This window comes from Bos mutus, chromosome 26 (assembly GCF_027580195.1).
Source record: "Bos mutus isolate GX-2022 chromosome 26, NWIPB_WYAK_1.1, whole genome shotgun sequence".
Taxonomy (NCBI): Eukaryota; Metazoa; Chordata; class Mammalia; order Artiodactyla; family Bovidae; genus Bos; species Bos mutus.
This window is the reverse complement of record NC_091642.1, coordinates 14,555,573-14,627,661: the sequence shown is the minus strand read 5'-3', so window position 1 is coordinate 14,627,661 and position 72,089 is coordinate 14,555,573. Positions and strand designations below refer to the sequence as shown.

The following is a 72,089-nucleotide window of genomic DNA, read 5'->3' as shown; positions in this document are numbered from 1 at the left end:
TTCTCCATTCCCAAACCCATGATCTGATAATACCAACACTGGAATAGAAATCCTCAAGCTCGCCCCCAAAACACTGTGCAGAAATAAATATATTGCAAACCATAATTTCATACAAGGTGACGAATTCCTAAGTTTACTGAAGTCATACTGGATAGGAGAGATGAAAATCACCAAGCGATTTCATCATTTCAAGCATCCAAAGTTATTCTGAATAAAGCTCTGGCTCAAAGCTTGAAATTCTAAGGAAAAGTCAATATTAATTTTGAAAATTATTGAATGTGAAAAACATTCAACTTTTGGGAAAGGAAAGAATACCACTCACTAATTTGCCAAAGGTCATATAGAAGTCTTGAATATGCACATTAGCTGTATTAAAGTGAAAAAAATTTACAAGATTCTGAAGAAAAGAGTGGCAAATGAAATATAACTGCATAAAAAAAAGAAATATAACTGCATAGTATCTGTTATTATTAATATAAGATACATAACATTTCATTGGTGTTGTGTTTAGTATGCTGACTTTATTGCTTTATTTTAGTGGAAGAAAAGTTTAAGGGCTTTCATTGTTACGCTCACACCTCAGTATCTCTCATTTTATTTTTTTGTATTATATTTTGAGCTACTCTAGCACAAAAGCCTTTACAGAAGTTGAAGAAGGAATGCAGTTACAAAGCTAAAATGCCTCACCTCTAGGAATAAGTTTTCTTAACTGGCAAAGGAGTTATGAGTTTCGAAAGGACTTTCTCCAAGCAGAAAGTGGGGAAGGATGTCAGTTTTTCCCTAATGACTGATCAGAAACAGGTATTAAAGGAAGTGAGATTCTAAAGAGTATGCATTCGACAGAAGACAATGGCGTTAAAGTGAAAAGACTTGCAATGTCATGTAACTTCTGATCTTGTCAGTAGTATGTGTGTAAAGGACAGCTCCATCTGTGTACTTAAGGAAAATGAGTTTTTCATTGGCAAGTCTGCCCCTGGGAGAGAGGAAAACTAGGAATTTGGAGCACTCAGGCACTATAGAGCAATCATGGAAATCTTTAAAATAATGATTTAGGTGGACAAGGTTCCACTTTGGAGGAATCATCAACTGTATTTATTTGATAACTCTGCATGACCAAAAGAAGAAAAGAACCAGTGGCAAAAGAATAAAAGTTGAAATTATTTTCTTCTTAAACATGAAACACTTCATTCAAAGAGACTAACTATATTAAAATAATATCGATGCAAGAGGAGTTTCTTTTTAACTAAATAAAAGTTAATGTATTCAGTTGCATACGGAAGAAATACAGCTCATAAAATAAACCAAAAGCCAGAGTTTTAAGATCAAATTCTTAATCATAGAAGTGAAGTTGCTGTATAACACAGGGAGCTCAGCCCGGTGCTATGTGACAACTTAGAGGGGTTGGGACGGAGGAGACATATGCATATTTATGGCTGATTCATGTTGTTGTCGGAGAAGGCAATGGCACCCCACTCCAGTGTTCTTGCCTGGAGAATCCCAGGGACAGAGGAGCCTGGTGGGCTGCCGTCTATGGGGTTGCACAGAGTTGTACACGACCGAAGTGACTTAGCAGCAGCAGCAGCATGTTGTTGTACGGCAGAAACCAACACCACATTGTAAAGCAATTATCCTCCAATTGAAAATAGAGCAAAAATGTTTTAAGTAATTGGAAAAAATATGGGTCAGCAATTTTACAGTCAATTTCATATTTCCATCAAAGTTCTACTTGAGAAGGCAAAAAGGAATCTATAACTACATCTTCCTCAAATGACTTGAGTTGGTTATCATTATGAGGGAATAAAGTACGAAGGGAGAGAGGAAAACATGGAGTATGCTTCATGAACGAAATGCCTTATTTCCTTTAATTTCTCCAAAAGATGGATAAGAGAGATAAGAATAGAACCATTTTATATGCTAAATGAGCAAACAGGCTCAGAAAAATTATGTAATTTATCAAAGTGATATAGCTAGTAACTGGCAGAGTAAAGATCTGTATTTTGAAATCTTAACTGAACTAGAAAGTCTCTGAGGAAAAAGGGACAAGAGGGATGAAGACTTAGCTATCGAGTCCCTCATTAGCCAGGTTGGGAGGCTTATCATTGTTGTTGTTATTTAGTCACTAAGTCGTGTCTGACTCTCTTGTGACCCCATGGACTGTAGCCCACCAGGTTTCTCTCTGTCCACGGGATTTTCTGGGCAAGAATACTTGAGTCAGTTGCCATTTCCTTCTTCAGGGGATTTTCTAGACCCAGGGATTGAACCCGGGTCTCCTGAATTGGCAGGCAGATTCTTTACAACTGAGCCACCAGGGAAGCCTGTGTTTATAGACTCTAAGAAATGTCAGCCCTTTCGCACTAGGTCCACATTCATGTAACGCTATTTCTAAAGACAAGGCTCCTTAAACAGTCAGAAAGATACATATTTTAAGACCCTTCTGGAAAACTCACAAGACCCCATTAGTACATTAAAAGATATCAGAAGTCCCACATTAAAGAAACCTGTTAGACATGTATCCCAGCAGGAAACAGACATCACACCCAAAGAGAGTAACTGAAGAAAGTTTAGTGAAGGACTGTTGACAAAGTTTAGGCAGAGTTCAGGGAACCAATACGGTACAAGGAATCACTCTGGGACCAGCAAGTGTGGGACGCCGTTGCAACCACTGGGTCAGAAAAGGCACAGGAGAGAAACAAAGACCAAGAGGCTGATCCCAGAGAGGAGAGAACTGTGCAGAAGTCAACCGATGTTCTGTAGCCTTTTCCCCATGAAGTGTTTGCCATACCTAGGTTCATGGAAAGAAGCTGTAAAGTACAGAGCAAAAGGCTCTGCCATGGTGGAGAGCAACTCCGGAAGAATTGATGGATCCCCAACTATGAAAACCAGAAGCCAAACACTATGAAAGACAGAAGACTATGAAATAACATTTTTAAAGTGCTGAAAAAAATAACTGCCATCCTAGAATTCTATACCCAGTAAAAATATTCTTCAAAAACGAACCTGAAATATGTATATTTCCAGAAAAGCAAAATGTTGGGAGAAGCAGTCTGCCACGTATCCTGAAGATATCTGCACACCTTTGCTGCGTGTGTCAAACTGCAAGGTCAAACCATCATCTTGTCCTGAGTTATTTCAGCAGCCAGTCACAGGCAATTAAGTAGGACACGTGACCATGGCATGACTAACATGCACGTGATCACTGTCTGGGAAAGGGGACCGGCTGGCTTATTGCTTACAGCCAGTCACAGGCAATTAAGTAGGACACGTGACCATGGCATGACTAACATGCACGTGATCACTGTCTGGGAAAGGGGACCGGCTGGCTTATTGCTTACAGCCAGTCACAGGCAATTAAGTAGGACACGTGACCATGGCATGACTAACATGCACGTGATCACTGTCTGGGAAAGGGGACCGGCTGGCTTATTGCTTTTACTACAAAAGATGCTGAGCCTTTGGGCTTCTGCTCTTCCACTGCTGCACAAGGTGCTGTGTGTGTAGCCACCATCTTGATCCACTAGAGGATTCAAGGGCAGAAAACCCTCTACAATTAGTTGTATGATGTAGAAGTATTTTTGTTGCTGTTGTTGTTGCTCATGCTTTGCTGTCATATCCAAAAAGTCATTGCCAAGGCCACTGCGAAGAAAATTTTCCCTATGTTTTCTTCTAGAAGTTTTGTAACATAGGTCTTATATTTAAGTCTTTAAGCCATTTGAGTTAATATTTGTGCACAGTGTAAAACAGGGGTCCAATCACATTCTCTTGCAAGTGAATATCCAGTTTCCCCAGCGTCATTAACTGAAGAAGCTGTCTTTCCCCTGTAGAGTACTCTTGGCCCCCTTTTGAACTGGGGAAGTGTGAGTTCACTTCTGGACTTGGTTTCTGTGGTCTATGTGTCTGTTTTTATGCTGATACCAATACCATATTGTTTTGATAACTATAGTTTGTAATGTGGCTTGAAATCATAAAGTATGATGCCTCCAGCTTTGCTCTTTTTTCTCAAGAATACTTTGGCTATTTGGGGTCTTCTGTGGCTCCATGGATTTTTTTCTATTTCTGTGAAAAATTCAGTTGAAATTTTGAGAGGAGCTATATCAAATCTATAGATCACTTTGGTAGTATTGATGTTTTAATAATATTAATTCTTCCTATCCATGAATGTGTGATATTTCTCCATTTAGTTATATTTTCAATTTCTTTCATCAGTATCTGATAGTTTTCAACCTACAGATCTTTCATCTCCTTGATTAAATTTATTTATATTGTATTATTTTTATGCTATTATGAATAGAATTATTTCTTTTTCAGATAGTCTGTCATTAGTATAGATAAATATGTCTAATTTTTGTTTATTTTGTATCCTGCACATTTACTGAATTCATTGATTATTTCTAATAGTTTTTGGTGACATCTTTAGGATTTTCTATATTTAAGATTATGTCATCTGCAAAGACAATTTACTTCTTCCTCTATGATTTGAATGACTTTTATTTCTTTTTTAGGGGGCTAAATGCTCTGGCTACGGTTTATAGTACTATGCTGAATAGGAGCCGTGAGAGTGGATGAAAGTGAAAGTCGCTCAGTCATGTCCGACTCTTTGTGACCCCCATGGACTATACAGTCCATGGAAATCTCCAGGCCAGAGGATCAGAGTGGGTAGCCTTTCCCTTCTCCAGGGGATCCTCCCAACCCAGTGATGGAGTCCAGGTCTCCTGCGCTGCAGGCGGATTCTCTACCAGCTGAGCCACCAGGGGACAGTGGGTACCTTTATCTCATTCTTGAATTTAGGGAAGAAGCTTTCAACCTTTCACCCTTAAGTGTGGGACTTCCCAGGTGGTCCAGTGGTAATGAATCTGCCTGCCAGGAAGGAGATGCAAATTCGATCCCTGGGTCGGGAAGATCCCCTGGAGAAGGAAATGGCAACCCACTCCAGTATTCTTGCCTGGGAAATCCCATGAACAGAGGAGTCTGGTGGGCTACAGTCCATGGGGTCACAAAAGAATTGGACATGACTTAGTGACTAAATAACAACAACATCGGTTTGTTTATAAACACCCTTTATTATATGAGGTATGGTCCTTTTACGCCCAATTTATCGAGTTTTTAATCATAAAAGGGTATTGAATTTTGTCAGATGTTTTTTCTGTATCAAGGAGATCATATGATTTTTATCCTTCATTCAATTGATGTGATGTGTCAGTTTACTGACATGCATATGTTGAACCATCCTTGCACATCAAGGGTAAACCCTACTTTTTCACACTGATCCTTTTAGTGTCCTGCTGAATTTGGTTTGCTAGTATTTTGTTGAGAAATTTTGCATCTATAACCCTCAGAGATATTGGCCTGTAGTCTTCTTTTAAGTATTCTTATTTAGCTTTGGTATCAAGGTAATGGTGCCCTTTTAGGGAGGACTTCTTTTTTAATTTTTAAAATTTATTTATTTTTAATTGAAAACACAAAGACAAAATACTCACATAAAAAAATAAAATATAAGAATATGCAAGGTACCAAAAAAGAAACACACTTGGGAAATGAACAAATGATAGAGATGCTCAGTCTTACTAGAATCAGAGAAATGAGAGTAAAGACCACATAAGAAATAATTTTATACTTTTTTTGTTGGCAAAAGTAAAAAACTGACACAATTGAGTGTTGGAGTACAGGCAGATCTGCCATAATATTTGTCATGAAAAGGTGACTCTGTTCCAATGCAATTAATATATTAATGAACAATTTGAGCATAACATGAATTTTGTATTTGATTATGCACAATTTCATCCTGAGAGATGCAGAAAACTGCATCCAGCTGAACCAAAACACATAGGAATATACATTACACACACACTTCTATTAATAATATCTATCAATACCTCAGTTCACCTTGGATTATGAGCCATGCTGTTGCTGCTGCTGCTGCTAAGTCGCTTCAGTCATGTCCGACTCTGTGCGACCCCATAGACGGCAGCCCACTAGGCTCCCCCGTCCCTGGGATTCTCCAGGCAAGAACACTGGAGTGGGTTGCCATTTCCTTCTCCAATGCATAAAAGTGAAAAGTGAAAGTGAAGTCATGTCTGACTTAGCGACCCCATGGATTGCAGCCCACCAGGCTCCTCCATCCATGGGATTTTCCAGGCAAGAGTAATGGAGTGGGATGCCATTGCCTTCTCCGATTATGAGCCATACCCATCCATATTTGGTGCTACAGCATTCCATCCAATTTCAGATAACCTTCCTTCCACCACTACACAATAACTCACAAACTCCCTTCCAAAATGCACTTCCATGAGCAAACTTCAGGTCTTTTTCAAGGTAAAGGCCTATATTTATTATAATATTTATATATTTCTCAAGTACGTAATGTGTATAAAACTCTGCTACTGTTTTGAAATGCCACTGACAAAATTTTCAAGCATTTCCCCCAACTCCATTTTCCCCCCATAAGCCCTGTGGTTTTTATTAGGTAATTATGCATAGCACGGTGACTTCATAGTGTGGTGACTTCTAGGACACAAGTGCTGTCTTAGAGCAGAATTGACAATAGATGAATAATGGGCTCATATGTGGGTGCCAGTGTGTGCACATGCTCAGTCGCTCAGTTGCATCAGACTCTTTGCGACTCTATGGACTGGGGCCCACCAGGCTCCTCTGTCCATGGGATTCTCCAGGCAAGAATACTGGAGTGGGTTGCCGTGCCCTTCTCCAGAGGATATTCCTGATCCAGGGATTGAATCCATGTCTTCTGCATTGCAGGTAGATTCTTTGCCCCTGAGCCACTGGGGAAGCCCTATACATGGGGACACAGTTTAAACATCCATAATCACTTTGGAAAATAATTTGATGGTAACTTGAAAAACTGAACATTGACATAGTTTATAATTCAACAATTCTACTCCTACATATATAGCTGAAAGTACTGTAATATGTATCAGTAGACATGTTCAAAAATATCCCTAACATCAACATTCATGATAGCAAAAATCTGGGAAGAACACAATCAACAAGATAGCAGATAAAATGTGACATAGTCACAGAATAGAATATTATATGGCAATAAAAATAAATGAAGTTGAAATGGAATAGAAAAAAGCAAATTCCAGAAGACTGTATGAGGTACCATTTCATAAAGTTCAAATATCTGCAAGACTACTGTTTAGGCAAATACACACTTATTGCTTATACGAATACATTGTTGCTATCTCACAACTTAAAAGTATGGTAATGATAAACACAAAATTTAGGATCATGTAAAAACATAAAATTTCTACCTCTGAAAAAGAGGTGAAAATGGAATAAGGAAGAACACCTAGACCATGGTAATTATGTTTTACTACCAATTTCTAGCTCTCAAGCTAACTTCATAGAAATTCATATTATTAATCTAATTTTGTTTACTTAAAGTCTAAATACAAAATTTTAGAAAAATATTTTATTTGAGAAACAAACAGCATATTCTAATGCTTTCTGATGAAACTAACATTTGCTTTTGTTTAACAATTATGGACAAAAGTATTTAAAAGAAATGAAAATTTTCATTTATCACAGAAAAACAGTAGCATTTATTTACAGGTGATTCAAGCCTAGAAATATTTCACTATAAAACACTGACTAAATCTTAATATTGATTAAGTTACTTCACTTAAAAGCTATTTTTCGAATTACACCTCCTAACTTCTCTATTTCCTTTTAAGGAAATTTTCAGGCCATAAGGTTAGAAATAAGCACACACAAAAAATCAATGTGTCCATTAGAAAAAGAAACTGAAATTATAGCTTAAAGGGAAGAAGCTGAGTCATTTCAGTAGAATGATGAAACATAAGCTTTCAAAGATGAAATTTCCCTTCCTCCTCCTAATTTGTCAATTTCATGGTTGTCCATTAAGAAGTCAAAACCTCTGTACTCAGCAAGACCTCCAATACAGGTGTGCAGATGGCAGCACCTGCAATGGGTGGGCTGTTTATTTTTCTAGAATTTTGTCATTGGCGTTGCTGCCTGTGTCTCTGAAGAGTCTTTGATCAAATGCACTCAGGTGTTGATTTGCCTTAGGTCTGCCACTAAACACAGCTGTCTAAAGTCACTATTAGAAACATTTCTTGGACCACACACACACATACACGGGGGACCTTGTCTGGGGGCACTTTCAGTGAATCATACTTAAGTAGCTCCCAGTAGATGATGAATATCTCACATGTAAAGAAACATTAACCATTCCTCTATGTATCCTTTTGACCTGACACATTATTGATGAGTTCTGGCTGAAAAGGCAAACTGAAATCTTATATCTGGCTCATAAATAGAGCTCCACAGACCCACCAACCCAGGTAAGCCCAGTGCCTAATTTAGAAACAGGTGGGTCAAAAACCAGGAGGTTGGGCTTCATCTTCATCTTAGTGTCCCTGTAAGTCCTCGTCCAGCTCTAAGATTCTAGGATTCAATGAGTTAATCCTACTGATACCATCAGTTCCTGTTAACTGATAAATCAACAAACATAGAAAAGCACCTTTAGCAGGTATTGTGCTAGATAATGTTCAGTTCAGTTTAGTTCAGTTCAGTCGCTCAGTCGTGTCCGACTCTTTGCGACCCCATGAATCGCAGCACGTCAGGCCTCCCTGTCCATCACCAATGCCTGGAGTTCACTCAGACTCATGTCCATCGAGTCGGTAATGCCATCCAGCCATCTCATCCTCTGTCGTCCCCTTTTCCTCCTGCCCCTAATCCCTCCCAGCATCAGAGTCTTTTCCAATGAGTCAACTCTTCACATGAGGTGGCCAAAGTACTGGAGTTTCAGCTTTAGCATCATTCCTTCCAAAGAACACCCAGGACTGATCTCCTTTAGAATGGACTGATTGGATCTCCTTGCAGTCCAAGGGACTCTCAGGAGTCTTCTCCAGTACCACAGCTCAAAAGCATCAATTCTTCGGCGCTCAGCTTTCTTCACAGTCCAACTCTCACATCCATATATGACCACTGGAAAAACCATAGCTTTGACTAGGCGGACTTTTGTTGGCAAAGTAATGTCTCTGCTTTTCAATATGCTATCTAGGTTGGTCATAACTTTCCTTCCAAGGAGTAAGCGTCTTTTAATTTCATGGCTGCAATCACCATCTGCAGTGATTTTGGAGCCCAAAAACATAAAGTCTGACACTGTTTCCACTGTTTCCCCATCTATTTCCCTGGGTGACACTAAAAGATTTGGACATACTTTATGTATCCAAAGAGCAGCTCAGGATTCCAGAATTTACATGAAAGTGCAAAGGATCTAGCCAATACAATTTTGAAAAATAAAAAAGTGGGAAGATTTACACCACCTGACTTCAAGACAATACAAAGCTATATAGCACGCAAAACACTGGAGTACTGGTTTAAAGATAAACATATGTAGACTAACGTAACACAAGAAAGTCTAGAGAAAGACCATATATACATCAATTGATTTTCAACAAAGATGCAAAGGTGATTCGATGAGTAAAAGACAGTCTTTTCAAGAAATATTACTGGAACAACTGGATAATCAGATGCAAAGAAAAGAACCTCTCAGTCCTTACTTCATACTATATAATAAAATTAATTCAAAATGGAAACAGACCTAAGTTTAAGAACTAAATTTATAAAATTTCTAAAAGAAAGCACAAAATTTTTATGATCTTGAGATACATAAAATTTTTATAACACAAAAAGGGCAAGCCATAAAGAAAAGGTTGATAAGTTGAACTTCATCAAAATTTTAAAAGTTCCACTTTGAAAGACATTATTAAGAAAACGAGAAGGATTTGAGGAAGATGCAGAAGTAGAAATCACCAGAAATCTGTCTCCCCACATAGACAATAATCACACTGGCAGAATCTGTCTGATGGAATTGTTTGGGAACTCTGGAGTCCATTGAAGGTTACAACTTCCAGCAGGACTGGACTGTGAATTGAGGCAATTTTAATCAATCTCAGTTTTTAGCACAGTAGCAGCCACTTATCTCCCACCCCAGCCATGTGGCAGGCAGCCATGCGCCAGGAGCAATTGCATACTGTCTGACTCTCAGCACAGAGACCGTGACCAAGTGAGACTTGTCCCTGCAATTCAGGGATGGTTCAACATACAAAAACCAATCACTATTATATACCACACTAACAGAATGAAGAAACAAACAAAAAACCTACATGATCATCTCAATTGGTGTAGAAAAAGCATTTGACAAGTTATAATGAAAACTACAAGATACTGCTTGAAAGAAATTAAATAAAATTTTTATAAGTGGAAACCAATCCTATTATCATAGATTGCAAGACCTAATAGTGTTAAAACGTTAATACTTCCCAAAGTGATCTACAGATTCAATGCAATCCTATTGAGAATCTCAAGGTACCCCCGAAAAGTCAAAACAATCTTGAAAATGAACAAAACTGAGAGGGTTCACACTTCCTGATTTCAGATTTTATTACAAACCTCCAGCAATCAAAAGAGTGTGGTACTAGCATAAAGACAGACATACAGAACAATGGAATAGAACAGAAAGCTCAGAAACTCTCGCATATATGTCAAATGATTTTTGACAAGAGTGCCAAGACTCTTCAATGAGGAAAGGACACTCTTTTCAACAAATGGTGCTGGAAAAAACTGGACATCCACATGTAGAAGAATGAAATTGGACTCTCACCTAACACTATATACAAAAGTCAACTCAAAATGGATCGGAGACCTAGGGACTTTCCTGGTGATCCACTGGTTAAGACTCTGTGCTTCCAATGCAGGGGGTATAAGTTCCATCCCTGTTTGGAGTCTAAGATCCCACATGCTTGCATGGCACAGTCAAAAAATTTGAAAAAAATGAATCCGAGACCTAAATGTGAGGTCTGAAACTATAAAATTTTCAGAAAACATGTCAAAGCCTTACAACATTGGTTTTGGCAGTGACTTCTTGGATATGATGTGAAAGACGTAGGTAACAAAAGAAAAAGTAGACAAAAATTTTGTGGATCAACCATGTAAAAGACAACCCACACAATGGGGAAAAGTATGTGAAAATCTGATATCTGAGATTAATGTCCAATATTAAAAAATGCAACAACGAAATCAAACATCCTAATTTAAAAATTCCCAAAAGATCTGAATAGACATTTCTCCAGAGAAGATATACAAATAGCCAGTAAATACTTGAAAAGATGCTCAATATCACTAATCATTTAGGGAAATGCAAATCAAAACTACAAGGAGATACACCTGTCATTAGGATGGTTACTACCCACCCCCCATCCCCCTCAAAAAAACAAACCAGAAGACAAATATTGGCAAGGATGAGGAGAAACTGGAACCCCTGTGCATTACAATAGGAATGTACTCTGCATAGTCACTGAGGAAACAGTGTGAGTATGGGAGTTCCAAAAATAATTTGAAATAAAATTACCGTATGATCTAGCAATACCAATTCTGAGTATATATGCAAAAGAATCGAGAAGATGGTCTCATAAGCATATCTGTACACTCATGTTCACAGCCTTATTCATAACAGCCAAAAGGTAGAAGCTTATTCACAGCTGTTATTCATAACAGCCAAAAGGTAGAAGCAATACAATTGCCTAAAAGGATAAATGAATATACAAAAGGTGGTATATAAATACAATAAAGTAGTATTCAATTTTAGGAAAGAAATTCTGACACATTCTACAATATGGATGAAACTTGAGGACACTGTGAAATAAGCCATTCACAAAAGTACAGATACTGTATGATTCCTCTCGTATGCAGTACCTACAATGGTCAAATTCACTGAGACAGAAAGTAGCATGATCGTTATCAGTAGCTGAGAGGAGGAGACAATGGAGTTATTTAATGGGTGTAGAGTTTCAATTTTGCAAGACAAAAAAATTCTAGAGATTGGCAGCACAACAATATGAATATCCTTAATATTATTGAGTTGTACACGTAAAGATGATCATAATGATAAGTTTTTATGTTCTGTGTATTTTGTCGTTGCTTTAGTTGCTAAGTTATGTCTGACTCTTTTGCAGCCCCATGGACTGTAGCCCACCAGGCTCCTCCGTCCATGGGATTTCCCAGGCATTCCCCATTTCCCACAGAGTGGGTTGCTATTCTCTTCTCCAGGGGATCTTCCTGACCCAGGGATTGAACTTTCGTTTCCTGTATTCCCTGAGCCACCAGGAAGCCCTCTGCATATTTTATCATGATTAAAAATAAAACAAAACAATGACCACTAAAAGGACTCAGATAGGAGAATTCAAAATGGGATGAGGGCTATCTCAGATGGTTGAGCAAGCTGTCTTGCACAAGGGCACCTAAGCCATGGGTTTGAAATCCAACCGACATCATTCTCCAAGTCAAACAACCTAATTTGTAAAGAAGGAAGGGGAAAGGGAAGGGGAAGGAGGAAGGAAGAAGAAATTGAGAAACAGTAAGAAAGGCGGGATGGAGGAAGAGAAAAAAGAGGGAGCCAGGCAAGCAATGAGGAGGAGGCAAGAGTGGAGGAAGGAGGGGAAGGTTCTGCCCGGGGGGGTGGGTTTGTTCTCAGAACTTCTGTTTTAAAAGCTTCCCACTCTGTGACAGAACCGCACCAGGTGGCTTGGAATTACTATTTAGGATCTGTGTTTCCCTTTCAAACTACAGAATGAGCAGCAGCACTAAATTTTCCCCTAGAACATATGATTGAGGGAACTGGATCACCTTTTTCTAATTCTCTCACTGACCTCTGTTTCCAGGCAAATGATTATGCTGAAAAATCCCACCATTTCCCTCAATTAAATGCTGCCTCCTTCTGAATGGAAATATTCTGGAAGTAGTTAACATATCAATATTAACATTTATTGAGCTTTTTCTTTGTTCTAGGGACTGTTCCAAGCACTTTACATATATTACTATATCACTGAATCCTGCAATATCCCTGATGAAGTAAATACTATTTCTCCACAATTTTTAATTTTATAGATGAAGAATCTGAGATACAGGTTGTGGTGGTTGTTGTTTAGTCACTCAGTTCTGACTCTTTGCAACCCCATGGACTGCAGCACACCAGGCTTCCCTGTCCTTCAGCATCTCCCAGAGTTTTCTCAAATGCATGTCCATTGAGTTGGTGATGCCATCCAACCATCCCATCCTCTGCCATCCCCTTCTCCTCCTGCCTTCAATCTCTCCCAGGATCAGGGTCTTTTCCAATAAGTTGGCTCTTCACCTCAGGTAACCAAAGTATCGGAGCTTCAGCTTCAGCATCAGTCCTTCCAATGAATATTCAGGGTTGATTTCCTTTAGGATTGACTGGTTTGATCTCCTTGCTGTGAAGAAACTGGCAGAGCTGAAATTCTTCAACAACTCCAGGGGCTTCTCAGTAAGCACAACAAAACCAACTAATTATTTATATAGCACTTATTTATGTTTCAAATTCTGTGCCATGAGCATTACGTAAGATAATGTGCATTAAAAAACAAAAACAAAAACAGGGCCTCGGACTGAGCTCTACTTCAATAAATGTCAGTAGTTGTCATTATGTCTATTATTATGAACATTACCACCCTCAGTTCACCTACTCCTCCCAACAACACAAGAGGTATATATTCTTATCATCCCCATATTAGAGATGAGGAACTAATTAACCTTAGGCAGGTGAGATAACAACCTCACAATTAGAAATTGAGCACACAATTAGAAAACAAGGTGCGTTGGGGGAGCACAGCACAGCACAAGGCAGACAAGCCCTAGAGAGCAGAAGGTATTGGTGTAGTAGCAACGGTGCGTGTGTGCATGTATGTGTTAAGTTGTGCACAACTCTGCCACTGCACAGACTGTAGCCCGTCAGGCTCCTCTGCCCCTGGAATAGTCCAGGTAAGATTAATGGAGTGGGCTGCCATTTCCTTCTCCAGGGGATATTCCAGACCAAGGGACTGAACCCTCCCCTTTTATGCCTCCTGCGCTGACAGGTGGATTCTTTCCCACCGTGCCACCTGGGAAGCCTGGTAGCAGTAGGAAGCACCATTTCAACTACAGCTACTATAGGTGATCCTGTGCTGAGCACTTCACAGTCATCTTTAAATCTCACACCAACCCTGCAAGGCATTAGTATACCTTACAAACATGAGGACACTGAAGCTCAGAAAAGTCAAACCCAAGGTCTCACAGCTAGTGAGAAACAGGCCAAATTTAAACTCAGATCTGCTAAGTCACTTCAGTCATGTCCGACTCTGTGCGACCCCATAGATGGCAGCCCACCAGGCTCCCCCATCCCCGGGATTCTCCAGGCAAGAACACTGGAGTGGGTTGCCATTTCCTTCTCCAATGCATGAAAGTGAAAAGTGAAAGTGAAGTCGCTCAGTCGTGCCCGACCCTCAGCGACCCCATGAACTGCAGCCCTCCAGGCTCCTCCGTCCATGGGACTCTCCAGGCAAGAGTACTGGAGTGGGGTGCCACTGCCCTCTCTGAAACTCAGATCTACCTGACCCCAAAGGCTATATACTTTTCCATGACACTGGGCTTCTTTGGCCATAAGTTGTGTTGTAATGCATTCCCTAGGAAACCACTGTGGACACTGTACTGGGGCCCCCACACACTGGGCAGTCACCAAGTGGACTGCGTGTGTGCGTGCTCAGTTGTTCAGTCATGTCCAGCTCTTTGCGACCCCATGGACTGCAGCCCGCCAGGCCCCTCTGGCCGTGGGATTTCCTAGGCAAGAATACTGGAGAGGGTTGCCATTTCCTTCTCCAAGGGATCTTCCCAACCCAGGGATCCAATCTGCATCTCTTGCGTCCCCTGCATTGGCAGGCGGGTTCTTTACCACTGAGCCACTGGGAAGCCCATGTGGACTGCACTTTGCGGATTCTGTTGTGAAGACAGCACAGGGGAAGAAGCCAAATACCTGGCTTCCCTGGTGGCTCAGCTGGTAAAGAATCCACCTGCAATGCGGGAGACCTGATCCCTGGGTTGGGAAGATTTGTTGGAGAAGAGAACGGCTACCCACTCCAGTATTCTGGCCTGGAGAATTCCATGGGCTGTGTAGTCAGTGAATGGGTTACAAAGAGTCGAATGAGACTTTCACTTTCTTTCATGAATGACTCCAAGTTCAAAAACGAATGCTTACAGTCAAGGGCATTTGTGTACTCAAGTGACGAAACTGGATAATAAAAGGGAAAGAAGAAACCATGGGGCTTTCCTACGAAAACTGTATGGGGAGAGGCTAACTTTTCAAAGATATTATTTTGGGAATTCAAGTTTGATACAAATTAACTAAATGTGGAACTGAAGATAAGTGGGCTTCCTCTACTCAAAAGCTTCACAGACAATAAACAAGCCACAGAATATCTCTTCTCCAATACACAGCTGTGTTCCACAGCCACTACCGCAGGCATCACATTGCTCAGATGGGAAAAAAAAAAAGTACTGCCCAGAAGAGACCTAGAATATGTTAAAAGGAGCAGAAACTACAGCTTCTGCCTTGACTTACGTTGGTGTCATAGATGTTGCTGCAGAGTACAAACTATATGGTGATATTTGCTGATTACAAAGTTATACACTTCAGTTTGGACTGATGGATCTTCAGTGATGTCCCTGGAGGAGAACACAGCAACCCACTACAGTATTCTTGCCTGGAGAATCCCCATGGACAGAAGAGCCTGGTGGGCTACAGTTCATGGGGTTGCCAAGAGTTGGACACGACTGAGGGACTAAGCACAGCACAGTACATCAGTTCTGTAGGAAACTACAGATCTTACCTTGTAAAAAAAAAAATTTTTTTTTTAATTTCAGTCCAATTTGTCAGTTCTTCTTAGGGTTTCACCTCTCCCAGTTTTCCCCTCCTCAGGAAAAAAAAACAATCTTTAAAACCATTTCATAGATAAAAATAGGTTTGGAGTTTCACAGGTGTAACCTTGAAATTTTGTGTTTCTGGGTTATTGCTAGGTGTTCCTTTCGAACACTTGGGTCAGTTGTCTAATTTGAAAAACTCTAACACCCTAAAGAACTTGTTCTCTTGTTACTTAACATACGCATAAGAAGTTTCGTAGAAGATAAGCAAACTTTGACATTCCTTTCCCTGGTGTGAACTCAAAAAAGAAATGTAAATATATATTATCATTGAGTTGTGATTTTTAATTACTGAAAAATGTTATTTTGGTGAGAGTGATTCCAAGGGTAATAAAGATAAAAGCTGTCAAAATTAATTAAGCACATATTCATTAAACCCAAGGTAGCTTCGGTTTCTTTATTGCACAAATATAATTAACACTTAATCTGAATCTTGATAAATTACATAATCATGTGACTCAAAATAAAGGGAGGATACAACCTTGGCCTTCTCCGTTTTACATGGGAAAACATTAATGACGCTGACATCGGAGACAATTAGACAGTGTCAGCCAATTGTTTTTAGCCAGCTTTCTCTCACATCTGTGGTGTCTACAAGCAAGAAGGCTCATTGTTTTCACAGGCCTCCTTGGGGCCTTGGCTTTTTGTGTAAACCGTCAATCTTTTGGCGAATATCAAAGCCGTGAGGAAATTAGAACAGACCAGCTCTGCTGCCCCACACTAAAGCTTAGCAGGGTGCATCCACTATGCTACTAATTAGGCAGTGACCAACAAAATAACCTGTCAATGTCCGCTAGCCATTTCCCACACACCTGCATTTCATACCCTAATAAGCATACAGCAAGAGAGAAAAAGGGATAACTGCTGAAGTGTGAAAAATGAACAAAATATAACAATGTTTCCATCCCCACCTATACTTCTGGCAATTACCATTTAACATTAGGGGGACTCAACACGTCCGAAGACTCACAATACAGTATCTGAAACTAAAACCCAGGGGGGAAGCCACACACTGAGACCGTATTAAGGTTTGCTTCGAAAATATCACACTAAGAAGAATCTAGAGTTATGTATAAAACCCAGGAAACTGAAAATGACCATAATTTAGATTAGGGACCAAGAGCCTGACTCTTTAAAAACATTTTCCATTCAAGCCGTTGAAAACGAAATGCATACTATTTTCTTCATCGTTTCCTTCCATAAAACAAAAATATATCGAAGGACAGGAAGTAGGTTGTCACGTTTTTCCTACATTCCAGCCTCACTCAATAAATGTGTGATCACCATCATTCTTTTGACCAACCACATATTAATTTCTTTTCCAAGTCTCTATTTTTTCCCGTGGATTCCCACTGTAGGTTCTGAAAGCAGCGTTTTATTTTCTAGCATTTTCAATCATAGAAAAAGCTACATGCCCTGGCAGTTGAGGAAGCTAGAAAGGTGCAACACTAAATGGTTTGAAAGCACTCCTTTACCCCGGATCTTTAAGATATATTTTAAAAACTCTCATCATCCAGGTGTATAAACAGTTTCCGTTACATCTTTAACAACATTATCCTTAATCCATTCCAACTGGATTTTTTCTATTTAAGATGGTTTCCACTTAGTTAGGCTATAAAATCTCTGACTCTATTATCTCCATTGATTCCGGTATTTCTGAGCTCAAAAGTACACACGACCTCAAAAAAAAAAAAGTTTTTAAGAGAAAAAAATAAAAAGTGTAACAATTTGGTTATGGTGATTAAAGCAAAAACAAAACTAACTGGACCCCTCTCAAATCGAAGGGTTAATAAACAAACAAACTTTGCACAATGGCTCTCTCCACTTTATTTTGCCCTAAACAAAGGTTTTGTAGTACAGGTATCCATACGATAGATGTATCATGAAAAGGCTACTGGCTTTTAAGACCATATATCCACTGGAGCAGCTCCTTTTTGTACCCAGGGATCCAGCTGAACTTTTTTTAAACAGAGAACAAGAGAAATGTAAGGACAAAATCGTTATGTGAAGAAACATCACTCCAGCTCAATATGTGCCAAGAAACAGGCTATATTGTGAGAGCATCCTTGATAGAATCACGTACAATATAGACCAACATTCAAATGGTATTTGTTAGATACTTCTGAGCACTACTTTTCTTTTCACGAGACTTTATCCAAAAACAGCATTTTCAATGATAAATAAAAACTTTCTCCACCTCTTCCTACTTGAACTCAAGTACAGAAGGCCCCTATTTAAAATGCAGCCCCGGAGCCGCCACCAGCCCGCCTGTTCAGCTGCCAGTGGCTTTTGTGTACAAAGATGTTAATTGGTCCTAATCCCCTCCTAGAAGCTGTTTTGGTAGCCTGACCTGGCACCCTGAAGAAGGACACCTTGGTGTGAAAAACTAAAGGGTCCATTGAGGAGGTAGTGAAAGGCAGCCAAGCATTCCAACACATTTTAATTTCAGGAATTAAAAAAGAGGAACATCATCATGGCGATCCTAGAGAAATCTCTTACAAAGCTTTAATAACAGTGAAGTAAGTCCTACAAACACCCAAGCTACACACACACACACACACACACACACACACACATACACGGAGAATGAAGCCCCAGAGCAGGGGCAAAAGGAAATTCATATTCTCAAATTATAAACTTCTTCAGCTTATCAACTCATTCTCTGAAATTCAAAGACTGAACTTGACTAGTTGAGGCACTTATTTTTTTTTCTATCTTAATTTACCAAACTTATATGCTTATGAAAATCAGATTCCCACTCTATACAGGGTCTTATTTGGTCACAGTATAGTATCTGTCTCAGTGACTCCATTTATATTGTAACTCACAATATAAAACTCACAGTTTCTGGAAGAAAACGTGAAGAGAAGAAGAGCAGAAATTCTTATGGCAAACTTTTAATTCACTTTACTACAGGTCAAATAAACAATCTTTCCTTATCACACTGTAAAATACCATCTATATAATATATCAGTTCAAGAAATTTACACCCTGGGTGGCAAATTATGCTAATAGATGCATGATCTACAACTGTAGGGTTTTGAATTTTTTGACAGAGTTCACAGATCAACTTCATGGGTCAAAGGAGTTTGACTTGCATCTGATAAAAGAAGAAAGATAAGAAGGTTATGGATTACTAAAATTGCACCAAATGCCAAATAGTCAACCATGACCTACTTTATATTTTAATATCCCACACTGGTTTCTGAAGGTTGTTTTTTTTCTCCCATTAGTACATGAGGGACAGACAAGGGCAAGAGGGTCCGAGAGCTGCCTCTAGCGAGCGTATCTTCCAGGTGCATCATTTAAAACAGAGTAGAAAGCCCTCAAAAGTACTAAAAAGTCACAGAAAGGGAACAGACAGTTTTTCTGGCAGTTAATGGTCATTCTAGGAGCAGAAGGTATTCTGGTGTGCTTTTAGGTCTAAAATTTGAGACGCTCTAGCCCACGGAATAGTCTCCCCCGATGGCTCAGACATAACAAATCCACCTGCAATGCAGGAGATGCCGGTTCAGTCCCTGGGTCAGGAAGATCCCCTGAAGGTAGAAATGGCACCCCACTCCAGTATTCTTGCTGGGAAATCCCATCACCAACAACTATCTACCAATATCACTTCATTTGTTTTTTCTCAGGATACTTAGAATAGAACTTAAATAACTTACCCAAAATCAAAGAGCTGTTAAGTAGTAGGGCTAAAATTTGAGTCATGTTTGATTCCAAAAATCACTTTCTTTTTCACCACACCATGACACCATATGCCTCTCCAAATTATTTTAAAATCTCACTAGGTAATCAGAGAGAAGTATAAAGATGTTAGTCTTTCAAATGTCCAGCACTATCATAATCATATGGTAGGTGCTCAATATATATTTGTTGAATTAAATACAAATGAATTTATTTGCAAAACAGAAGCAGACTCACAGGTTTAGAGAATGAAGTTCTGGTCACCAGTTGGGGGAGGATCGGGGGAAGAAACAGGGAGTTTGCAATGGACATGTATACGCTGCTATATTTAAAATGGGTGACCAACAAGGTCCTATGGTATAGCACAGGGAACTCTGCTCAGGTTATGTGGGAGGCTGGATGGGAGTTTAGGGGAGAATGGATACGTGTGTATGTATGGCCGAGTCCCTTGGCTGTCCACCTGAAACCATCACAACATTGTTAACTGACTATACTCCAATATAATATAAAACGTTTTTAAAAAGTTATTAGATATTTTCTTTCTCTTATCTTTGAAGCCCAGGTTCAGAGGTTCAAATTAAGGTTAGAATCTTAGTCTTTGTTTTTCTAAGCTGGGTGGCTCTAGACAAGCGACTTCACGTCTGTGAGCCTGTGAAAGAAATAAACAACTGCCTATCAGACTGTCATAAAGAGTAAATACATACAAAGCACCCGGCACACACTAGTTCGGGGCCTGGGAGACGATCGCTGGCCGTCCACGATCACCTGTTTTGTCTCTGTCACTCTCTGTTGGACACTGCCGCACACATTCCTTAATGTACTATCCATGGTTGCTTTCAGGCCATAGTTGAGTTCAGTAGAGACTGCATGGCCCACAAAGCCTAAAATGTTTACTATCTGGCCCTTTATGGGATAAGTCTGCCAAAACCTGAAGTCGGTAATGAATAAATCTGTTTCCTTTCCTTTACTGAATGAGGTCACTTCAAGTTAAACGAACTACTTTTTTTTTTTACGTTTTTAAACCCAAGTACATTGCCATCAGCACCCATGCCTACATATTCAGCCAACATAACATAAGACCTGTATGTAAAACGTATCAATGGAAGGAGCCACAGAAGAGCTGAGCACACCTCTGCAGCACAGGCTAGAGGGCTGGACTATGCTCATCTCCAGGACATGGATCTCAGTTTGCCTGCCATTCATTTAGCCAGGGCATTTCTTCCAGGTTACAGAAGAGCTTCTTGAAAAAATCATATCTGAGCTGAAATCTAGAGATTAAGAGTTAGCTAGGCAAAAATGGAGGGGATAAGCATTTGAGTAAATAGAAACAGCCTATCAAAGATTTTGAGGTGGGACAAATCTTATGAAACAGCCAGTGTGACTGAAGCAGAGTGAACAATGTATAAAAAGGTAAAAATGAGGTGGGGGAGGCAGGTAGTCAGGATGGAGTCCCATCTTGGAAGACTTTGTAGGTCTCAGTAAAAACTTTGGATTTTAGCCTAAGATCTAAGCGGGTTAAGAAAACATTGAAGGAGTTTAAGTGATATAATCCAATGTACATTTTAAGATCACTTTAGTATTTGCATATTGATTAAATTAGTAGATGGGAAAGAGTTGAAATAGGAAGCCTCTATGATTGAGAACAGGCTAAAATCCAGAGAAAAGGCTAAAATCCAGGTCTCCTAACTTTCAGTTATTTTTCACTACAGTGGGCTGTTTTAGAGAAAGCAGCTCATATAACATCTGGGTCTTTTCCAAGCTTTGATTCTTCTGGAAGGGGCTTCAGGGACAGGCAGCTACATGAGTGTCAAGACTTAAAGGACAAGGTGATAGACAAAAACTCTTCTGTCATAAACCTCAGGAAATTAGCCCAATTGGAGAAATATGGCTCAGCTGCCCAAGGAATAAGAGAACAGCTATAGAATGAATAATCAGAGCCCTGCCCTTAAAAACCAACATATGATTACATCTAGGATGAAAAAGGCAGGCCAATAAGACATCTGAATTCTTAATTCTGAGAAACAAGGGAAGAAATTTCAAGTGGCAGACAGAACTAATTTATTCTCTACGGTCCCAAGAGGATAAAGCAGGGCCCATGGGTTAAAAAAAAAAAAAAAAAACAACTAATGGAAGGCATGTTTTATCTCATGATGAGGCAGAACTTTCTAACATAAAGTTGCCCAGAGAGGCACCTCTTCCTGACGGGCTGATTCAAGTCACTTCCTCACTGGTACACCATACTAAGTACTACAGCCAGTTCCCCATCACTGAATGCTTTTCAGGGGACTATAAAAGTCCCTTCCAACAGCAGCTTGGGCAGTTGCTGAAAGTGCCCACGTGTTGAAGTATTCTCTTGTTGTTCAGTCGCTAAGTCGTGTTTGACTCTTTATGACTCCATGGACTGCAGCATACCAAGCTTCCGTGTCCTTCACTATCTCCCGGAATTTGCTCAGACTCATGTCCACTGAGTCAGTGATGTGTTAGAAGTATGTGCTGTGTGCTATGCTGTGCTCAGTCACCTCAGTCCTGTCCGACTCTTTGCGACCCAGTGGACTGTAGCCCGCCAGGGTCCTCTGTTCATGGAATTTCCCAGGCAAGAATACTGGAGTGGGTTGTCGTGCCCTCCTTCAGGAGATCTTCCCAACCCAGGGATTGAACCCCGGTCTCTTACCTCTCCCGCACTGGGTGGTTCTTACCACTAGTGCCACCTGGGAAGCCCGTGTTAAACATACCTTTCTTCTACTTCCAATTGGGCTTCCCTGATGGCTCAGACAGTAGGGAAACCATATGCAATGCAGGAGACCTGGGTTGATCCCTGAGTCAGGAAGATCCCCTGGAGAAGGGAATGGCTACCCTCTCCCGTTATTCTTCCCTGGAGAATCCCATGGACAGAGGAGCCTGAGAGGCTACAGTCCATGGAGTTGCAAAGAGTCGGACTCAACTGAGTGACTAACACACTGCTCCCAATTATAAAACAACAAGTATTTTTAAATGAAAGAAGTAAAGCCATCAGTAAAGTTGAAACTTTGTCCCTTCTCACAGTGAAAATGTTTTCTGTAAAAATGACCTGTCTACATAGCAAGACGAGGATACTGACTTTCTCATCTCCAGCTAAGGCACAGTCACTGCTGTATCCCAAGAAACAGGATGACTTGCTGTCTGCTCTAATCAGAGCACCCAGTGCGACAGAGGAATAGCCAGGGAGGCTTACGTTTCTAAAAGGACAGTAATACAGCTGTCCTTTCAGATTCCTGTGATCAAATCTCAGATACTTTCTTGAGTCTTAGGCAGAGAGTGAGATTAATTATTGGGCGCTACAAAGAGCTGGGCATCCCTCCTCAAATCTTACAAGCCGAAATTAATTCAGCCCAAATGTTCCGGGACTTATTTTTTCTCTCACTTCAAATACCTGAGGAAATGGGCTGCCACTGAAAAGCCTTGCATTGTTAGAAAATCTGAACCACAACATGCTTCCTGGGATCTGAAAATTAGCAGGAGCTCGCCCTCCAGCTTCCTGCCCTAGTGTTTTCTTGCCTTTTTCCCTCAAACAAGTGGATCTAGTTACATTTGTTTCACCTCTCAGATATTTCGGCAATTCTCCTTTTTGAACAGAAGAATTCAGTTCCTTTCTTCACAAACAGTCCAAGCAGGAAAGGCAGGTGAAAAAGTTAACTGAAAAAAACCTGGCGGTGCTGGTCCCATAATTACCCAAGGAATATAAAGCTCTATTCTCTCAGTGATGAAAAAGGGGAATTACACATGTAACTTCCATTAACATTAATGGGACTTACCTACATAAATCCCTTAAGCATCAGTGGGAAGAATGGACTCAGCATAACTATTGGCCCGGCTCCTTTACTCTTTCAGTCATTTCTATTATACGATTAAAAGGCACAGAGATGGGTGCTCTGCAAACCAGAACCAGACGAAGCTTCATTCCGAAGAATTCATCGTCACCTGTTTCTTCAGGGCCACTTCACCAGAATGGTTATAAAAACTGAGGCCTTTATTTCATTTTCTTCCCTTTTTTCATATTTGACCTGATAGAAACTGAACCTAATATGCCACATACAGTTTTTCACATTGAGTTTTCCCTTGGCGGTTATGGGTTTTAGAGTTATGATTTCTGCCCCCAAATGCAATTATCACCAATGATGGAAAACAATGCTTAGCTAGATACACTGCTGAGCAACAGCTTAGTGGAAGGAGACACTCTTGTACCCGAATCATTAAGACACAAAGCAGAGATGAGGACTACTCTTGTGCAAGCACACATTTAAAATGCGGAGGGCATCCCTGCTGGCTCAGTGGTAAAAGAATCTGTGTATCAAAGCAGGAGACACAGGTTCAATCCCTGGTCTGGGAAGATCCCACATGCCACAGAGCAACTAAGCCCCTGGACCACAGCTATCGAGCCTGTGTTCTAGACCCCAGGAGCTGCAACTACTGAACCCTACTGTGTGCCCTGGAGCCTGAGCTCCAAACCAAGAGAAGCCACTGTAATGAGAAGCCTGAGCACCACAACTAGAGTAGCCCCCACTCATTACAACGCGAGAAAACCCCACACAGCAACAAAGACCCAACACAGCCAAAAATAAAAATTAAAAAAAAAATAAAATGCTGAGAAAAAAAACAAATTTTACTGAGGATGAAGGGGAAATGTTATGAAAGAGGTGGTATTTGAATTGGGCCTTGGAAGGTCCTTGAAGAGGGCTTCCCTGATAGCTCAGTTGGTAAAGAATCTGCCTGCAATGCAGGAGACCCTGGTTCGATTCCTGGGTCAGGAAGATCCACTGGAGAAGGGATAGGCTACCCATTCCAGTATTCTTGGGCTTCCCTTGTGGCTCAGCTGGTAAAGAATCTGTCTGCAATGCAGGAGACCTGGGTTCCATCCCTGGGTTGGGAAGATTCCCCTGGAGAAGGGAAAGGCTACCCACTCCAGTATTCTGGCCTGAGAATTCCATGGACTGTATAGTCCATGGGGTCGCAAAGAGCTGGACACAACTGAGCAACTTTCATTTGGAAGGCCAAACCAGACACAGATACAGGAAACACTTAAAGAGCAGACAAGAAGGCATAAAATAATAGTAAAGATAATGGATTTAGTGCCAGATAAACCCGAGTTTGACTTCAGGTTTGACTAGCTGTGTGACCACACCAAGCCTCAGTTCCCTCATCTACAAAATGTGGATAATGACATCTATTTAATAAGGTTGCTGAGAAAAGCAAATGAGGCAATTGTGGAGTTTACTGGAAACCTCAGCCCTATGTCTAATAGTATGAATTCACCATTCATTTCTTACTATTACCATTACAATTACTTGTCTTGAAGAGCCTCCAAATTATTTTAGCATTAATAGGTTCCATAGTAAAAGTCTGATATGTCTGAATATCCCTGGGATAAGAATTATTTTTCTTGTTTATACATGAAGTACCCAAGTCCAGTTACTTCCCTTGTGGCTTAGTGGTAAAGAACCCACCTGCCAATACAGGAGACTTGAGTTTAATCCCTAGGTCAGGAAGACCCCCTGGAGAAGGGAATGGCATCCCACTCCAGTATTCTTGCCTGGGAAATTCCATAGACAGAGAAGCCTGGCAGGCTATAGTCCTTGGGGTTGCAGAAGAGTCAGATATGACTTAGCAACTGAACAACAGTCAAGTCCAGAAAGGTCAAATGATGTGCCCATAGTCACATAGCTGGAATCTGGCAGAGCTGGGACAAGAATCTCAGTCTTCTGTGTCCCAGTCCCATTTCTCATTAGCACAGGACTTTAGTCCAACTAAGCCAGGGATGAACCAACCATGATTATAGCATATTTTTTTAAACAAAGTAAGAACAATCACACATGTGATTGTTTTTCAGTTTTTTAAAAATTTGGATTTATGACCCTAAAATGATCCTGGTTTTAAACTACCAAATCAACTAAATTAAATAACAAAAAGTTCTAATGATGTCCTACCTTGAGACCAGACCAGTGAGGGGCAGTAGAAACACAGCCGTCCCTAGGACTCTACACTTTGTGCAAACTTCCTGGGCACAAACCTTTAGGGTGAACAACCAGAGGAGACAGTTTGGGATAGAAATCGAACATTCAGCTGCTGTAGGGTATAATTTAGGCTCCCTAGCCTGACCTTTAAAACCAAAGAAAAGCTCCAACTACCTTTCAAACCTCCCTTCTACTACTCCTTTCCTTACAGTTGTGGGGGAAGGGGCTGTGAGTCAAGAGGTTAAAGAATTATATATTGCCATGGATACAATCTATTAAATTAATGGACATTAGACAGTGACACTAACAGGGTGAGGGAAGTAGAGAGGTGAGCCACACTTGATCTTGCATAGACCTGGGCTCATATTTGGGGTATACAAATTTTTCACTGTAGTATACTTTGGGTGTGGGCTTCCTAGGTGGCTCAAGTGGTAAAGAGTCTGCCTGCCAATGCAGGAGATGCAGGAGACATGCATTTGATCTGGGGTGGGAAGATGCCCTGGAAGAAGAAATGGTAACCCATTCCAGTACTATTGCCTGGACAGTCCCATGGAGAGAGGAGCCTGGTGGGCATCAGTCCATGCGATCGCAAAGTCGGACATGACTGAGCGTGTGAACACATGCATACCTTGGGCAAATTATTTAACGCGAGCCTCATTTTTCTCATCTGTGTGTAGGCAGTCTCCCTCAGAGAGTCTCAAAGTGGTCCCTGAACCAACAGTGTCAGTACCACCTAGGACCTTGACAGAGATATAAAACCTCAGACTGTATTGAAAGACCAGTAGAATGAGAACTCTAGAATGAGAACTCAATACTCTGGTGGCGGGCCAGCAATGTGTTTTTACAAGCTTTCCTGGTACTACTGAGGCACAGCAAAGTACAAGAACCAATGTCTACCTTACAGCAAATTTTTAGCCTTGACTGTACATTGTAACCATCTAGACAGCCTTTTACTTTGCTAACAAAGGTCTGTCTCATCAAGGCTATGCTTTTTCCAGTAGTCATGTATGGAGGAAGGATAGAGTGGGAGGTTGAGCTTAGCACATGTAAGTTATTATAGAATGGATAAATAACAAGGTCCTACTGAACCGCACAGGGAACTATATTCAATATCTATGTTAACCATAATGGAAAAGAATATTTAAAACATGATGTATTGATAGATATTTTTCATATATATATATATACACATGTATGCATCAGTTCAGTCACTCAGTCATGTTTGACTCTTTGTGACCCCATGGACTGCAGCACACCATACTTCCCTGTCCTTCACCATCTCCCAGAGCTTGCTCAAACTCATGTCCATCGAGTTGGTGATGCTATCCAACTATCTCATCCTCTGTCGTCCCCTTCTCCTCCCACCTTCAATCTTCCCCAGCATCAGGGTCTTTTCTAATAAGTCAGTCCTTCATCAGGTGGCCAAAGTATTGGAGTTTCAGCTTCAGCATCAGTCCTTCCAATGAATATTCAGGACTGATTTCCTTTAGGATTGACTGGTTGGATCTCCTTGTAGTCCAAGGGACTCTCAAGAGTTTTCTCCAACACCACATTTCAATAGCATCAATTCTTTGGCACTCAGCTTTCCTTATGGTCCAACTCTCACATCCATACATGACCACTGGAAAAACCATAGCTTTGACTAGATGGACCTTTGTTGGCAAAGTAATGTCTCTGCTTTTTAGTATGCTGTCTAGGTTGGTCATAGTTTTCTTCCAAGGAGCAAGCATCTTTTAAATTTCATGGCTGCAGTCACCATTTGCACTGATTTTGGAGCCCAAGAAAATAGTCTGTCACTGTTTCCACTGTTTCCCCATCTATTCATCATGAAGTGTTGGGACCAGATACCATGATCTTAGTTTTTTGAATGTTGAGTTTTAAGTCAGCTTTTTCACTCTCCTCTTTCACTTTCATCAAGAGGCTCTTTAGTTCCTCTTCACTTTCTGCCATAGGTGTGATGTCATCTGCGTAGATCTGAGGTTATTGATATTTTTCCTGGCAATCTTGACTCCAGCTTGTGTTTCATCCAGCCTGGCATTTTGCATGATGTAGTCTGCATATAAGTTAAATAAGCAGGGTGACAATATACAACCCTGACGTACTCCTTTCCAAATTTGGAACCAGTCTGTTGTTACATGTCTGCTTCTAACTGTTGCTTCTTAACCTGCATTCAGGTTTCTCAGGAGGCAGGTAAGGTGGTCTGGTATTCCCGTATCTTGAAGAATTTTCCAGAGTTTGTTATGATCCACACAAAGGCTTCAGAATAGTCAATGAAGCAGAAGTATATGTTTTTCTGGAATTCTCTTGCTTTTTCTATGACCCAGCGTATGTTGGCAATTTGATCTTGGTTTCTCTGCCTTTTCTAAATCCAGCTTGAACATTTGGAAGTTCTCAGTTGATGTACTGTTGAAGCCTAGCTTGTAGCAGTACTTTGCTAGCATGTGAGATGAATGTACTTGTGCAGTAGTTTGAACATTCTTTGACATTGCCTTTCTTTGGGATGTATGCACATATATACAAAGCCTGCATAGAACCTGCCTGCAGTGAGGGAGACCTGGGTTCCATCCCAAGTCACGAAGATCCTCTGGAGAAGGGAATGGCAACCCGCTCCAGTATTCCTGCCTGGAGAATCCCGTGGACAGAGGGGCCTGGAGAGCTACAGGCCATGGGGTCATAAAGAGTCAGACACAACTGAGCAACATATATATATATATATATATATATATATATATATATATATAATCTGAATCACTTTGCTGTAGGGCAGAAATTAACGCAACATTGTAAATCAACTTTACGTCAATTAAAAAAATAAAGACCGGAACCCTGAAAATTCTCAAAGTATTTGTCACAATCCCCCTTAACTTTGAGTTCGTCCAAATGAAAGTTTTCTCTTTAAATGCGAATCTAGCAAAGTCAACTCAACAGCCCCTGAGACATCTGTGGTGACCCTCTGCAGTGGGGAAGGCACAAACCAAGTTCTAGCTCCCCAAGCATACAGCAATTTTCTTAATAATAAATTCCTGATCATCAGAAGCAGGGCCACCAGTCAATCACAGACAAATTCAACAAAGTACCCCAGCCCTTCATTACTGTCTGTCTTTTCACACTACACAAAGGCTGATGTTATTCATTAAAGCCTTTTCCTCTCACCACCAACAGAGGGCCTGACCTGCTATGATGAGAAAAGACAGCAAAATAAGAAAATGCATGAGGACCTTACAGGGCTTTAAAATTTACAAAGCATTACCACACCCACAGTTTTATTAAGGTTTCATAACAATACTCTGAAGTAGGTATTATTATCATTTTATAGCTGAGGAAACAAAGGCTCAGATGGGCTTGGTGATCTGGCTAAAGCCCCACAGTTAATGAGAAAGAACTGGAACTAGAACCCAGTTCTCCCACCTCCCAGCCTAGGCATACTTCCACTGTCTCTTGATCCAAATTAGGGGAAAGTTCAAATTAAAATTTATCTCCCCGACTCCCTTCTTCCTCAGCATATTAGCAAGAATGAATCATTATGGGTAACTACACGAAGAACTCTAATTGCAGGTCTCTGAAAATGGAGAAGTTTAATTACATAGTTACATATGTGATTTATCAACCAGTTTTGATCGTTGACAATTCTCTTTAAAGAATTCTTTTCCTCTAAAAATTAAAATAATGTATTTTAAAATCTGCCTTGGGATGCTTTGTTTTCATTCAAATAAAGAGATGACTCTTTCTTATAAGTGTCATGATTTCTAGGCAATTGGTCTAATGTCAGACAGGCATTAATTCCTGGTAGATTTATCATGATTAGTTCTGAAACTGCAAGGCTTTATCTAGAGCAATAGTCATTTTCTGGACAAAGCTAAGTAACAGAAAGTTGTCTGAAGTGGAAGGGGGCATTTTTACAGAAACTCTAAATCTTTCATTCCTAGCTCTCTTTGGGCAGGAAATCTCCAAACACCACTCATCTTGAATGATGCTGGTACAAATTTGGTTTTGCTTGAGGGAAGGAAAAGCTGGCGAGCCATCATGTCAAAGGACAGAAAAAGTCAAAATTCCCAGTGCTAATGAGGCAGGCCAAGACTGAGGAATAAGCCTGATGTTCTACAAGAGCAAGATTGGGGCTTTGAATCTAGACTGGGTCTCAGGGACTCTGACCAACAATCTTCCTCCAAGTTTCTCAAGAGGGCTGTGTGCATGCTAAGTCACTTCAGTCGTATCTGACTCTTTGCAACCCTATGAACTGTAGCCCTCCAGGCTCCTCTGTCCATGGGATTCTCCAGGTGAGAATACTAGAGTGGGTTGTCATGCCCTCCTCCAGGGGATCTTCCCAATCCAGGGATCGAACCCATGTCTTCTACAGCTCCTGTATTGCAGGAGGATTCTTTACCTCTGAACCACAGGGGAAGACCCTAACTACCAAGAGGGTTAAGCTCCTGCTAATCCTTTCCCCCAGGTCCCAAGAGGGCCAGTCCTGACCATTACTGAGATTTTCTCCTATTTTCTACTTTACCAGATAACCATAGGCATTATTGCTCAGAGAAGTTAATTTACTTGTTAAAATAGCACAGCTTATACGTGGTAGAATGAAGATTGAAGCACAAGTAGAATCTCATTTTTTAGTCCACAAACACTTGCTTAAATTTTCTAAGTGCCAGACTCTGAGCTAGGTGGTAGATAGAATAAAATGAGCCTTAAAAGTACAGTTGGGGAGGCGAGTTTGGGGGAGAATGGATACATGTATATGTATGGTTGAGTCCCTTTGCTACTCACCTAAAACTATCTCAACACTGTTTGTTAATTGGTTATATTCTAATACAAAACAAAAAGTTTTTTTTTTAAAAGTAAAGTTGGGGGGACTTCCTTAGTGGTCCAGTGGCTGAGACTCAGTGCTCCCAATGCAGGGGGCCCAGGTTCAAACCCTGGTCAGGGAACTAGATCCCACATGCCATGGCAGAGGGCACGCCTCAATTAAGAGTTCAAAAAAGATCCTGCAAGCCACAAGGAAAATCAAAGATCCTGCGTGCCACAACTAAGACCCAGGGCAGCCAAATAAATAAATACTGTTTTGAGAAGTGTAATTGGAAAATGTAGTTGTGGGCTCAGAGGAAACAGAGCTGCCAGCAGCAGACAGAACACGGAGCGGATAAAACACCACTCGCACTTCCTTATGTTAAAGCTGTTCCTGCATGCAGACAAAAGTTTCTGCTGGTACGAAAAGCATCCTGTCCTGATTTTTCCCCCTTCTCCTACATCCTCCTCAAACATGATTTGCCACAGTCCAGGCATGGTTTCCTTTACCCAGGGGAAAAACTATGTACTAGGCAGGAAGCAGGCCCTTGGAGAGGTGGGTTGCTCTTCTACACCCCAGAGCTCACATTAGAGCAGTCACTTACTAATGGTACCCTACAAAGCGCAATTTACCAAACAGGACTAATTTAGAGCCTGGTGCTTGAACAGTTAACATGCCTCCCCCCAGAGGTGCCTAACTGACTTCCTGCCAAGATGGTCTCAGAGGGATCTGTCCAGTGCACTGCAGTTCTTCCAAGCTGTTCAAGCTTTCTGCTGCCTTCATAGGAGGTACCAGAGATGGAGATGCAGTGGCCCGGGGTGGGGACAAGGGGACTGGGTTCTTGTGTTGGCTCTGTCAGTTGAGTCACTCTGTAACAAATTCTTTCTTCTTCTTTCTATGCCTCTGTTTGCCCAGCTTTGACATGAAGGCAGCAGGCTTTTGATTTTTAAGTATCCTTCCAACTTTGACAGTCTAAGACAGTTGTTCTTCTCTTTTGGAGTCACAGATTCCTTTGAGAAATCTACTAAATCAGTGGTCCCCAGTCCCCTGACCATGGACCAGTATCAGTCTGTGGCCTGTTGAGAACCGAGCCACATAGTAGGAGGTGAACTGACGGCAAGTGAGCAAACTTTCATTTGTATTAACAGCCACTCCCCATCGCTTGCATTACCATCGCCTCCCCAATCCGTGGGAAAAGTGTCTTCCACAAAACCAGTCCCTGATGCCAAAAAGGTTGGAGACCAGTGTGCTAAATGATAATCCCCCCCACAAAACTATGCCTACAATTCCATGGAAAATTCATGGAACTCCTAAAGTTCAAACTAATATTCTCAGTGCAGTATGGACTTTGAAGTCAACTAGGTCTGGGATGGAACCTTGGAGATATCCTCCCCAACCCCCATCCCTTTCCCTCCTCCTTCCATGGATGAGTCTCTTACCTGCAAGCCTCATCCAGAAAAATGGCACCAATAACACCTACCTTGCAATATTGCTGTGAGACTGAGAAATAATTATAGACAAGTGTCTGTCCATACAGGGTACTACAAAAAAAAATAGGTAATGGTACCTGTCATGGGCGCTCAGAGAATGTTAGTTTTCTTTCTTTCCCACAATAACCAGCAGTTATCTGTGCATTTCAGGTGTTCCAAAAATGCTGCTGCTTGACTGTCAACGTTATCTTAAAATTCCCTTCCCTGTCAAGCTGTTCTACTGATGGAACATCTTTCCTTACACTCAAGTGGACTATTTCAAGTCTCCAAACATCTCTTTGTGTCTCATCTCGCCTTCTAATATCTCATCCTACTTAGCATTGTCGCATTAAGCTCCCCCAAATGAACACTGAAACATGACATACCCCACAGCTCATAAACTTTTAATAATCTACCATGTTTTTAAACATTTCACTAATTTCCTCAAGTGAAATAATAATGGTGGCTCACGTTATTGAGCTCTTACTATATGTCAACCATTGATTAAGTGAATACATTGTCTCATTTAATCCTCTAAACAGCCTTACAGGCAATTTAGTATATAGAAGAGTAAGAGTATAATCTCTAAAGTTTGCTTGAGCTTGACTCTGATTCCACCACTTACTGACTATATAATCTTGGTCAAATCATTTAACCTCTGTGTCCTTCACTTTCTCATGTAGAATCGAGATAATTATAGAAAATGGCTTACAGAATATCGCAACAAATTGAATGCAGGAGCAGACATAGAATCCAATTGTCATCTATAAAGCCAGATATGACTATAATTTGCAAACATATTTTTAAAATGCCATTACTGATTTTTGTTTTGGATAATATACTTACTTTTCATAATCTTTGGATTTAACATGTAATAGGTTTATCATTGCTTAATGAACTAATAAATCTCATTTTGAAATGTCTGCCTTTTCATTACTAGTAAAGTAACTATCAATAGATATAATCCATGTAACTAAAAATCTCTGTGGTGTACTCAATATTTTTTAAGAGAATGAGAATGAAAGATTCCTAAAGCAGAAGATTTAAGAATCACTAGTATGAAGTATCGGAGAAGGCAATGGCACCCCACTCCAGTACTCTTGCCTGGAAAATCCCATGGACAGAGGAGTCTGGTAGGCTGCAGTCCATGGGGTCGCCAAGAGTCAGACACAACTGAGCAACTTCATTTTCACTTTTCACTTTCCTGCATTGGAGAAGGAAATGGCACCCCACTCCAGTACTCTTGCCTGGAGAATCCCAGGGACGGGGGAGCTTGTTGGGCTGCCGTCTATGGGGTCGCACAGAGTTGGACACGACTGAAGCGACTTAGCAGCAGCAGTAGCAGGAGTGTGAAGTATAAGAAAATGATCGCTAGCAACATTTTGATTTCTCAATCACAATTTCTTAGGAAGGTCTCACAATCTTGGGCAAATGTCACATTAGTGCCTGAAAGGACAATGTTAAAACTGCTGTGCTGAATGTCATTGGAGAGCCCTGTGGGTGGTGTTGGGAATCATTAACCGACTTTCTGAAGATCCACAGGAACCCTTTACGAGTGACTCACTGGTAAAATTCTCAGGAAAGGGAGGAATGGAGTAAGGGAGGAAGGAAGGAAGGAGGAAAGAAAGAGGAATGGCTTTACAGAGATATGAAAATCAAAAAAGACAATAGATAGATAGGTAGGTAGATAACTTATATATAAAATTTAGAATTTAGAATCTGCCACATAGCAAGAGCTAAATACATATGAGGTTTCAGTTCAGTTCAGTCGCTCAGTCATGTCAAACTCTTTGCAACCCCATGGACTGCAGCACGCCAGGCCTCCCTGTCCATTACCAACTCCCAGAGTTTACTCAAACTCATGTCCATTGAGTCAGTGATACCATCCAACCATCTCATCCTGTCATCCCCTTCTCTTCCTGCCTTCAATATTTCCTAGCATCAGAGTCTTTTCAAATGAGTCAGTTTTTTGCATCAGGTGGCCAAAGTATTGGACTTTCAGCTTCAGCATCAGTCCCTCCAGTGAATATTCAGGACTGATTTCCTTTAGGATGAACTGGTTGGATCTCCTTGCAGTCCAGGGGACTCTCAAGAGTCTTCTTCAAACCACAGTTCAAAAGCATCAACTCTTTGGCGCTCAGCTTTCTTTATAGTCCAACTCTCACATCCATACATGGCTGCTGGAAAAACCATAGCTTTGACTAGACGGACCTTTGCTGGCAAAGTAATGTCTCTGCTTTTTAATATGCTGTCTAGGTTGGTCATAACTTTTCTTCCAAGGAGCAAGAGTCTTTTCATTTCAAGCCCTACCATCTTGCTGGGGCTTCTCTGCCCCTGGACGTGGGTTTTCTCCTCAGCTGCTCCAGTGCCATGCAGCCACCAGATATGAGGTATAAGAGCTATTTTTATTCTGCTCATTTTATAAATAAGGAACTAAGTCCCATGTTAAGTTATAAATCAACATTGCCTAAAGTCAAATAGTTACCCCTCCAAAACTGTGTATTGGAAAGCCAATGTCTGTTCTGATGGTTTGAATTATTTGCCCTTCATTCAGAGCCTTCCAAAATCTAACTCCAACTTACACTGTTGGGTACTTATATAAAATTCTTTCTTTCCACCTCAATTTATTCTTCAACTTCTGAATGGTGGGGCATTTACTCCTCAAAGGTAGAGACTGGGGGGATTTCCCTGGTGGTCCAGTGGCTAAGACTCCATGCTCCCAATACAGGGGGCCTGGGTTCAATCCCTCATCAGGGAACTAGATCCCACGTGCCACAGCTAAGAGTTACTAAAGAGTTTGCATGCCACGATGAAGATCTATGATCCTACAGCTGAAACTAAGACCTATGCAGCCAAAGAAATACATAAATAAATTTTAATAAGAGATAAATTTAATAAGAGAGTTCATTCTTGAAACAATAGCAGGATATTATGTTTTAAAAATAATTTAGAGCAACACTGTCTGATAGAACTTTTTGTAATGATGGAAATGTTCCACATTTACACTGTCCAATATGGTAGGTACTAGTTATATGCGGCCATAGATCACTCAAAATGTAGTTATACAACTAAGAGCTGAATTTTAACTATACTTAATTTTAAAGTAGCCACAAGTGACTAGAGGATGCCACACTGTACAGCGCAGATTTATCAAATTGAACACAGATCTTGGATACTAAAAATGCAAAATGCAATAGCCAAAATGAAAATCTTGGCTGAATGAAGTTTTCTAATCTTGTATTAGAAGATAAAGTTGGCCAGGCACTGTTCTAAGGACTTTATAACATATTAACTCATCCAAACACCAAGTGACAGAAACTAGGAAAGAAAATTACAAGATCAGTCCGGGAGATCCAATATCCAGAAAAATGGCCAGAGGAAAAGGAAGGAAAGAACTTATCAAAGAAATAATGCCAGATAATTTCCCAATGAAGTATATGAAAGACTCGCTGAGTACCAGCATAATGACTATAAAAAGGCCTACTTGAAGCACACTTCTTTGAAAGTTCAGAACACCAGGATAGAGAAAAGACTCTAAAACCTTCCAGAGAGAAATAACAATCACATTAAAAAAAAAAAAAAAACTATAAGTCAGAAAAACACTGGATTTAACAGCAACACTAGAGCTTAGAAGGCAATAAAGAAATGTCTTCAAAATTCTGAGAAAAGACAGTTCCAACCAAGAATTCTACATTCAAGTAAATAATCATGTAAGTGTAAAGGTAGAATAGGGCCAGTTCCAGACCTGCAAACTCTCAAAAATTACCTCCACGCACCATGTCTCAATGAGCCACTGAAGGAAATGCCCTATCAAAACAAAGGAGTAAATCATCAAAGAAGAAACAGAATCCAGGAGACAGAGCTTCCAACCCAGGAAGAGAGGATGATCCCAGAATAAATGAAAAGAAAGATGCTAGGAAAACAGCTGCATCACCAGCTTAAAGAACCAGCTGCTGCTGCTGCTAAGTCACTTCAGTCGTGTCTGGCTCTGTGCCACCCCATAGACAGCAGCCCACCAGGCTCCGCCGTCCCTGAGATTCTCCAGGCAAGAGTACTGGAGTGTGTTGCCATTTCCTTCTCCAATGCATGAAGGTGAAAAGTGAAAGTGAAGTCGCTCAGCCGTGTCCGACTCTTCAAGACCCCATGGAAGATGTCTCCACAAAGAAGGAACTGGGAGAATATTTGATGCATATGAACTATCTGTAAGATTTATACTCATGGCAAACTTTGAAATGAATTCATGTAGTACACAGAGAACCAATTAAGCAAAAAAAAGTTTAGGGACTTCTTTGGTGGTCTAGTGGTTAAGACTCCACCTTCCAATGCAGGGGGTGAAGTTCAATTTCTGGGAACTAAGATCACGTCTGCAGCAGGGTGCACGCAAAAATTAAAACAAAAACAGATCAGGAACTCCCACTTGATACAGAGAATCTCTGGTTTTTCCACATTTGGGAAGATTCCCTAGAGTAGGAAGTGGCAACTCACTCCAGCATTCTTGCCTGGAAAATTTCATGGACAGAGGAACCTAGTGGGCTACTGTCCAGAGGGTTGCAAAAGGTCAGACGTGACTGAACACACACACGCCATCTGTAAACAAACAAACAAAAAAAGGCTATTCCTGAGGACAGTGTTTTTCTTTATCTATTCTTACATTTGAAAAAATGTTTTAAAAATGACTACCTCCAGGAAAAACAAGAGTTGCATGCAAAAAATGGATTTATTTTATATATATAGTAAACAGCTCAACTGTGAATAGGATTTGTTTGCCATAATAATGTAAATAATAAATGTTTATCTAGCCACCCCCTCCTAAAAATGTTAAAACTAAACTGAGTATTGGAGGGGAGTAACTATGGACATATCAAGGAGATGAAGAGGAGGAGTTAAAAAATGAAAGAAAAAATTCAAACAAATTTAAGGTGGTTACAGCTTGAGAATGAGGGCAGGGGACTGCTCTTTTATGAAAAGTCTTAACACTTTAACTTTTTAATCCCTTGAGAATACATCTGTTTCATTTTAAAGGAGATCCTAAATGATCTACAAGATTAATAATCAATACAGAAAAGAGAAGAAGCAAGCTATATTTTGCAGTACATTCTGGGTATTCATGTTGTTATGTAGTTTCAACACCAATTATTTGAGAAGCTAGCATATAGACGAGTCTCAGATGGATCATATCCAGGATTGTGCTTAGTCATTCAGTCGTGTCCGACTCTTTGCAATTCCATGGACTGTATGTGTTCTGACTCTTTGCAATTCCATGGCATGTGTGTGCAATTCCATGGACTGTATGTGTCCGACTCTTTGCAATTCCATGGCATGTGTGTGTTCAGTCATGTCTGACCTTTTGCAACCCTCTGGACAGTAGCCCACTAGGTTCCTCTGTCCATGAAATTTTCCAGGCAAGAATGCTGGAGTGAGTTGCCACTTCCTACTCTAGGAATTCCAATCCTATCAGGCTCCTCTGTCCATGGGGTAGAAATTAAACTACCCAGACTAACTTTCAAAAAATTGTGAGTGGGAATATATAAATAAATTTGTTCAGTCTTTGAGTAGTACCTAGTGAAATTATTAAAACACATATTGTTTGACTCAATAATTTCACTTTCAGAAATATCATATACATGCAAAGGCACAGGAATGTTCTCATAAATATATCTGTAAAGGAAAAAAAAAAAAAAAGGAAAACAAATTTCCATCAATAAAGGATACACCCATACTATGAAACTTACAGAGGTTAAAAAAACAGACCTATAAGCAATAACAGGGGCAGCGGCCGAGAGGAGCTACCCCACATCCAAGGTAAGGAGCAGTGGCTGCACTTTGCTGGAATAGCCATGAAGAGATACCCCGCATCCAAGGTAAGAGAAACCCAAGTAAGACAGTAGGTGTTGTGAGAGGGCATCAGAGGGCAGAAACACTGAAACCTAGTCAATCTAATCACAGAAAACTAGTCAATCTAATCACACAGACTACAGCCTTGTCTAATTCAATGAAACTAAGCCATGCCCGGTGGGGCCACCCAAGACGGGCGGGTCATGGTGGAGAAGTCTGACAGAATGTGGTCCACTGGAGAAGGGAATGGCAAACCACTTCACTATTCCTGCTTTGAGAACCCCATGAACAGTATGAAAAGGCGAAAAGATAGGACACTGAAAGATGAACTCCCCAGGTCGGTAGGTGCCCAATATGCTACTGGAGATCAGTGGAGAAATAACTCCTGAAAGAATGAAGGGATGGAGCCAAAGCAAAAACAAAACCCAGTTGTGGATGTGACTGGTGATAGAAGCAAGGTCCGATGCTGTAAACAGCAATATTGCATAGGAATCTGGAATGTTAGGTCCATGAATCAGGGTAAATTGGAAGTGGTCAAATAGGAGATAGCAAGAGTGAATGTTGACATTCTAGGAATCAGCGAACTAAAATGGACTGGAATGGGTGCATTTAACTCAGATGACCATTAAATCTACTACCGTGGGCAGGAATCCCTTAGAAGAAATAGAATAGTCATCATAGTCAACAAAAGAGTCTGAAATGCAGTACTTGGATGCAATCTCAAAAATGACAGAATGATCTCTGTTCATTTGCAAGGCAAACCATTCAATATCATGGTAATCCAAGTCTATACCCCAACCAGTAACACTGAAGATGCTGAAGTGGAACAGTTCTATGAAGACCTACAAGATCTTCTAGAACTAATACCCAAAAAAGATGTCCTTTTCATTATAGGGGACTGGAATGCAAAAGTAGGAAGTCAAGAAACACCTGGAGTAATAGGCAAATTTGGCCTTGGAGTACAGAATGAAGAAGGGCAAAGGCTAATAAAGACTTCTGCCAAAAGAATGCACTGGTCATAGCAAACACCCTCTTCCAACAACACAAGAGAAGACTCTACACATGGAAATCACCAGATGGTCAACACCAAAATCAGATTGATTATATTCTTTGCAGCCAAAGATGGAGAAGCTCTATACAGCCAGCAAAAACAAGACCGGGAGCTGACTGTGGCTCAGATCATGAACTCCTTATTGCCAAATTCAGACTGAAATTGAAGAAAGTAGAAAAAAACCACTAGACCATTCAGGTATGACCTAAATCAAATCCCTTATGACTATACAGTGGAAGTGAGAAATGGATTTAAGGGACTAGATCTGATAGGCAGAGTGCCTGATGAACTATGGACAGAGGTTCGTGACATTGTACAGGAGACAGGAATCAAGACCATCCCCAGGAAAAAGAAATTCAAAAAAGCAAAATGGCTATCTGAGGAGGCCTTACAAATAGCTGTGAAAAGAAGGGAAGCGAAAAGCAAAGGAGAAAAGAAAAGATATACCCATTTGAATGCAGAGTTCCAAAGAATAGCAAGGAGAGATAAGAAAGCCTTCCTCAGTGATCAATGCAAAGAAATAGAAGAAAACAATAGAATGGGAAAGACTAGAGATCTCTTCAATAAAATTAGAGATACCAAGGGAACATTTCATGCAAAGATGGGCTCAATAAAGGACAGAAATGGTAGGGACCTAACAAAAGCAGAAGATATTAAGAAGAGGTGGTAAGAATACACAGAAGAAGTGTACAAAAAAATCTTCATGACCCAAATAATCATGATGGTGTGATCACTCACCTAGAGCCGAACATCCTGGAATGTGACATCAAGTGAGCCTTAGGAAGCATCACTATGAACAAAGCTAGTGGAGGTGATGGAATTCCAGCTGAGCTACTTCAAATCCTGAAAGATGATGCCGTGAAAGTGCTACACTCAATATGCCAGCAAATTTGGAAAATTCAGCAGTGATCACAGGACTGGAAAAGGTCAGTTTTCATTCCAATCCCAAAGAAAGGCAATGCCAAAGAATGCTCAAACTACCACACAATTGCACTCATCTCACACGCTAGTAAAGTGGTGCTTAAAATTCTCCAAGCCAGACTTCAGCAATACGTGAACCATGAACTTCCAGATGTTCAAGCTGGTCTTAGAAAAGGCAGAGGAACCAGAGATCAAATTGCTAACATCCGTTGGATCATCAAAAAAGCAAGAGAGTTCCAGAAAAACATCTATATCTGCTTTATTGACTATGCCAAAGCCTTTGACTGTGTGGATCACAATAAACTGCGGGAAATTCTGAAAGAGATGGGAATACCAGACCACCTGACCTGCCTCTTGAGAAACCTGCATGCAGGTCAGGAAGCAACAGTTAGAACTGGACATGGAATAACAGACTGGTTCCAAATAGGGAAAGGAGTATGTCAAGGCTGTATATTGTCACCCTGCTTATTTAACTCATATGCAGAGTACATCATGAGAAACGCTGGGCTGGAAGAAGCACAAGCTGGAATCAAGATTGCCGGGAGAAATATCAATAACTTCAAATATGCACATGACACCACCCTTATGGCAGAAAGTGAAGAACTAAAGAGCCTCTTGATGAAAGTGAAAGAGGAGAGTGAAAAAGTTGGCTTAAAGCTCAACATTCAGAAAACTAAGATCATGGCATCTGGTCCCATCACTTCATGGCAAATAGATGGGGAAACAGTGGAAACAATGTTAGACTTTATTTTTCTGGGCTCCAAAATCACTGCAGATGGTGACTGCAGCCATGAAATTAAAAGATGCTTACTCCTTGGAAGGAAAGTTATGACCATCCTAGACAGCATATTAAAAAACAGAGACATTACTTTGTCAACAAAGGTCCATCTAGTCAAGGCTATGGTTTTTCCAGTGGTCATGTATGGATGTGAGAGTTGGACTATAAAGAAAGCTGAGTGCCAAAGAGTTAATGCTTTTGAACTGTGGTATTGGAGAAGACTCTTGAGAGTCCCTTGGACTGCAAGGAGATCTAACCAGTCCATCCTAAAGGAGATCAGTCCTGGGTGTTCATTGGAAGGACTGATGTTGAAGCTGAAACTCCAATACTTTGGCCACCTGATGCGAAGAGCTAACTTATTTGGAAAGACCCTGATGCTGGCAAAGATTGAGGGCAGGAGGAGAAGGGGATGACAGAGGATGAGATGGTTGGATGGCATCACCGACTCAATGGACATGGGTTTGGGTGGACTCTGGGAGTTGGTGATGGACAGGGAGGCCTGGCATGCTGCGGTTCATGGGGTCGCAAAGAGTCGGACATGACTGAGTGACTGAACTGAACTGATAAGCAATGACTAACAGGATCTCCAAGATATGCTGTTAAATGAAAAGAAAGTTATAAAACACAAAACAATATGTAGAAAATGAACCTGTTTATGTCAAGGGAAAACAGAAACTTAACAACATGTATGAGTGAGTGTGTGTGTGTGTGTGTGTGTAAAATGCATAAATACTGCTCTGCAGACTTCTCTGGTGGTCCAGTGGTTGAGAATCCACCTTGCAATGCAAGGGACACTGGTTCCATCCCTGGTCCGGGAAGATTCCATATGGTTCAGAGCAACTATGCCCATGTGCACAGCTACTGAGCCAGTGCTCTAGAGCCCTCGAGCCAAGACTCCTGAGTCCACGCACTGCAACTCCTGAAACCCTTGTGCCCATGTTCTGCAACAACGGAAACCACCTCAACGAGAAGCCTGCATACTGCAAGGAAGAGTAGCCCCTCTTGCCTCAAATAGAGAAAGTTCACATGCAGCAACGAAGACCCACCACAGCCAAAAAAATAAAATAAACTGCTCTCGAGATACCAAAATGTTGAAAGTGTATCCTTCATTCTACCAATTTGCAAACAGGACTCTCTTATTCTATGCCATGTACTCCACATCCAACATCTCCATGAATCTTCACAAAAATCACAGTTACAAAATTTTCCCCAGGTGAAAATCTAGTCAGAAGTTGATGCTCAAGACCTAAAGACAAGGTTATGTTCAAAATGGAAAATAAACAGCTGATCAATACTTGTTGAGCTCATAGTTGGTCACTAAGTACTTTAGGCTTAGGTTGAAAAAGTAATACATTTCTATTTTATAGATGAATATTCTGATTGAAAGGGGTTGAGTAATTTGTCTAAATTCATGTGGCTATTCAAAAGGCAGAGATGGAATTCAAGCCCAAGTTTTCTTATTACGATCAAATTGTGGGGGTCTGTGATGACTGGGATGTTTGAGGTAAGGCATTGCCCCTGGGTTACTTGGAATCAGCTCCCCACTCTGCCATGACTTTCCAGGCCAAGAAAACCACTGAGTCAAAACCAGACCCAGCTCCTCACTCAGAACCTAGAGAAGCAGCCTGAATTTTGCAGTTCTCAGAATTACAAAAACATCTCCGATGGCTATGGTAGACATCACTTTTCCAACTGATGGTTGATGAGGCTTCAGAATCCTCTGCAACTCAGTATGACAGGCAGCCACCATCAATCAATCCAAGTTAGCACCAGAGCTGAAACTTATTTGCCACCTTCCCTGTTGTCTCTGAACAGAGACATTCATAGGAAGACCAGGAAAAGAATCTTAGAATGAAATAATGCTTTTGTTTAGGAGTTTTGGTATCAATGTATTGGCTTACACCTAGCCTCCATCGCTAAGATAAAAAACATTAGCTCCTACCTACTTTCCATTCTCCCCACCTGCAACCTAATTTCGGATCTCAATACCTAACTTCAAGATTCACTAATATTTCTCCTCTCTCTGCACCTGCCTGATCCAGTTTTCTACTCATGGTGCTTACCAAAACCCTCTTGCCTACAGAATAAAGACCTTTAGCTTGGTATTCAAGACCTTTCTTGATGGAGCTACTTTTCCAGCCTCATCTTTCACCTCTACTCAGTGTATGTCCCTGACACCTCCTTTCATTCTGTTTCATTTTATTCCCTCCCTTCTCCAGTTTCTCCCTGAGCTGCCTTTGCAAAGGCCTGAAACACCTTCCTGATCATCTCAGAATCCTACAGTCCTTCCTGACAAGCTCTCTGCTCAACCTAACCTAAGAATAAATGCCCTCTCACCTCTCTGGGCTTGATCTTCCAAGCCCAGAGCATCAACTGACAACTGGGACAGAACATTTAACTTGCATTTAGCTCTTCCTTGGAATGGAAAGTCTGAACCTAAGTACAATGGGCTAGATGAACTTCCCTACTGACCACCTATCTAATTCAGTTTCAGTTCAGTCACTCAGTCATGTCCAGCTCTTTGTGACTCCATGGACTGCAGCACACCAGGCTTCCCTGTCCATCACCAACTCCTGGAGCTTACTCAAACTCATGTCCATTGCATTGGTGATGCCATCCAACCATCTCATCCTCTGTCATCCCCTTCTCCTCCCGCCTTCAGTCTTTCCAGGATCAGGGTCTTTTCCAATGAGTTGGTTCTTCGCATCAGGTGGCCAAAGTATTGGAGTTTCAGCTTCATCAACAGTCCTTCCAGTGAATATTCAGGATTGATTTCTTTTAGGATGGACTGGTTGGATCTCCTTGCAGTCCAAGGGACTCTCAAGAGTCTTCTCCAACACCACAGTTCAAAAGTATCAATTTTTTTGTGCTCAGCTTTCTTTATAGTCCAACTCTCACATCCTATTTAATAGATGGCAGATGGTTTTGAACTGTGGTGTTGGAGAAGATTCTTGAGAGTCCCTTGGACTGCAAGGAGATCCAACCAGTCCATTTTAAAGGAGATCAGTCCTGGGTGTTCTTTGGAAGGACTGATGCTAAAGCTGAAACTCCAGTACTTTGGCCACCTCATGCAAAGGGTTGACTCATTGGAAAAGACTCTGATGCTGGGAGCGGTTGGGGGCAGGAGGACAAGGGGACGACAGAGGATGAGATGGCTGGATGGCATCACCGACTCGATTGAAGTAAGTTTGAGTGAACTCCAGGAGTTGGTGATGGACAGGGAGGCCTGGCGTGCTCCAATTTATGGGGTCGCAAAAAGTTGGACGCAACTGAGGGACTGAACTGAACTGAGTCTTACTAACAAATGAAAGAAAAGGGAAACAAAGCAAAACCCAGGCACTTACTATTGGGCATTTTAGCAAACTCTGCATCCCTGTTTCTCTTCTTCCAAGAGATAAGTGAGTCCATGACTGGGGTCCAGCTTGTGTTGCTGCCCAGAGCGCTGGTCTGGAGACTGGAGAGGTAGCATTGGGCCTGCCTCACGCTCCTCTTTCATGAGCTGAGCAGTCAGGTGGGGACAAGGGGCTTCAGGCTTGGAGGCCACACCTCCTCATGCCGATGGTGCTCCACAGACCTGGTCACTGCTTACCTCTTCAGAGACCGACCTTCAGGGAAGGTGTTTCCATTGCTTATTCCTGTGCAGACTGGCAACAGGGCGCCACGGTCAGGTTCAGACTAGGTCAAGGCAGGAGGTCAACTCTCCACTTCCTTGGCATCTGGCACCTCAAGTGAGTGCATACTATGCCCCTCGGGAGGGGAAAGGGGTGAGGGCGGGGTCTTGGCATAGGCGACTAGAAGCCCACTCACCCCGATAATCCTTCCAACCCTCCTGCCTCTGGGGAGAAGCAGCGCCTAGTGTGCACGCCGGGTTTGTGCAGAGGGCGCATGCTCCGTGATCTTCCTGCCCTTTGACCTTCCCACCGCCGGGTCCGGGGCTTCCACCAGAACTTGCTGCTGCCACCAAAGCCTTGGGGGCTCAAACCCTTCTGGGGTTCACGCATCTCATTCCTTCCATGACTCAAAGAAAGTAATTTCAAAGTTCCCCTTGAGCCAATCTTGGAATGAATGCCACCACCCCGTGACCTCCATTTGATTACTAGAATCTGTTGATTTAAACTGAGGAAATACCTTGAACCCTATCCTCTCTTCTCCATTTGTGCTGCTATTTCACCAACTGATGCTGCCAACCCCCTGCCACCACCATCATCCTCTCTTGTCCCTCTTGCTGTGAACTCACCGACTGACCTCTGGCTCAAGAATCCTTGTGCTCCTGTTTCCATATCATCCCCTCAACTGCCAAAACATCTTTCAAAATATAGACCTGCAACTCACAGATACAGAAAACAAACTGGTGGTCTTGGAGGGTGGGGACAATATGGGAGAAGAGGGGAGGAGATGAGAGGCACAATACAAACTAATGTGTGTAAGATAGGCTCAAGGATGCATTGTACAACACGGGGATATAGCCAATATTTTGTAATAACTGTAAATGGAAAATGACTTAAAATTATATTTTTAAAAACTGTTTAAAAAGAAACAAAATACAGACCTGCAATGATTTCACGATCCCCTTGGGAGAAACTTCCAGTGACTCCCTATCACCTTAATGGTCAAGTCCAAATATGGTTAACATGGTATGCCAGGCTCTGCCTGCATTTCTGCCTCGTCACCCACCATCTGCCCTCAGTCACTCTGTGCTCTAGGTCCTCAATGTTTCCTCTCCGATTCCACCACTCAACCTGCTCTTTCCCATGACATGTGAGGCAAGTCAGGTTCCCCAAGAGGTGGAGAGACTGGCATGTAGGAGGTTTATTAGGAGTGCTCCAAGTGCAACAAGGGAGAGAAAATAATAAGGCAGTATTGGACAGGAGGAAAGTCAAGCTGCACTGAAGTCTCACCAGAACCAGATGGGATGGCCCTTCAAAACTATCCAGAGTTGGAGCGTGGACCCGCAGGCTTGTTCCCAGGTCTCTCAGTCATTGGAAGCCAACCACAGGGGATGACCTTGGGCCAGGTGGTTCTCTGTTCTCTCTCAGCTGAGGCAACTCCCGAAAGTGACTTACCACTGAGGCTTGCCTGACAACTGACAGCTGAAGACTGTCTGCCAAGTCATTAAAATAATAACTTAACACTTTTGGTAAAAAAAAAAATGCTGTTCTTACTGATGACTGTGGTGTCCATTCTAAAGGCAGGGAGAGTAAATTCCATTTCGACCAGCTTAACCACAATTCCAAGTCTTTCCTACAAGTCAGGACTTAAGGCTAACCCCCTCACTCTACAGATGGGGAAACTGAGGCCTGGAGATAGTCTCAGACCATCAGCTACCACAGTAGCACAGTCTTGTAATAAATAGTTGATATTCGAATGTTGATACTAGGTTGTACCAGATGCTTTACATGCCTTATCTAATTGACTATTCATGAAAATTCTAGGAGGAGCTACCATTATTATCTCTATTTGACATATGTAGATACAGGCTTAACACAACCAGCTGGGTAATGTGTCCAGGATTACACAGCTGCTAAGTGGGGGACCTAGTATGTGAACCCATGTCACTCTGACTCTGGAGCCTTAACTAGTAACCACTAAGATGCATTACCTTCTCTTAGTGCAGCAAGTCACCATCCTGAGCCTTGTGAGATTCTGAGGAGTGTGTGTGAGTGGCTGCTCTTTTGAAGAATGGATACACCACTACCACATAAAGCACAACATTTATTTTCTGTTTTCAGGCTAAGAGGATAAGCGCACATGCTTCTAGATAGAAAATAAGTTTCTTATCAACTAAATAAACCAAAGAACGTGGTGCTCGTTTTCAGCTTCGATGTGTATTCCATGCCAGTTCCTCTAGACCTGGTGGCCTTGCTCCTATCACAGCTCTGATGTCTCTCCAGCTGACACCTATGGGTCCCATCAAGAAAGGTGTGCACCTGAGTCTTTCAGCAAATATGGAGGACTCTCCTCCTGCCCTCCTCAAACTCCCAGGTCTGAACAGGAGCAGCCCAACAAGATGGTCCCAGTTAGGTTAATAAAAGACCTTCCCTTAGATTTGTTCTTGTTGCTGAGTTGCTAAGTTGTATCTGACTCTTGCGACCCCATGGACTGTGTAGCCCACCAGGCTCCTCTGTCTATGGAATTTCCCAGGCAAGACTACTGGAGTGGGTTGCCATTCCCTTCTCCAGGGTATCTTCCTGACCCAAGGATGAAACCCTCGTCTCCTGCATTAGCAGGTGGATTCTTTACCACTTAACTACTGAGTAAGCCCCACCCTTAGATATGAGATACCACCAGAATCTATCCATCTTCCTCTTCTGCTTCATTAAAATGAAATCTACTTAAGTGAGAAGACTGATCTGTAAGGATTTCCCAATGTAGAAATGGTGTTAAATTACAATAGTATGAGGTGATCCAAGAAACTTGTGTCAGAAAATGTGGATTATTGTGTTTAATAAACATGCATCGTATTCCTACCGAACACCAGGCCCTAGGCCGGATGCTGGAGGTCTCTGTGAGTTTGCCTTTGAGTACAGGAATTTTCAGATGTTAGAGTGGATAAGGATCATGTAGGAAACTTGTTAACAATGCACATTCCTGAACCCATCCCCAGAGTTTCTGATTATTAGATGGGGCTGAGGTTTAGGAATCTGCATTTAAACTAGTTCCCAAGTAATTCTATAGCAGGTGGTTTTCATCTGTATCTTGAGAAACCCTGAGTTAGTAGACAGTTCTGACCAGGTGTTTAAGTCAACCTCAGGACTGCAGGAGATTGGAGGATACAAAGTGTAGGGTAAAGAGGGTAATGGGCATCATTTCAGAGGGAAGTAGAGGCAAGGAATTGGGTACTGGCAGGAAAAAAAAAAACCAGGAAGAAGGGAGAAATTCGGATCTCTTGATGAAGGCACCAAGTTAATCCTCAGCAGCTGGTGTAGTAGAAAGAGGCCTGGAAATAGGAGGTGGCAGACGTGGATGCAAATAGGCTAAAGAGTTCCATTAACTGTGAGCCAGAGGTTCTGGACATAAAAGAAGGGAATGAAGGAAAGGAGGGAGTGAGGGAAGTAGCAAGGCAGGAGAGGGAGGGAGAGAAGAGGAAGAAACAGAAAGAGGAAGGCCCTGAACCTAGGGGGAGCTTATAGTCCTGTGGTTCTGACTATGTGGCCATGGGCAAGTCATTTGAGAGCTCCCCGCAGGGGTGGGGGCGGGGCAGCTGTAGGTGGCTCTTTAAAATTAGGCTAGACCTCTGAAAGTAAGGAGAAATAGAGGTAGTATATGCAAAGGCTGTTTTGTATAAAGAATTGCTAAATGATGCTCATTACAAATTGATTCTGGCTCAGAGTTAGGCCCACTGCAAGCATGGATGTGATCATGTCTGGTTCAGCTCCTGAAGTGACTTCCCTCATCTTTGCCACACCTGACCACCAAACTCACAGGAGTTTGGTGACACGTTTTCCCTTTTTCTTCTCTGCTCTGAGCTAACTTGGATATGGCTTTGTGCAGGCCTGGGCATGAGATTCCTTTCAGCACGCCCACCTCCAGCTGTTCTCCTTGACCCCAGAACCCTTCCACCTTCTCCCCAAAAAGGGCCAGCTGTTGTCCCAGAAGCCACCTGCCTCCTCCTTGGCCTATGAGTCACTAGTTGGGGGCCAGAGGCTTCACTGGAGGATTCCGAGGACCAAAGCAACTGGCTGGAGGCCCTTGGGGAAGGAGAGGAGACAGGGCAGACATTAAAATGAAATCAATTTTCTATAAAAATTTTTTAATTAAAATTGTAATTCTTATTCCGTGCAGAAGAGTCTAAGAACAACTTTGCTCCAAGTGCCAGGCGAAATGCTCAGCAGCTCTCCCAAAGCCAGGGAGGGGAAGGGAGGTGAGAGCAGAGAAGAGATTCGGTAACTGGTTCTTTCTACTTTTAGGGATACAAAGCAAAAGGAGAAAGGCCAGGGAGCTGGTAATGGATATTCTTGGTGACTCCCCAAGCTGAGGCTCCTGGGGCAGGGGGCTGAGCTTCTTGGGGGCCCTGAAGCTGGAATTTTTGTACTTTCCTTTGTTCTATAAAATTATGCCACCTCTCACTCCCTTTTTCCCCCTTGCAGCCCCCCCCCCTCTCTCCCCCCGGCCACCAGCCATGAAACTTCAGCCAGAACCACCCACGCATTGGCCTGGGGGCCACCCGGGCAGACAGAGGAATCAGAAAGCAGGGAGAAAGAGAGAGGGAGAGGGAGAGACTGGGGACAGTAGAAATCTCCAGATGGAGACTGAGTGGAAGAAGGGAGAGAGACAGTCTGGAGAAGGGATGGAACAGGGCAGAAACAAGAGGGTGGAGACAGAGCCCACCAGAGGAGAGAGGTCCTTAGAGGGAAAGACAAAGATACAAATCAGGGAGGAGGGAAAAGAGGGTAGGAAGAAAGGACAGGGAGGGAAAAACAGGTAGCAAAGCTGAGGGGTGTGTAGCGACTCAGAAACAAAAGTCTAGGGTTTGCGGCTGCTCTGAGCCCCGGAAAAAAAAAAAAAAAAATACCGTGAGCTCACAGCGAGGGTCCAAAGCATACAGAGCAACTCACACTCAGCTCAGGAACTCCACCGCCCCGCCCTGTGCCGTCGCCTCATTTCAGATGCCTCAAACTTGAGGTTTAGGTGCAGTACGCTCACAGTGGCCCGAGGGGCCTCACTTGGGCAATTTCCCCAAGAGAACTGTGACCCCCCCACCCCGCCCCCCAGAGGTTCTGACGCCATATGAAGAGAGGGCTAGGGTTAGGAGAGTGTGTCCCAGGGTACCATCCCCAGGCCTCCTAGCTCTCCCAGATTTCTGACTGCAAAATCTACATGGGTCACCATTGTGTTAGTGTAGTGGGATGGGGTGAGGGTGGGGGCGGTGGAGAGATCTCTGCAAGAATTAATACCTATTTTATTCTCTTGCTCCTTCAAAGTTTCTCTTTTACCGCCAAGCGACTTCTTGACAGTCAGAAGAAAGGCAAATCTTTCCTCTTCGGGACCCTGTGATTGCACAAATCCAACATACTGCTGCCAGGGAGATGCGGCTGGAAAACTCTAGAAGCTGGAAGCGTTTTCATTAGGCAGGAACTCCAGGGTGTCCAGAGACAAATTCCTAAATAAACCTGGAAACATCAAAGTGGGAGACGGAGGAGAGAGGGACTGAAGGTTGGATACAATTGGGACGGAGGGCTGGAGAGTGAGACCCTCATGGAAGCCGAACATCGTGGCAGGCTCCTCTGTCTGAAAACCTTGTCCCAGGCGCTCAGGGTACCAGCTGTAGGGCCCTGCACCCGCGGGGCAGCCACCCTCTGCCCCAGACTTATCACTTGCTGAGTCTTTTCTCTCTCTCTTTTTTTTTTTTAACCCTTCAAATACAAGACAAAAATACACCTCATTTATCATCATAGATATATATATTTCACTCTCACCACATAAATACAAAACATCCAAATATCCAAAACATTCAAAACAGTTAGTAGTCAGGATTCAGTAACACCTACCCGCGTGTGAATCGTTCATTATTTTATTCACTATTTGCCTAAAAAAAAAGAAAGAAAAAGGAAAAAAAAAAAGAAAGAAAGAAAAAAGGAAAACGGGGGAAAGCTTCCGACGTAAATAATTTACAATAAAATTACTATTTTTAAAATGCTCTGCGCTCACTTCGGATGGACGGATACATTCTTAGACGCTGCAGCACCCGCCGTCTGGGTCTGTGGTTTTGGTCAGAATATGCGTGGCCGTGGCCATGGGGATGGGCGTCGTTGCGGGGGAAGGCGTGAGGCCGCGACCGAGTGGAGGTCTGGGTTTCTCACTTGGAACCGTGGAAACTCTGTTTCTGTTGTTGTTTTATAGGGAAGGAGGTGGGAAAGGATGCTTTTCCTAACCACGCAGGGAACTGATCCGGATACGGAGACTACCGACAGAGGAGGCCGGGTCGCCCTGTCCGCGGCTGCCATTCGGACGTTTCCAGAGTGCTGAAGGGTTTTGTGAATCCGGGGGGTGGGGGAGAGGGATGGGCACTGATTTGTTTCCAAACCTAGCATTGCTGCCCGGAGCCACGGATCCGGGAGACGGTGGGGAGGAGCGGCCGGGAGCTGCCCTACTCTCTCCCGGAGGAGCGTGATGCCGTCGGTTATCTCCCGCAGCAGCCTCGGAGAAGATCCTGAATTTTCTATCATTCGCGGCATAGGCATTTCTTTTGCTTTTTTCCCTTTTCAATTCCTGTTTAAAGTCGTAACACCCGAATCTTTAATTTTGCATTGCCCTGGATGCATTTTCTATCCTGAATTTTCATACCGCTTTCTAACTCCATCGTTATGAGTTTTTTAAAAACTGCTTCCACTCCACTCGGTTCTGTATGGTAATTACTCTCCTTTTATTGCTGATTAGATTAAACGTATTACCACAGTCGCCTATCATGATGTTTGGTTTATTGTCTCCTGGGATCGGGGTTGGTGGTGATGGGAGTTTTTCTAAAAGGGGAGAAGATTCGGCACGATTTGTCCAGCCAGGAAGCTGAGTGTGCGCCGGCTCTCCCGAAATATCCGCAAAGTGGGGTCCAGCGGCTTCCAAAAGCCCTGGTTTCTCTGGCGAGAGGAAGGAGCCTCCTCCTTTTTGGTCTAACGAAACCTGTCAGCCTTTTCAGCTGGGGTCTGCGTGCAGCTTCCCTTTTTCAAATATTCATAAGCATAATGAACGGCAGCAGCGGCTCAATCTAAAGCAGATGTCCTGTGCTTTGGACTTAGAACCAGTCTTTCCCTCCAGGGCCAGGCACTGGTTGGGGCATCAGGTTGGTTCCCCCCCTCCCCCCCAATTCTTTGGATTCTCCTGGATGCAGAAGGAAGTTGGCGCCGGAGGGTGGGTGTGGGACGACACAGAGGAGGGGGCGGAGGGGGGGAGAGTAGCCCAAATGGCAGAAACTGGTGCGGAAGGAGAGCTGTCAGAGGCCTCTTGGGAGCCGGGTGCCCAGCTCAGGAGCCCCGGCGTCTAATGCGCGTGAGTCCATAAATATCACCACAATAGATACTATAAATATAAATACAGGGAAACACTTCAAATCAGTCCAGCGCTTTTTTCTCCGCCCCTTCTTTATTGTTGGTCCGGGAGTAAGGTTCGAAGGCCGAGGAGCTCAGGTATCGGGCGGAGAGTTCTTGTAAATTCCCGGCCAGCGAACCGGCCATTGTCAACGGGGCGGAGGAAAGACGGCTGGCGACGGAGCCGAGCAGCGAGGGCACGGGCAGGCTGAAGAGGCCGTGGCCGGCGGCCGGTGCGCCCGCGTGCAGTCCCCCGGGCCCGGTGGGCCCCGGGCCCGGAGCGCCGCCCACGGCTGGCGGGTGCGGGGATGCGGCGCCGGCAGGACCCGGGGCGGCGGCGGCTGCGGCGGCGGCCGAGCCCGCGGCGGCGCCCGTGCCCAGGGCCGGCAGACTGGGCCCGCGGAGCGCGGAGCCGAGCGCGCCTGTGGCGCAGGGCGGCAGGAGCGCTGGCAGGCCTGGCGGCGACAGCAGGCGGCCCTGCTCCAGCAGCCGGAGCACGCTGCACGTGGCCGCGGTCTCTGACACCACCGAGCGCAGCTCCGAGTCTTTGCCCTGGTCCTTCTTCTGCTTCGTGCGCCGGTTCTGGAACCAGACCTTCACCTGCGCGCCGGCCCCGGGGAGGGTGGGAGAGAGGGAAACGAGCGTCAAGGGGAGCAAGCTCCCGGGGCACAAGGGCTCCGGGAGGGGGCTTCCCCCAACTCCAGCCAAATCCCCGATCCCAACACCAAGCTGGAGCCGGGGAAGTCGGGCCCGGGAGCAGCGGGGCAAGGGCGGCGGGAGTCGGGGGGCTGGGGGGACAAGGGCCGCCAAGAGGGAAACACAGCTCCCATAGGCTGCGCTTCCGGGTGGGTCACGGAAGCAGGCCTAGCCCGACCCCGGTTACGAACAACAAAGAAATAAAAATGCCCATGACCCTAACTGGGAAGATCAGAAATTACTTCACTGGGCCACCGCACTACTCGCAGGGGGACTGTGGATCATCGCTGCGTAAAGGCCCGTTTTTCCAGGAGAAGGTGTAAGGCCTAAAGGGAAGTAGGAAGTGAGCGTGAATGGGAAGGAGTATTGCTCTGCCTTTCAGGACCCAAACCCCTGGCCATAACCGGCTCGAATTTAGCCCCAGAAGCACTAATTCTGTTGAAGGCTACAAAAGGCTATTTCTTGCTTTTTAGGGTCAGATGGACTATCAACTAACAGCAAGCAGGGAAGATGTCTACACATAGAATCTGTGCAGGATGCATTTCATAAGCCAAACTTTCTCCATCTCCTCACCAGCTGCTGGACTGGAGGGTCTGAGTGATGTCCTTAATTTATAACCTAACTCTGCTGCTGTCCGTCATGGACTTTGGAGTCATGGGAGGAAGTCAGGAGGCTGGGGTAGACTAAGTACTCTCCATCAATCTCCACTCTTACTTCCACATCTCACTCTGTCCCTCTTCAGGCCTAACTGGTGGCCCAGAATGGCATTTGGCAGCTCTAGGGAAAGGTTATTCTGTCCAGATTTTGTAAACTAAGAGGATGGTAGCAGAAAGAGTAGGGGTAAAGCTACATGCCAACTCAAACTCAAAATGGATATCCAGTATGTTCTCCCCTCGGGTCTCAGCTCTGCCCTGATCCTATATCTAAAATGCTCCCCATCTGTTTCAGAGCTGGACACAGTAAAAGGGACTGGTCCTCAGAAAGAAATATGCCTTACCTAGGCCAAGCTGAAGCCATGCTCTGGGCAGGTCCTAAATGACCTCCACAAGGCAAAGCTCCTGGGCCCAAAGACCTCTAGGCCAAGCTGAAGCCATGCCCTGGGCAGGTCCTAAATGACCTCCACAAGGCAAAGCTCTTGGGCCCCAAAGATCTCTTGGGCCCCAAAGATCTCTTGGGCCCAAAGTCCCAGTAGAATATGGATTTTGAGTAAAGGAGAAGACCTAAAGCACAATTGTCAGTGCTGGCTCCCAAGGGCCCAGATTTGTTTCCTATCTCATACCTCACACATCACTGGCACTGAAGGTGCCCAGAGTGGATGCTTGGGGCTGGGAATGGGGCTGAGTCCAGTTCAAGGCCAGCAAAAGCATTAAGAATCAGGGCAGCCTGGTAGGCAAAAGCAGATCTCCAGAATGTGCACCTTTTTAATCCCTGGTTGTCACCCACAGTTCTGAAACAGGGGTCTTTGGTCCTAGAGCCATTCTTGCTGAATGAGCCTGGGTGCTAGGGAAGGTTACCATCTCCAGAGAGGGTGATGCCAGGAGATCTGGCCAAAATAGGGTGGCCAAAACAGGGGCAAACATAGGTTCCTCCACGAGGAGAGGCAAGCAGGGAATTCTCACGACTAGGGTCTAAAAAGAAACCAAAAAGACAGGGTTTGGGGTCCTCCTGAGCTAGGCCAAGGTGGGCAGACATGGGCCCTGGAAGATGTGGGGTGTAGGGGGAAAGGGATGGCTTAGCAAAGGGAGAAAGCCTTCAACCCTTCTTTTCCATCCTCCCCAATTCCTCTGCCCCACCGTGGGAGGCTTGGTCCAGAGTCAAGCTAGGTGGTCAGGAAGAGCTCCTAGAGCTGGCTGGGGCTGATGGGGAGGGAGGCTGATGCAGAGAGCTGTGTGCGGCCTGGTCTCTGAGTACCTGCGTCTCGGAGAGGTTGAGCTGCCGTGCGAGCTCCGTTCTCTCTCGGCCCACCACGTACTGGCAGCGCTGGAACTCCATCTCCAGGCGGTAGAGCTGCTCGGCGGTGAAGGACGTGCGTGTCCTCTTGGGCCTATCCAGGTCCAGGCCTTTGGGGAGGATGATCTCTCGGATGGACCCCTTGGCATCTGGGGAAGGGGAGATGTCAAGCATCAGAACCCATCCTCCTGCTTTCCTCCAGCTCCCCAAGCCGGAGCTGGCTTCTGAACAACAGTCCGGAGGTGGATGGTGGGGGTGGTGGGAGTGGTGCGGGTGCAGCCACAGCCGGGAAACAAGGACCCTATGTGTGTTTGGGGGGTGAGGGGACTAACTCCACATAGCTGATGGGAGGGGGAATCGCTGTTGGCCTTTGTAGAGCCCTCCGGACAGGGGAGAAAAAATAAGTGGGCTGACGTTCCTTTTAGCCTGGGAGCCTCGGCTGCATGGACAGGATCCGCTGTAGTTTGAGGGTCCCCGCACTGACCCGCCCAGGTCCTGCCAGCCCCAGCTCTAGAGCAGGCTGACCGAGACCGTGCTACAGCGGTCCCCACCCCCATCCCAGGGTCTCCTTCCCTCCCGAAGCCAGGCGGCGGAAGGAGGAGGGACCGAGTGGGAGCCTGCAGGGCCTGGCGATCGGTTGGTGGAGGCGGCGCCCGGCTGGGACCGGAGACGGTCCTCCGCACCGCCACCACCGGAGCCGAGCGCACCCCACGCAGCAGAGCGGGGTCGAGCCCAGCACTGAAACGGCATCCGCGGCCCGGCAAGCCCGCCTGGCTGCTTCTCCCAGCGGCGGCGGCGGCCAGCCTGGAGCACGGCGCCTGGCCCCCTTGGCCCAGAGCGCCAACTGGCCGGGCAGTTGCTGGCGGTCCTCGGCTCTTCTCCAGCGCCCGCGTCCCCTTGGGTGCGCTCGACTCGCAGGGCGCGGGAGCCCCCAAGCAGGCTCGGTTCCGCCTGTTCCGCTCAGTTCCTCGGATCCGCCGGACGCAAACACGTCCTTCAGAGTTTCCTGCTGCCTTCCCGGGTCGGAGGCCGCAGCCTGGAGCCTGGGCCCTACCGCCCAGTCCCTCGGCTCTCCCCCAGCAGCCCAGCCGGCGGGGCCCCTCGAGGCTTGGAGGGATCGAGGCTCCTGGAGAGCGTGCGTCCCAGGTGGGAGTCCCTAGCGGCGGGCGGGACCCCTGCCCGGGGAGGGCCAGCAACTTTCACCTAAGTCCCGGGCGGCAGACCCACCCCGCCGGGTAGGGTAGGCGGCGGCGTGCCTCTCGGGTCTCGGAGTCGCCCCTAAAGAACGCCCCCCACAGCAGCCCTGCCCCGTTCCTACCTCGGACCAGGATCCGGCGGCAGTAATCCGGGTCGGCTGCTGAATTGCCTTTACTTTTGTTACAATCTTCCGGGGCGCCCGACGCAGAGAAGGCGCCCTGTGGCTCCTTGAGGAAGGCGGAGGGGAGGTTCCCCTCCGCGCCCTTGCTCTCCCGGCTCTCCTTGTGCGCGTTCTTGGAGACCCGGGCGGCCTCTGTGTCCGAGTGGCACCGAACGTCCATTTTGTCTGGTTTCCCGAACATAGGAGAGGCACGAGCAACAACAACAACAAAAAAAAAAGGCGAGGAAAAAAAAAAATAGAGGGGGGACAAAACCCCTACAATACAGCCCTTACGCCCGGCCCGGAGAGAGGCAAGCGGCACGAATGAATGTCCCCGCGGGGCGGCCGCGGGCGGGTCAGCGGCGACCGCCGAGTGGCGCGCTCGCCGAGAGGCGGCGAGTCTGGTCCAGGATCCCGGCGGAGCAGCGGCGAGGCCGCCTCGTCAGCGCCCGCGTCTTCTGAGCACGTCCAGTGTCCCCAGCTTGGCGATCAGGTAGCGAGCAGCGCAACTCCGAATTGCTGTGGCTCCCGCCTATTACTGAGACGCGGAGTTGCAGTTGTCCGACACCCGGGGGGGACGCGCACTCGCTGTTGCAATTGATTACGGGTAATTTTGCAGCCCCCACGTTTCGGTTACCTCATGAATACACTAAATTGTTTGGATAATATATCAGATCGTAATGGATGGTTTCTGTCCTTGTCCCCAATCAAGTAGGGGTTTAGCCAGTGAATAAACGGAAATGATTGGTCTTGCTTTCAGGAAACACACAATCAAAGACCCATACTTCCAGAAAAACTTTTGACAAGATTCATCCTGAATTGTTAGTACCATTAGCGGGCATTATTAACTTTCCCTTTGCCTTTGACCCTCCTGCTCACATACGGGCTAGAGGGGCTTTCTCCACACTCGACAGATAGAGCTGAATTGGGGGTGGGGGTGGGGGGAGGAGAAACAAAACCCCTTACACACCCTCAGCAGAAGAAAGCAGTCGCCTCTAGGAGGGGGAAAAAAAAGAAGGGGGAAGAAGAAAAAGTTTTCCCCAAAAGTGTCTCCCCCACACTCTAAAAAGCCAAGCTTTCCTCCCAAACAACTCCTTAACACACCTCGACGCTGACAGCCATCTTAAACTGCCACCTCTCTTCATTTAGTTCCAGTCGGATTTTTTCAGGCCTGCACCTCCAACAGCCCTGAGGCAGCCCATTCAAAGGGCAGCTTTGTACTCAGAGTCCAGCAGGAGAGAGAGAGGGGGAGAGGGAGAGAGAGCCGCGAAAATCTCAACTGTGAGATCTGCTTCAAAAAAAAAAAAAGTTTTCCCCTAGCTATTTCATTGTCTCTGCTACAATATCTTTGAGAAAAGCAACAGCCAGTAATCCAATAAGAGCATTGATTAGGCCACAATGATTCAATTCAAGCGCATGGCCTTGTGCAAGGAGCATGCTCCAGCCCTTCTCGTCACCTTGCCGGGGCAGAAGCCCTCTCCACGCCGCTCTCCCCATTCATTCCTTTATGGGAAATACGGAGCAAAAGGAGTGAAAGATGGCAATTATCTAATTGGACTATTAACAAACAGTCCTCTGAGTGCGGCGGTCTGGCGTGGCTCCTGGGCGGGGGAAGGGCCGTGTTCCTGCCCTCATTCACAAAGAGTGCAGGGGCCGGGGAGGAAAGGGGGTTTTTTAAAGGGAGTGGGGCGGGGGGGAGAGGAGAGGTGGGAGGTTTGGCTGAGAATTTTTCCACACAATTCCAAGAATGGGGGCGGAGGCAGGCAGGCGGGCGGGCGGGGAAGGGGAGGGGGCTGGGGCGGGGGTCGCGGCGAGCGGATGGGAGAGGGGGAAGGCAGGGGTGCGAGAGTGTGCGGTAGGCTCGGCGGGGCTCGGTCTGACAGCGAGGCGGACTCTGCCCGCTCCACCCTCCCGCCGCCGCGGTCGCCGCCCAGCCGGCCTCTGGCTAACGTCGGGGGCGGGGATGGCGAGGGGCCAGGAGCCCGGACCTTCGCTCTCTTCCCCACCCCGCCCCTTCGTCCCTCAGCCCCTCTGGCCCCCAGGGAGAATCCACGCTCTGTCCGATTCCGACCTAAAGGAATCGGACAGCCTCCTCTGTCCCCGGAGGCAGATTTTGAGCTTTTACTTTATTTCATTGGTTGGTGATTGTGTGTACGAGTGTGTGTGTGTGTGTGAGAGAGAGAGAGAGAGAGTGTGTGTGTGAGAGAGAGTGTGTGTATGTGTGTACGCCCGATTGTCCCGAGCTCCCCTCCGCGGGGCGGCTGGTTTCCCGGGTCCCCAGCCGACCGGTGGCCAGTCGGTCCCCTTCTGCACCGGCGCGACCCTCCAAACTCGACGCCAGCGCGGCCTCAGGTGGACAGTGCCTTCGATTCCGCGTCTCGCGGGCGGGCTGGTAGGGGCGGGTGGGCGTGGAGAGCGGGGAGAAGGACCCTTGCGGCGGCCCCGTCCTGAAGACGTAGAGCAGGCTTGAGACAAAAATCCAGCCAACCTTCCAGGGACCTGCGGCACTGCTCAGTAAACCCCTGGGTTGGCGCTCCGAGGCCCACCGAGGGCTTCGCTCCCTAGCGGGCCGAGCCGACGCGGGGCGCCGCGGCCGGGACTTGGCGGTTCCGGGATCTGGGTCCTCTTGATGAGGATTCTGGCGGTGGATGGGGTCCTTGTTTCCCTGAAGAGCTCAACCAGTCAATTACTGGGGCCTCAGCGGGCTGGGAGATGGTGTGGTCCCAAATCCCTGCCCACCCGCCCTTCCCTGCCACCTGGGGGTGGGCCTCGAACCCTCCAGCTCCTGGCTCTAGCCAGGGTCTCCCACCCCGACCGCTCCGGGCCCCTTGTTCCGGAGGATTCGGGGCCTTCCCTCCGGAGACCTCCGGCCAGCGGAGAGTCAAGATCGCAGGGATTCTCCCCGGCCGCACCCACTTCCAAAGCCCGCAAAAACCTTGTCAAAAGCCCAGAGGGAAATCTTTAAAAATAAAAATGCCCCACCCACCACCTCTTAACTTCCCCGGTGGCTCAGATGGTAAAGAATCTACCTGCAAAGCGGGAGTCCTGGGTTTTATCCCTGGGTTGGGAAAACCCATTGGAGAAGGGAATGACTACCCACTCCAGTATTCTTGCTTGGAGAATTCCATGGACCGAGGAGCCTGGCGGGCTAGAGTCCATGGGGTCACAAAGAGTCTTACACGACTGAGCAATTAACACACATACCACCCCTCTTATTTTAGGTCTAGGAGGTTGAACTGGCAAAGCAACAGAACTACTGCCCGTAGTAAGGGCACCATGGTGGGTGTCCCAGGGTGGTGGTCCCAGAGATCCATGGCCACATTTCCCTGGCACCAAAGAATACACCCAACTGTAGCCAAGTACTGGTTTGAGGTTGGGCCTCAGACAGTCTCCCCTCCTTCTTCTTGTAGGGGATAAAAGTGGCAACTATTTATTGAGCAGTCACTTACTGACCAGGTGCATAAATTAATTTTTTTAACCTTCCCATCAGGGGGATAATGATATGCCTGCTTTGAGTTTTTAGAATCTGCCAGTGATGGTGAGGTACAGTGCAAGGACCTTCATGTTAATGCCTGATATCCTGAGTATTAGGCATCAATTTTCATGAATTTTACACTGATTGCATGAAATACAAATGCAAACATGAAATTCTTGTTTCTGATAATGCTGTTTGTTTCTAACCATGAACATTTATTAGTAGTCCAACACCCTCCTACATCAAGCTGCCCCGGATTGAGTGAAATGTAGTTTTATTGGCTCAAAACCTACTGAATGAACATCTGAGAGCAGGGTCCTAGAATGTACATTTCTAGTTGCCGCCCCAGGGAAACTTTCCACAAGTTAAAGTTGGAGAACTACACCTTTTAAAGTTAGCTTAAGTTAGGAGATTCTGCTAAGCTTCTTGAGGACAGGGTTTTCCCCCTCCTCCTTATTGGAAATGTAATACTTATTGGGGAAGGGAAGAAAATGGGGTATTATGGGGAAACAACCAATTTAAATTAAGCAGCCAGTTACCAAGAGTCCAGGGTTGCTACAAATCATATAGGGCTTCTCTCCACAGCTTCAAGGACAAACCCTTATCTACTGGCCCTAGCCATGGCTCTGAGCTGGCAGCTCAGATGGTGCTGTTGAACGATGCCCTGCTATGTTCCAAGTTCTTGAAAAAAAAAAAAATTCGATAAAGAAACAGTCAACCCATAACCTGTTTTTGCTTTTTGTTATGTATAGCACTTTTTTTGTGACTGGATTAAAATTCTATGGGCATCCATCCAGAAAAACCATGACAGGTTTCTGAGAGAACACAGGGAGACAGAAGCCCTGGGATGGAAATTTCAGAAAAGCAGCTGCTGCTCCCAGAAAAACTAAAGCTGTGTGTCCATTGGCAACGGAAGGAGAGAATCCAGTCAATTATTTGGTTAATCTGAGACAAGCCTGTCTACACAACACAGGAGGATGCAGGGCTGCCCCAGGTAAAAAGTGTTTTATTCTCTCGACTAAATGTACCTCCCTCCTCAGTACCCTTCCTGCCCCCACATCACTGTCTGCAGGTGCAGACAGACCCAGAATAGAACTGTAGAGCTGGAAGAATTTTTAGAGATCATCTATTCCATAACCTTCATCTAACTTGACAGATGAGAAAAATGAGCCTGGAAAGACAAAGTGACTTGTTAAGGATTAGGGAACTAGTTAGTGGGGACATCTGTGCTACAATCCTTGTCTCCTGACTTAAAACTGCACTCCCACCACTATCCAGACTGCCCAGAACCTGAACAAGATGAATGTGCTCTCTGGAATTAATGAAACAATGGCATTTAAATTAATTTCATCATAATCTGGGCCTTGGAGGTACTTTTCATATTTCCTGCCTCCACCTTGTCACTGCAACAGAAAGCAGGATCAGAGGTACTACACATTGCTTCCTTTTCCCATCTTCATTTTTTTATTTCAGAAAGAAGTAGGAGGGAAAAGCAAGCTGGCAGAAAAATCTGAGATCTTCTTAGGTTATGAGTGACTTCGGGATAGCATAACAATGTCTGAGACATCATTTTAAAAAGAACTGCACCAGAGGAGATGATGCCACCAGAAATTAACTTTCTGTAACAATAAATCAGAGTACCTGCTAATAATGACTAATTAAAAACAACAACACCTATCAAAGTTGCAGTATCATCTAATTGTCATTATCCTCATTTCACAGAAAGTAGTCAGGGCGCTGGGCTTCCCTGGTTGCTCAGTGGTAAATAATCCACCTGAAAAGCAGGAGCCATAGGAGATGTGGGTTTGATCCCTGAGTTGGGAAGATCTGCTGGAGGAGGGCATGGCAACCCACTCCAGTATTCTTGTCTGGAGAATCCCATGGACAGAGGAGCCTGGTGGGTACAGTCCATAGGGTCTCAAAGAGTCAGACACAACTGAAATGACTTAGCTTGCATGCAGGCAGTCAGGGCACTGGAGAAGCAATTGAATTGAGAACTGGTGCTGAATATCCAAGGTGAAAAATACAGCCTTATATCCAGATACTTCTTCCCCATTTTAGCTAAAGATAGAGTATTAGCCAAAAGGCAGAGAGTTAAGTTCTGAATTATTCTGACCACATTTCCAGCAAATATTCCCAGGAGACTCCATTTCTCAATTTTGTATTTTGTAACAAGAAACCAAGTTCTTTCAACTACTTTATATATTTTGTAGGTAGAAGCAGGATACAATTTTTGAGTTGGAGGGGGTCTTAAATCTGTGTAATAAACAGGGTTCTGGGGTCAACCACGCTGTCAGATTCATATGTTCTTAGCTCTACTACTTACTAGGTATGTAGCTTTAGGCTGGTTACTTTGCTACTCTGTGACTCAGCAGCCTATCTGCACAGTAAGGTTAGCCCTAGTACCTATCTACCTGCAATGCAAGAGACCTGGATTTGATCCTTGCATCGGGAAGATCCCCTGGAAATGTCTACCCACTCTAGTATTCTTGCTTACAGAATTCCATGGACAGAGGAGCCTGGTGGCTCCTCTGTCCATGTGGTTGCAAAGAATCCGACATGACTGAGTGACTAATACTTTCACATTTTTATGGTATCATGTGAGGCAGGGATGAGCCGTCCATGCTGAGCCCTGTCCAAATAACATAATCTTGAAAAAAATTACAGTTGCTGTTGTTTTAAACCGTGCTTTGGGTGGGTTCGTTATGCAGTAATTGATAACAGAAATACCCATATTTGGGATGAGAAACTGAGGTTCAGAGAAGTTAAGCAACTTGGTGTCACAAGTAGGTGGTGGTATAGCCTGGATTTAAACCCAGGGCCATCCTATACCCAAATTCATGACCTTGGCCTATGAACTATGTTGTACTTCCTAGGGAATAACCGACTTCTAAAGAATAATTTATTAGTTTCTTTTTGTAATTTCTCTATTTCAGATCTTAAACATTAGACTAGTAAAAGACATAGCACATCACTCTAAACACCAAAGAGGATAAAAGTGTTAGAGCTAGAAATGGACGAGTGATTGTGGCCTTTGCTAAGTTCTTCATCACTTCTTGTGAATTGTGTGGGGCTACTTCGCTGGGATGTACCTCAGGGTGCAGAGCCCTAAATTACTTAAAAAAAATAAAGATGCAAATGAACATATTCTGTTCTCACCTTTAGGAAATCAGAGACCCATTTGCACTTAGGGTGGTAAGTGGAAAATGACAACAGGTGCTCGCTGGCTGTGACATTCTCTAAGTGAAGCATTCTGGGAGAAGGAAAAGAAAGGTTGATTTTATTACATTTTCTGGGTCAGGGATAACTTTGAGGTTTTCCAGGAAAGCTGGCTTATAAATCTGTATCTTTCTAACAGGAGTACATTTGTGTTTCAAAGCGTCTTTAAACCCATCATTTTCTAAAATGTCTGGCTGCCTGAATAGCTGCTAGAGCCATTTATTCAACAAGCAGGTACTGACACCTACTCTGTGCAAATCTCTAAGAACTTCCTGTATCAGAACTGTAAAGTGTTTTTATTTCAGTGTGCAGGAATGCTTGCCCTGGAGTCACTTATATTATAAACCTCACCCCGTCTAGAAGAGAGCCACAACTGGAAAAGAAAGAAGGCAAAGCCACGGAGTCGTTAAAAGGTGTGTATCAAAGAATGTAAATTACAACCTGGGTTCTTGGCTTATAGGAGACCTTCTCAGTCCCTCATTCAAAGCCAATTTACTTTCATTTTAGACCCAATTCTAACAAACCCAACTCTCCTATTTCCTAGTCTACAGACGATTAGAGGCAGCAAATGGGAAGGGAAAATACTGCTTGGAGAGAGAGAGAAAACAGACTAAGTAGTTGAAAAATATCACAGACTGGGGTGATTTTGCTTGGACACAAGTAACTACAACCTCAAGTGCTCTTGAGGGCATGAAAACAGTCAAATGCGACATGACAATGGATATCCAGGGAAATGACCCTCAAAAGATTAAATTGTGTTTTTGTTTAAGAGGGCAGAGAAGCACATGAAACCTCTGAGAAACATTTTATTATAAAATAAACTCAGAAAATTACATACATGTCACACTGTATTCATTTATAATAAGGTAGAAATCACTGTAAGTTTGAAAGGAAAAATTATATCGGTATGAAAACAGTGCAAGCCCTGAGGACTTCCCTTCATTCTCAACTTAAAGCTGACAGAGGTGAGAGCATTAACATAGGAAGACAGAACTGAGCATAGTTTCATTCCAAGATGTTTTGTGTTAGATCTCTGCAACAGAGCCAAAGGAATCAAGAGAAGTGGCAAGATGAATTGACTCGCCCAAGGTCACCCAGCAAAAAACATTAATCCAGACAAGAGAAGAGGACACAAAGGGAGGGAGTGCCTGGTACTAGGTGGGCACTCAGTATCTGCAAAGAGAGGAAAAGAAAATGAGAGGACTGTTGGCTGTTTTTGAGAGACGTTTGTTCTAAGAGTTTGCCAAGATTCTCAGCTGTGACAGAAGGAGAGAACTCAGGGGGCCTCAGGGGGCTGTAACTGGCCTGGGACCCCAAGGTGACCCCAGAAGGAGACAGAAACACTCTCCAGGAATGAATTATGGTCAGAATTATGGTCAGAACTAACACACACCCAAAGAGCTGGAAAGGATGACATTTATAACCAGGAGATGTTATCGTAAAGTAAAGTGAGTAATTTCTAATACTTATACTTCGTCCTTCTCCAGCACTTTCCTTCTTCACAAGTGCTTTACAAACATTCACTAATTAAACCAGCATGACTTCTGGAAGGGAAAATTGAGCCTCTGTAATCTGCTTGAGTTCTCTGAAAAAGCTAATAAAATTAAGGTGTAATGTTCATGAAGAGGAGTACACAGAACTGTAAACAGCTTTTGTAAGGGATTAAATATGGAGGTGTGACGGTGGCATCTGACACTCTCAGAGGCTGTTTATGGCAACATTATGTCACTACCATGACACCACCAACAGAAGACCAAGTCCAAACATGGAAGATGCTCTCTTTCTTCAAGCAGCCTGATTGTCTGTGGCTGGCTGTGGTCCCCTCTCCTTACGGTTCTTTCTGTGAAGGGCTTGTCTGAGCCCTGGGTACATGGAAGGAGGAGGAAGCCTGACTCCTGGGTAAATCAAGCTCCATCCACCATCTCTGCAGAAAGGGCCTCATAAAGAGGTGTGGGGAGCAGACACTCTCGAGAAGCCCTACACCAGCCAGGGGCCAAATATCTGGTGCAGAGTAAGACACTCAGCCCTACCCCCACCCCGTTCAAATATTTGATCCCTGCTGCCCAATACACACATCCCACTCCAGTACTCTTGCCTGGAAAATCCCATGGACGGAGGAGCCTGGGGGGCTGCAGTCCATGAGGTCGCTAAAGAATCAGACAGGACTGGGCCACTTCACTTTCACTTTTCACTTTCATGCATTGGAGAAGGAAATGGCAACCCACTCCAGTGTTCTTGCCTGGAGAATCCCAGGGATGGGGGAGCCTGGTGGGCTGCCGTCTATGGGGTTGCACAGAGTCGGAAACAACTGAAGCGACTTAGCAGCAGCAGCAGTAGCAGCCCAATACACAAATGCTTTAAAATAGTCACTGTTTTGAGATTCTACAGCATCTTCCCCCACTACATTCTTAATCTGGACAAGTTCTTTTGCCTGTTTTTACATGTTGCCATGTTTTTCATAAAAGGGGGATGTTGTTACTCTTGGCGAAGAAATTCGGTGGCAATCAAATGAAAATGCACATCAGAGCATTCTGATTTGCCAAATTAGAGTTCCACTCGTCCTGATTTTTACTTCAGCCATAAACAACAGACCACAGTGCTGGCCACTCATTCAACCTGCCTCTCATTCTACAGTGGCTTGAAATCCCAGTGGCTCAGAGGAATACTGGTTCTCAGGAGACTGTTGTTTGGGGTTGTATGTGTGCTAAGTTATTCAATCATGTCCAACTCTTAGTGACCCCATGGATTGTAGCCCACCAGGCTCCTCTATCCATGGGATTCTCCAGACAAGAAACTGGAGTGGGTTGCCATGTCCTCCTCCAGTGGATCTTCCCAACACAGGGATCAAACCCGCAGCTCCTGCTGCCTCCTGCTTTACAGGTGGATTCTTTAAATCCACCAGGGAAGCCCAAGTTTGGGGTTGAAGCAGAGGCGATTATTTTATAGCAGGAAATGGAAGCTCTAGGAAAAAAGGAAGGAAATAGGACCAGGGTTGGGCTGCTTCAACTAGTTCACTAAAAATCTGAGTGATCCCAGGCAAGACTCCACTCCATCTAACCTTAACTTTCTTTTTTTTTTTTTTTTAAAGGAAGAAGGAGCAAGACATGATCAGTGGCCCAAGGAGAGCTGGTGATCCCAGCTCTCACATCCTCAGACTCTGTAGTTACACATGTAACCCTACGGGAACTGGGTACTTAGGCAGAGGCTACTTGATTCATGGCAGAATCATCAAGCTATCCAAATTTGACCGCTGCTGGGTATTTAGACAAGGCCAAATAAAAATGCAGTGTGTGCACTCAGTCATGTCTGACTCCTTGCAATCTCATGGACTGTAGCTCATCAGGCTCTTCTGTCCATGGGATTTTCCAGGCAAGAGTACTGGAATGGGTTGCCATGTCCTACTCCAAATAAAAACACAGATAAGTCACAAAACAGCTCCACCGAGCATTTACCGATATGCTCACATGGATTACTTGAAAGCAGAGGCTTGAGACCTGAGCCAAATCCAGTCTGTGATTTTGTGTTTTGTTCACATTTTTAAAGTTAATTTCCAATATTTAAAAGATAAGCGATTTCATCTAAAAGCCTGAACTCCCATTTCTCTTGAAAAATTAGATGACCTGGTTGCACTGGGCTCATTTTTCCATGTCAACAGTCAGCTGGAGGTGAGAAGTGACTCCCTTTCCTGGAAAGGATACGGGCGCCCCAGTTCCTCACCAGGTGGGCTCTTGAATCAAATTCCTTGCTTGGGCCTAGAGGTGTCTGAGTCTAAGAAATGCTGCAGGGAGCAGGTACTGTAGACGTGTCTGTCCAGCCGGGTTCACAAGCAGCTGGCGGTGCAGGCTGCCATCGCTCTGAGCAGCAGACAAGGTGGGAGAGCCTCAGCGTCTGTCGGGTTCTCCCTGCTCGCTGGTCCTAAAACACATCTCACAAAACTTCCCATTGGGGTTTGCACCATCCACGGAATACTTAGAACGCTGAGTCACATCAGGGAAGTCCTACATCAGTGGAATGGCCCTGAGGCCCCTCCCTTCCTACTCCCCAGTCCAGACAGCCAGCCACAATGAGGCTGGGGAAGATGAGAGGACAAATGACAGGCAGCTGGTGAAAACAGTGAGAACAACCACATCCTCCCGGGGAGTGACACCTCCACAGGAGCCTTCACATCAATCTTCCCCCACTGTCTGTGCCATTTTACAGATGGGAAAACTGAGGCTCAGGGTTCCCAGAATGACAAGCCTAGAGGAAGCAGAAACAGAGTCGGGATGACCAGCCTACGTTTTTCACTCCAGCATCCACGTTCCCTCTCCTGCACCCGAAGAGTTGGTATCAGAGACCGCAGGCTGGTATCCACCCTGCCAGACACGGAGCAGGAGAAAACACGGGCACGTGTTCGTGGATGCCAAGGCTGGTCCTTCAGCTCTAGAAGAGGAAAGAAGAAACAGAAAGGCAATGTGAGACCCAGAGGTTCAGACCCCAACCCTGCCCCAGGTTCTGAGGATTAAAAACAATAAAACCAAACCCAAAAGGATTCCAGCTGTCTACACAGATCAACTCACTTGACAGTAAAAAAACATTCTAGTTAAATTCTCTTTACAGGGCAAATCTTCGCATGCCAGAAGGGGAGGGAGGGTGAGATCGGGGACTGTGTGGCCCAGTGGCTAATGTGTCTCTGTACCAGGACATTGACTCTGGTGGGTGTTTGGAGGAAAACAGGAGAAGCCGAGTGTGCTGAGTAAGAAAGAGCACGGTGCCAAGAAGGGTGAGAAGTGACAGCTGGTGACGGGCAGGCCAGCAGGGCCTGCTGACAAACCCGAGAAGGTCGGTAAATGGAACGGAATCACCAGTGATGCAAAACACTCTCAGAACGTCTGCTGGCTTCTCCCTTGCTTTGAAACACTGGTGTTTTTGTGCAAATAAAAATGGAGCTCTTTTCTCTGCAGACTCTCTGCCCAAGCCACGTTACCCTGTTTGCTGCCTCAGGACCCATCACTCAGTGCCACCTCCCATCCCTGGCTCCCCAGAGTTTCTTCTCTTCCTCCTCTGCTCCATTGCATCTGCCTGTTTTTCTGGGACCTCTCCAAGTCACTTCTTTCTCCAGAAGACATTTTCTTTGTCCTACTTGGGAGTTCTAAAATTTTGCATGATTGCTGTCATTCACGAAATTGACTGGAACTGCTATGACTAATTCACATAGCTACTATTAACATGGTATCCTATATGCTCAGTTGCAAAGTCATGTCTTACTCTTTTGTGACCCCCATGGACTGTAGCCCACCAGGCTTCTCTGTCCATGGGATTTCCCCAGCAAGAATACTGGAGCAGGTTGCCATTTCCTTCTCCAGAGATCTTCCCGACCCAGGAATCGAACTCAGGTCTCATGTTGCAGGAAGATTCTTTACCATCCCTTACATATATTAACTCATTTACTCTTCATGACAATTCTACCAGGAAGAAACTATTATTAGCTCCATTTTACAGGTGAGGAAACTAAGGTACACAGAGGATAAAAGACTGGTCCGAGGCCAGCCAACTGTTAGTAACTGTGTATATTTTAGCTTACTAGGGCTTTCATGGCAAAATAGCATAGACTAGGTGACTTAAACAACAGGAATTTGATTTTTCGCAGTGCTGTAAACTGGAAGTCTGAGATCAAGGCGCTGTCTAGGTTGGTTCTGATGAGACCTCTCTTCCTAATTTGTAGACAGCCACTTTCTCACTATGTCCTCACATGGCCTGACCTCTGTGCTCATGTGGGGAGAGAGAGATCTGGTGTCTCTTCCTCTTCTTATAAGGACACCAATCCTTTTGTATTAGGTCCCTACCTTATCACCTCGTTTAACCTTCATTGCTTGCCTAAAGTCTCTGTCTCCAAACAGAGCCACAGTCGGCATTAGGGCTACAACATACAAATTTGGGAGGGCCAGAATTCAGCCTAATAGTGTGATATGACTTTTTTCATTCATTCATTCATTTACCAGTTGCCAAACAGTCTGTTAAGTATCTAGAGACAGGGCAGTGAAGACAGCAGGGGTTTCCCTGGTGGCTCGGTGAAGAATTCACCTGCCAATGCAAGAGACATGGATTGGATCCCTGAGCCGGGAGAATCCCACATGCCATAGAGCAACTGAGTCCATGTGCCGCACCTCCTGAGGCCTGTGTGCTTAGAGCCTGTGCTCTGCAACAAGAGAAGCCCATGCGCCACAACTAGAGAGCCGCCTCCACTCGATGCAGCTGGAGAAAAAGCCCGCCCAGCAACAAAGACCCGAAGAAAGTGAGAGTGAAAGTTGCGTCCGACTCTTTGTGACCCCACGGACTACATAGTCCATGGAATTCTCCAGGCCAGGATACTGGAGTGGGTAGCCTTTCCCTTCTCCAGGGGATCTTTCCAATCCGGGGATTGAACCCGGATCTCCCGCATTGCAGGTGGATTCTTTACCAGCTGAGCCACGAGGGAAACCCAAGAATACTGGAGTGGATAGCCTATCCCTTACCCAGGGAGTCTTCCTGACCCAGGAATCGAACCGGGGTCTCTGGCATTGCAGGCAGATTCTTTACCAACTGAGCTATGAAGGAAGCCCCAAAAAAGACCCAGCAGAGCCATAAATAAATAAATAAATACTCTTTTTTTGTTTTTTTTTTTTTAAAGAGAGAGGTTTTAAAAAAAGAAAAAGGCAAACAAGGGCCTTGCTTGTTAAAATATAAGCTCCCTTTCAACAGTCCCCAACCTGTTTGGTATCAGGGACCAGTTTTGTGGAAGACAATTTTTCCATGGACCAGAGGTGTGAGGATGGTTTTGGGGTGAGTCAAGCGCATTATTTTTATTGTGCACTTTATTTCTATTATGATTACATCATCTCCACTTCAGATCATCAAGCATTAGAAAAGAGAGCTTGGGGACCCCTGAAGTGGCAACAAACGAGGAACATGTGAACTCATTAGCCAACTAGATAATTTCAAACGATGATAAGTGCTATGAAGAAATAATAATAAGGTGTGTTATCGGACTAACTTGGTCAGGAACGATTAAGTATCTATTAAGCATTTATTATGTGTAAAATCTATTTACCCACTCAACAAATATTTACTGAGTATCTATTCTGTGGGATAATGTACTGATGCTGGAAACACAGGGGTGAACAAGACAGATCAAGTCTGCGTCCTCGAGAAATTTACTGGTGAATGTGTTATAGAGAGGAGGCTCTAAGACATTATGGTCCCAGCCCAGGATGCTTCCAGTCTTCCACTGTCAAGTTAAGACATCTCTAAGGGCTGAACTCTGTGGCCCACACAGCGAGCAGGGAAGGAATTCAGAAGAAAGGAAGGGCCAGCCACAGTAAGAGCTAGAGTGTGGAGCATGGCTGTTTTGAAGACGTGGAACTCAACAGGCATCAAAGGATGGATGTGTGGCGGGGTTGGGGTGGGAGGGGGTGGTTTCTATCTAAAGAGATATAAGGAAAGGTGCATAGTGGAATGGAAACAGCAGTAACAGAAACAGCTTATTCTGAATGAACCTTCATTCAACACCTATTCAGCACGTGCTCTGTCCCTGTGGGGCCCCAGGCTCCTGTCTTCCAGGTATTTCCATCTGGCAAGGAGATGGAAGGCCCCTGATGACACATTATACCCTAGAAAGTGAGATGCTCTGTTAGAGAGCTGGGGATAACACTGAGGGACATGAGAGGAGTCGATCTGCCTTTTTGTGTATAACAGTAGCCGTAGAAACTTGTGTGTATGCCTCCCTATCTATACATGCATAGACAAAGAACAGCTTATACTTTCAAAGTGCCTTCGCATTTATCCATAGAAGTGACTTTGTTAAATATGCACAACAGGAGGGATGGTGACTTCTATTTTCCATGTGCATAAATGCAGTGCTTTCTCAGTCAGGACCCAGGAAGGAAACCTGGAACCCCAGCTCTGCCCACTGCTACAGTGCCCTGCTCTACCATCAGTTCAGAGCTGCTGGGGAAATGCACGAGCACGTACCTGGGCAATGGCCGTGGGGACAAGTGGGAGGACTCAGGACATAGTTAGAAGGTTGAACTGGCAGGACCTGCTGCTGGGTTGAGCGTAAGGCTAAGTGAAAGAGAGGAATGAAGGATAATGAGATCAGACACGACTGAAGTGACTTAGCAACAAGGAAATAAAGGTGGAGGGGGAAGGGAAACAGTTAAGATATTGTATAGCACTGGTTTAGCTACTGAGAGGCTGTTTGATTCCAAGCAAGCATTTCTTTCTCCAGGTTTCGGTTTTGTCATTTGTAAAATGAAACTATTTAGACCCAATAACTAAAGTTCTTTATGTATGTATATACATATGTATATATGTATGATATGTAAATATTTCATATATACCAACATTTATAAAACTGAGACAGTGAACATTCATGTGACCACCTCCAACATAACACATAACACACCAACATAACTTAAGACTCTTTGCAAAAAAGATAAAAAACACTCTTTGCACAGCCTTTTGAATTGTACCCCCTACCCTTATCCCTACTCCAGATACAACCATACTGCTATGCTGTTGAATCTGGCATTTGTCATTAAATCTTTTACTGTTTAATAAGAATTCTGTTATTTTCCTGCATCTTACACTTTAACAATGCTCACTCTTCTTCTTTATAGTTGATTTGTGGTTGACGGAAAGCTTCCCATACAGACATGTCCTCTGGTTTTCACTGAAATCCCATGAGAGGGGCTGACCTTTGAGGATTAGCTCCAGTTTTTCAAATGAGCAAAGGGAGGTTCCAAGTGCGGTATGCCATCCACTTATCATCTTGACTACATTTTCATCCCCTTCTTGCCTTGCTTTCTGCTGCTAGTTATCTTTTCAAGCACATGTGTCCCCATAACTAGGCTGTAAGTTCTTGAGAGCAGGGATCTCTTCCCTGAAGCTGTGGCCAGTGCAGTGAGATTATGGAACTCAGGCTTTAGTCAAAGAAACAATGATGACGGGAAAGCAGCTCATGTGATGGGGTGGTTTCATGGGTAACACAGGAGAAAAGATGTAGAATTGGATCTAAAGAGAACAGAACCAGTGAGCCCCAACCCAGTAATCAAGAAAGCGCTTAAGAGATCAGAACCCATGACTTTGCATTCTAGGCACAGTTTTGCTTAAAAAGCAAAATAAAGAAGTTTTCAGAATAGTTGTAAGAAACCATAGGGGTTATCCAGTGTGCTTGTTGGCATAATCCTGGACTTCCTGCAAATGTAACATATGTTTAGTAAAATGCAATGGGATCATATTACAAACCAACCAGTGTAGTCAGGAAAGCATGACCTTCTAAGTATAACATTTCAGAATCAGTAAATTTAGGACTAAGGACTGCCATGGAGAAGGGTATAAAAGATAACCATAACCTTAAAAAATTATCTCCCAAAAAGCTGGAGGCTACTTCTTTTGTTCATAGGCTTCTCAGAGTCTCAGCCCATCAGTAGGGAAATGAAAACTTCTTGTATGTCACCAATCAGCTCATACAGCATAAGTTACTTGAAAAAGGTCTCTCAGATTTCAAGCGGCCCTTATGAAGGGTAAATTTTGTTACATGACTAGTATTTTAAGGAAAATATGTTGGTTTCAATGATCTCACCTCTTGGTCAGTCTTGATATACTCCACTTGAATACTCCAATTTATTCCTGCTTCAAGGTTCCTATCTATAAAAACTAGAAAATCTTGGATTTCTCAACTCTCATAAAAATACAAGAATCAAGATTGGGAAGACTACCTTGTTTGCAGAATGTGTCCATAAACGTATAGGCCAATTAACGAAGCTTTATTTGTATATGACAAGTCTCTTATGGTCTAGGAGTAAAACGTGACCACAATATCTTTGGAACTGACAATCTTTCTAGTGACAGGGACAAGACCAGAAAGAACTACAGGGTTGGGTCTTGGATGCTCCGTGTATACACAGATAATACTGATGATCACTAACATTGAGTGCTGAATGCTTTACATCCAACGTGTCATTTAAGCTTTCTAACAAATAATAGAGCAGTATTATTCTTATTTTCTCTATTCTTAAAAACAAGGCAACAGAAGCTCAAGAGTGGTTAGTA

At 44.2% G+C, this 72,089-nt stretch overlaps 1 protein-coding gene across 1 annotated transcript; it reads right to left on the bottom strand.

The window, feature by feature from the left end:
- Nucleotides 1-51,345: 51,345 nt before the first annotated feature.
- VAX1 (ventral anterior homeobox 1) lies at nucleotides 51,346-55,526 on the bottom strand. Its single transcript, XM_070363949.1, has 3 exons — nucleotides 55,286-55,526; nucleotides 53,929-54,116; nucleotides 51,346-51,921 (listed from the first exon to the last, which is right to left on the bottom strand). Exons 1-3 carry the CDS (start codon nucleotides 55,524-55,526, stop codon nucleotides 51,346-51,348), a joined length of 1,005 nt encoding a protein of 334 aa, XP_070220050.1.
- Between the last annotated feature and the right edge of the window lie 16,563 nt (nucleotides 55,527-72,089).

Excerpts from the sequence above, each read along its gene's own strand:
- VAX1 (XM_070363949.1), bottom strand. The coding sequence starts at position 55,526 with ATGTTCGGGAAACCAGACAAAATGGACGTTCGGTGCCACTCGGACACA. Across the intron at positions 54,117-55,285 it reads CCGCCGGATCCTGGTCCGAG|ATGCCAAGGGGTCCATCCGA; the intron begins GTAGGAACGGGG and ends CCCCTTCCCCAG. Across the intron at positions 51,922-53,928 it reads TCAACCTCTCCGAGACGCAG|GTGAAGGTCTGGTTCCAGAA; the intron begins GTACTCAGAGAC and ends GCCGGCGCGCAG.